A 72,089-nucleotide genomic window follows, 5' to 3' on the forward strand; every position below is an offset into this window, starting at 1 on the left:
GGGAATTTTAAATTAACCCAATTTTCAATGATGGCTTATGTGACTTTTACTGGGTCACAATTTGCCTAATATGTTAACATACTTACAGATGTTAACAGAACTTGGAATCTTCTAGACAGGTTCTACCATCTTGGCCATGTCTGCAACGACACGTGGCTAGGTCTTACCCTTTAGATTCTCTTTATAACGCAGATCAATCCTAAGTTGAGACGTTAATTATGGACCTGAATCTAATGATGGAGATACCATCTTGGCCTTGTCTTAAAATGACATGAGGCTAGGTTTTGTCCCTTTTTAGATTTTGTCATTTATATTAATGGTAGGTCTTCTTTAATTTATGAAATGTTATTTTCATTTTTACCTTTTTATTTTAAGTTTATTCATATACTGATTTATAGCAATATTCATGAAAATTTAAATGCAACATTCATTAAATAAAGATTCAATAGTACCATACTTGCCCTAAACGGGACTTCTACAAATAACATGCCCACGCAGGGGCGAAATACAACTAACGGTAAACAAAATAACAAACAAACCCACGCAGGGGTTAACTGAAAGACATGCCCACGCAGGGGCAGAATACAAAAAGACAAGCTCGCGCAGGAGCTGAATACAGAAATAACAAGTCCACGCAGGGACTGATTACAACTAAGCAACAAACAACAAGGTCTTCAGTGACCCCTCCTCTTGAACTTCCCCTTTAGCAAGTCTGATAGACCCTTGAAGAAGCCTTGCCGCTCTCTGCGGTCTTCTCGAACTTCTTGTTCGACCTGGTTCAACCTATCAAGAACCTCCTGCTGACGCTCCGGCGGAATAAGCTGTGGCTGCGGCGGCTGGTACAACGGCTGAGGAGGTGGTGGCTGCTGGAATACATACGGAGGGTACCCGGTAGTCCAAGGACCACCATAGGGCCCTTCGGGGTGTCGAGCGTTGTAATCCCAAGCCTCCTGATATGGGTCCACGTTGGCATAGTTAAAGCTGTTGTGGCCCGGCATTTCGAACGGGTTGTATGCCGCAGAATAAGCAGGAATTGGGTTGTCAAAACCCGGCGGGGGTGCCACAGGCACTGAGTTGACTTCTGGTATGGGGTTTGATGGACCCCCCATTTGTGGTTCTTCCTCTTCCTCCTGAAGTGGCGGATAATGGCTGCCACTTGATGGTTGGGGTGTGCTGATGCGGACACCCCCTCGCACGGACATCCGTGCGTTCGACCTCCTCCGCCTCGGTGGCTCCGGAGGCGGCTGCTGTTCCACTGGTGGTGGAGGTGGCGGAGTGACTGCCACAAATCGTTGATCCTCAAAAGGATCTTGCTGCTGTTGTTGCTGCTGTTGCTGATATGGGGACGAATGTTCAGAAGGCGTGAAGTACGAGTCCCACTGCTTGAACCTCTCTTGATAACTATCCGGACCGCGGTATGGTGATCCGTGGAAAGATGACCCATCCGAGATTTCGATGGGGTGGTTCGGCGTTCCTGTAGCAGGCTCCATTGGATCAGTATCCTCATCCATGTCATTTTCCCCAGAGAAGTGGTCTTCCGGTCCAAGTGGGTTAAAACCCCCGGGTTCAGGAAAAACGTTGGCCGGGTTGAATCGGCTTTGGAAAACTGGGATTGGGTCACCAAAGGAATGGTGCGAGTTGGATCTCTGTAACGGTATGAAAGAGGGTGGTTGCTCGTTGGGCTCATTTTCCGATTGGGGCCCAAAGGAGTGCTGGTAAGAAGGTGAAGAGCTGAGGGAAACTGACCGTCTCCCGGGTTCAACATAGAGCCTCCACGGCTCTTGTGGACTAGTGCTCATGGTGATGGACGGGGTACGCCGGTGCGAAGGCCCGACTTCGTGATCGTGACCCGTGACTGGTGCTTTGCCTCGACCGCGAAGAAATCTTGGTGGCATGTTGACCTGCATACAAGTTTTAGATAACAACAACAACATATAATAATAAGACCCAAAAATAAAACAAAACAGAGTTTGTCCTATGTTCTTTGTCTAGACTCAGAACTCGAAGAATGTGCAATTCATGCACTGAGACTAAACACAAAAGGCTAGTGTTTAATTCACTCAGTGTTGGCTCTGATACCAACCTGTCACACCCCTAATTTCCACGTGTCACCGGTGGGCCCGGTGGGGGATTAACGTGACGTAGTTGATATCATCATAGTCAAACAACACAAATTATAATGCACAGCGGAAGCAAAGATAGATTCATTTCAACTTAAATTATTGTAATATTCTAGTATCACAAAATGTCGAAATAGAATCCACAGGCAGAATCAAATAAACAGGAAACTTCATTTCAACAGACTTCAAGCATCCTAAGATTGCTAGACTTCTATGGATGCTTAAGGAGTGACCAACCTATTACGCGTAGTACCTGCACTTAGTCTTTTTGGAAAATACGTCAGTTTACACTGGTAAATACAATTTAACTGACTCGTTTTGAAAATGTTTAAAATTAATTTAAATGCTCGTGGCATAAAACTTTTTATAAGTTGGGGTAATTATTTGCTTAATAATCTTGTAAAAGAATTACATGTTCGTTCTGCGTTCGGTAGCCCGGGTCATGCCGGGTTAAAGATTAATAGACACACCACTTAATATAATTCCGCCGCGAGACTTCTCTCGTACCGACGATTATACCTGTTGTACAACACTACGGGTGTACGCCTACACCCGAGTGCTAAGGTCGTGGCCATTCTTTGAATGATGCCAAGGATATCCGGGACATGGTCATTAAGCCCCCAAAGGCGTTAAACAAACAAAACAACATTTTCAAACGGGTTAATTTGACTGCGCATAACCAAGACCGGTTAAGGTCAATTCCCCGACCAAGCGGTATTTTATATACCGTACCCCAAGCCCGTATAGGGAAAATAAGTTAAACGTATTTACCTGAGCAAAGTATAAACCAAATATAACGAGTGCACGTAGCTTTTACTGGGCTCCTAGATCTGGAAATTAAGGTTTTAATAACCTATTAGAATCCCAACGGGTCTTAAGCTTAGACCGGTTAGTTATATATAAAGATTACGGTTTTAAACGCTCAATAAGGCGAAGACCGTTTTAGAATGTGGTTTTGTCCCAACAAGCTTGCACACTTGTTTTATATGGGTAACATAATCACATTCTGGATTTTGAGACCAAAAAGATATGGTTTGACCCGTTTCGGCTAAAATGGCGAAACTAGTCACATAAGCCGATCCGAACGCATATAATGCGTAACGAGTAACCATAAGAGTCAAATATGAGTTTCTAAAGTCAATATGCTCAAAATATGTTGTGATATCAGAATGATACCTTCCATTATGCCCCAAATGATTTTAAACCAAACCTATGCCTCATAAGGGCGTTTTGGTCATTTTATAAGGTGTAAAAAGGTTAAAATGATAACCTGAGTTACAGGTCTGAATATATTAGTAAATATACTTAATTTACTAAGTTATAATAGTAGGGTATCAAATTTATGTGAAATTTATTATCTTTAACCTTACTATGCACCGTAGGGGCATTTTGGTAATTTCACATGTGCCTAAAAGATCAATTCTGGAATTCTGAGTTCAAAACATTTGCCTATTGTTTAAAAATATCAAATTTCACTAATTACATCAGTAGGTTCAACCCCTTAAGCTTAATAAGGTTCTAGTGCACACTTATGCGTTAAAAATGCCTAAAAAGCGATTTGGAGCCATTTCCGGGTTTTCTGTAAAAAGCTGATATTTTTAATATTCCAGAAGGCTCAAAATAATTTATTTATCATAACAAATCAGTAGAAATTGGTTTGAGGTCAAAAGGATTTGTAAAACTCATTTTATGGCTAAAAAGGGCAAAACCGGCATAAACCGAATTAATCTTAGAACACTAAGTTATGCTCAGCCTAAAAATAAATAAAAATCACCAAAAAGCCCAAAATATAATTTTATAACAGTGGGTAAAAGGTTTTGTATAAAAATTTGGGTTTTGATAGGCTATACATAATTTACGCTATTTAATTATCAAAGAAGCTCTTAATTACGCTATTGAGCATAACTCTTAATCTAGACCTCAAACTGACTTCAAATTTTGGGTGCAAGTTTATAAATCAGTAGCTAAGGTGCTTACCCTTTTACATTTTCAAAAATCACGTTTTAAGGTCAAATGGGCATAATGGTCAACATATAAGCGATTAACGGAAACATGCATGTGAATAGGATATCTAATGAACCAAGTTGTATAATCTCAAAGAGTTATACTAACATGTAAATAGGTTCAAAAGAAGTTCTAAGGAAATCCTAATCTTGGCTTAAATGGGTCAGAACTGAAAGTCAAAGCAGAAGTCAAACTTTGCGACTTTCGGTTCCAAACCGAGCCTAAACTGAAAATTGTCGAGTTGAACATGTTGGAACATGTTCTTACATTAATTACCAAGTTATTTTAATGATCAAACAGATTGCATGTAACCTACATTGCTAATTATGCATTAATTCGCAAATAACCTTTTTGTTGACTTTTTATTATAAGCTTTGACTCGACAATTAGCATAGTTAGAGTGGGATTCTGGAAATACCCTTTTGAGGGTTTGTTACCCACATAATTACCTACTTATAGGTATTTTTAATTCGGGATATTAGTGAGTAATTATAGACTAATCCCAAAGTCAAACCTTAATTACGATGGTTTGACTTTTAGCTAAATAACTAAGCTAAAAGTAATTAGAGAGGGTTAAGGACACTTACAAGAGTCCTAAGAAGGATTAGGGATTTAATGAGAACTTGATGTTGTCCAGAAAAGCTCCAGAGAAGTCTTGAACCAAAGTTGCAAGTGAGCATGTAAAGTGTTCACAACTTCAAGCTCTTATATAGTGAACCTTGAGGTCCAAGATGATGCCAAGATAGTCTAGAGTGGTTACAAGATCATCCCAGGTGTCTCTATGATGCTATATACTGCCTAGAAAGTCCCTGGTTTCGAAAACCATTCATTTAAGTTGGTGTAACAGGCTGAACAGGCAGCTGTCCATTTTCTGCTGCCAGCGACTGCCTTACGGACTGTAAGCTTAAGGCCTTGCGGTCCGTAAGCCCCTCTTGCGGACCGTATGCTGAAACAGTTATGGTCCGTAACCGACCCTTGCTGAAATCGCCCAGGTACCCTCCTTACGGACTGTAAGACTAGGGCCTTGCGGTCCGTAACCGGTGATTCGAAAACAAAAATTTCACAAACTTCAAGTCTTGACCATGCAACCTCGTGGATTCTGAATTACATGCTAACTTTCCCAGTTGTGGGACCTAGTGGCTCAGCCATTGCATGCTTGTATGTCCCTTACATGTTTCTACAACCTTGGCATCTTGTGATCTTTTAAAGTGACGGATATTTCTAAGTCTTGGATTCTCACAAGAGTTGGTCATGTTAGTTAACTATTATTAATTTCTTTTACACAAGAATTTTATTCAGCATTTTAGTAACAACATTCCCAATAATCCAAATTTCCATATAAAAGATGGAACTTTAGAAACGACCGGTTAATACATATATATAAGATGTTTATCAAACGATTTAAGGATCTTGGGATTTATAAATTTGGGTCGCTCAGAGGTATTTTAATAACATGTCGCCCTTGGGTCGTTCAGAGGTATTTTGAAATAACATGACGCCCTTGCATTTAAAAATCCTACCATACATCTTTATATTTAATCCGGTTTCCCTGACACGTTCGTTCCTCATGACACGTGTCTCTATTTTATTAGACAGGAATTTTCGAGGTGTTACACCAAAACCTCAAAAACTTCAACTCAAACAGCTGATACACCAGCAGTTACAAAAACTACTGTCAGTAGCCAAACAGCTGTCATATCATCAACACACACCACCTCATCACATACCACCACAACCACTATTCCACCACCACCACCACCACCACCTGTGTCTAAAGCACAAAAATCACCTTCAAAACCAAAAACTACCAAACCATCATCACCCCCTGCCAAAAGGCCGAAGAAAACAGATGTTACAACATTTGTTGTAATGGCAACAGTGGTTGAAGCACCAGTTGTTTCAACTACTGTTTGTCAACCACTGATCACCACCCAAACAACTGCCACAATAACCCCTGCTCAAAAGCAGAAGACATCTGCTGATATATCAGTAGTTGTAATGACAACAGCAGTTGAGACACCAGTTGTTTCAACAGTAGTTAGCCAGCCATCCACCACTGCTCTATCCTTTCCTATATCTCAACCTAAGCTCTTTAGCAGAAAAAGAAAGCCAATCACTGCCAATGAAGGGATACATGATCCAAATGCTGCACAGTATCCACTGGAACTTGAAGCCATTAAAAATGAGATGAGGCAATTTTATACAGAAGAAGATCCCTCAAAAAGAAAATTCTCTTCACTCACAGGCTACATAGCACCAGAAGATATTAATGATTATCTCAAGATAAAGGCAAGGCAAGCTAAAGTAAAAGCCAAGGTTGACAGTGAAAAAGAAAGTCTAAGCGAAGTAGGCATTGCTAAAAGACTGGAGTTCTACCTTACAAAGGTAAAGCAGATAGAAGAATTTGCACAAGAGCTAGAAAAGGAAAAGGCTGATCAAAAGAAGAAGTTAAGAGAACAACTTCTAGCCTTCATCATGAAAGAAAAGTTCTATCCTGTTGATGCAGATTTTGTGTCTGATGCTTGTCGAATAGATTAGTTATTATTTTACGCTGAATTTGTAATAGTTAGTGAAACGGTCTATCGAACGTGTATAGACCCGCTCGTTTGAAGTGGTCAAACGAGAGAGTTATTCGTTTGACCGTGTGTGGTTGCAAGACAAATTATGGTTGTTTAATGTTGGTGTCGAAGGATAAGGCATCGAAGGATTGTGTATCCTTCGATGAGCTCGAAAGATATCCATCGAAGGTTGAAGATGGACCTCGAAGGATATGGCATCCTTCGAGGTATATGTGTATCTTTCGAAAGCTGGATGGTCGACAGATGATCTATCGACCAGTCAGTTTGATCCTTCGACCATACAACCTGTGTTTGGTATAAATACCAACACTTTGTCATTTGCAACATAAGAGTGAGAGCACAAGTGTGTGCAAGAGAGTGATAGGAGGTTTGAGACCTCACCGGGAGAAATCACCACTTGGTTTCTCCCCGGATGTATACTTCTTTGCATAAGCTCCCCCTTGAGTTATGCTCGTGAATGACTTGATCTTTATGAAGTGAGATCCTTGTGGTGTTGATGATGGTCAGCGGCTACTCGATCATTTTCATCCTTTGAGTGCCTTCACGTCGTGTCTTCATTCCAAAGCTTTGTCATCGACCATGTTCTCCTAGCCTTTAGAATCTGCACATGCAAGAAATCTAAACGCGTAATGAGAACAACTGCTTGGAATAGTTACCATAAACAAATGACACACGAATGACCATGTCACAATCAAACACCGTCCGACAGTTTGAAAGTTTAATAAATTTGTCAGTTTTAGATTAACTTTCAAAATTTGCAAATTTCGACCGTTTATGAAGATTTAGTCAATTAGGTTTTCGTCAGATAGAAGGGATCGACTACAACGAAGTCTATGCACCAGTTGCACGTCTGGAAGCTATTCGGATCTTTCTGGCTTATGCCTCATTCAAAGGATTCAAGGTTTACCAGATGGACGTCAAAAGTGCATTTCTACATGGTGTGGTTGAAGAAGAGGTATATGTCGAACAGCCTCCAGGTTTTGAAGATCCTGTCCATCCCGATCGGGTTTGGTTGCTCAACAAAGCTCTCTATGGTCTTCATCAAGCGCCACGAGCTTGGTATGCAACCTTATCTACATATCTGCTGGAGAACGGTTTTCGAAGAGGTCTTATCGATTGTACTCTCTTCGTCAAAGAACAAGATGGAGATCTTCTTCTGGTTCAGGTATACGTTGACGATATTATTTTTGGTTCTACTAATGATGTTTTGTGTAGGAATTTCGAGCGCATTATGCAGGATAAATTCGAGATGAGTGCTATGGGGGAAATGAATTTCTTTTTGGGCCTACAAGTGCAACAGACGGAGTCTGGGATATTCATCCATCAGACTAAATATGTTGGAGACATCTTGAGCCGGTTCCAGATGTCCGATGCAACGCCCATTGGTACCCCACTGCCAACTAATCACGGAATTACTCCAGACTTGAAGGGTGACCCTGTTAGCCCTTCATACTATCGCGCGATGATCGGATCCCTTATGTACCTCACAGCATCAAGGCCAGATATAATGTACCCAACGTGCCTGCTTGCCAGATATCAAGTTAACCCGAAGGCCTCACATCTTGCAGCTGTCAAAAGGATTTTTCGTTATTTGAAGGCTTACCCCGACACCGGTCTGTGGTATCCTAGGGATAATAACTTTGACTTGGTCGCTTTCAGTGATTCTGATTTTGGCGGATGCAAAATCGACGGCAAATCCACAACGGCTGGATGTTAGTTTTTAGGAAATCGCCTAGTCACATGGCAGTGCAAGAAGCAGACATGCGTCGCTACATCAACATGCGAAGCTGAATACATTGCTGCCTCAAGTTGTTGCTCCCAAGTTCTTTGGATCCAACAACAATTGCGGGACTACGGTTTTGAATTCCTAACTACTCCTATTTACGTTGATAATTCTGCTGCTTTAGATATCACTAAAAATCCTGTGCAGCATTCAAAGACCAAACACATCGAAATCAAATATCACTTCATACGTGATTGCTTTGAGAAAAGGCTAATCGATGTTGTTAAGGTCCACACCGATGACCAACGTGCCGACTTATTTACCAAAGCTTTTGACAAATCTAGATTTGACTTCTTATTATTGGTAAACGGCATTAAGGTCAAGCAAGAGTAAAACCAACATCGGAAAATCATTTTTGTAAATATCTTTGTGTGTTTTAAATTTATCTTAGTTTATTGATTTTAGGGGGAGTAAATCCGAAAATCTGAAAATCCAAAAACATTGAAAAATTTCAAAAACACAAAAACAATAGAAAAACAAAAATGAGTTTCCTGGAGAGCAAAAGAGAAAATGATAGTACATCAGTGGTCTATCCAAACCTCTTTAAACCTTAAATGTAAAACGATAAACAGCTCTATATAAGATGTATCGGTAGGCTCACAATCATTTTAAAGTGTGCAGGGTGATATAAATCTTAATCGACTGAAGATCAGGTGGGAACCATTCATTGGCATATGGTCTTAGTACCGAAATTTCGTTTGATAGATTGCCGAGATTCTGAGATATTCGGTCTTTATGCTGCTTATCATCTGGGTATCATGGTTGTATCTTTTACCGAAAAATAACGGGGACGCAAGTCTAGATCTTCCATGATACTATACATACGTGTACATATTACATACTGCATTCGACCTCAATAAGTGATAAACAATCACATGTCCAATCAAATAAGTGATAAAATATCACATTTTTCCGGGTGTCAAGTTCGTCTCTCTGCTGTACGGAAGTACTGACCTGTTCACGGACTTGCACCTGTGCCCTCATGCATATGAAAATCAAGTTCCTCATCAATAAGTGATTATATCACATAGGGCTTGTTTTCAAATCAAAATAAGTGAGTATCTCACAGCTTATATGGTCAAACAGATGATAATCGGTATACTCACCGGTAAGACGAACTCTCGTGCATACCTTGATACGGGAATGTGTCGTGATGTGGATGAACACCGGTCGGTAAGTATAAATCATACCTTAACGTATCCCCTCGCCATGATTACATCTGATAAGTTGAGCTTAAGTGGACAACAATACCGATAATTGTTATAGGATGCTTATCTTAATGTTAACTAACTGAACAACAAGAGTGTTTTGGCATGACCGTACACTGATATGATTCTCTTACCCTCGAAACTCGCAAAAAGAATGTTTGTATATATTTATCTGTTTACTGCTTAACTTTTATTGTTTTCTTTTAAACAGTTTCGTCGTTTGGTGCATATCAGCACGACATTAGCGGTGATGTCGTTTGATAACACTCAAAGGATTTTAAATTGTTGTCTTTTAAGTTCAAAAATACCAAAAAGATTTTATGTGTGTTTTAATATAAACTTTATAAAAGTCAAAAAGATTTTATTTCTACTTTATTTTCGATCGTACGATGTTGGAGCTCGAGTCTTCGTTACCTGCAACCTGAACGAAAACCGAATTGACTAAATCTTCATAAACGGTCGAAATTTGCAAATTTTGAAAGTTAATCTAAAACTGACAAATTTATTAAACTTTCAAACTGTCGGACGGTGTTTGATTGTGACATGGTCATTCGTGTGTCATTTGTTTATGGTAACTATTCCAAGCAGTTGTTCTCATTACGCGTTTAGATTTCTTGCATGTGCAGATTCTAAAGGCTAGGAGAACATGGTCGATGACAAAGCTTTGGAATGAAGACACGACGTGAAGGCACTCAAAGGATGAAAATGATCGAGTAGCCGCTGACCATCATCAACACCACAAGGATCTCACTTCATAAAGATCAAGTCATTCACGAGCATAACTCAAGGGGGAGCTTATGCCAAGGGGGAGTTTGTCAACACACTTCCTACATGATACGGGTAGTTTGTCGATACACTCTCTACTTTCAATACGTGAAGACTTTGAAGATCCTCCGATTTTGAAGACTTGAAAGGACATCAGAGTTTTGAGAACTCGAAGACCAAAGACCATCGAAATTCGAGACGAGTCTACAACTATAGAAGATAAAGACAAAGCTACAGCCAAGGGGGAGTTTGTTGGTGCACTTGTGTCTGTACTTTGTCTGTATTCGGTCACGATGTAAACGATGTCAGTGTCAGTCCTGTAAGTTGACCAAGTCAACCGTCCTCCTGGTTTGACTTGGTAAACAGTTAGAAAGATGGTAGTCTGTCTCGAAGGATAAGAGATCGAAGGATAATGTGGATCCTTCGATCTCCTCGAAAGATATGCTTCGACTGATAGACCTCGAAGGATCATCCTTCGAGGTCCTTGCTGATCATTCGAGAGCATTGCATTCGAAAGATGATCCTTCGGACCATCTATCGAATCCTTCGAGCAAGACCTGCTGTGTATGGGTATAAATACCCATGCAGTGTGTTGTGTTCATTTAGACACTTAGAAAGACAGACAGAAAGATAGAGCTGAGAGCATTCTGTTCGAAACACACACACACATAGTGAGAGTTTGCAAGTTAGATTTGTAAACATTGTGCTTGTAACCGGAACCTTCATACGTATTAATACAGTGGTGTTAATCGGTGAACTCTTGTGTGTTTGTTTCTCTACTTGCTTCATCTCGGTTTGCTTACTAGCTTGGATTCCGCACTCGCTAGTAGGTTTGTATAACAAGGTTTAGGTTCGTCATCCTCCGGAAAGGGACCTTCATATCCTGCTGAAGAATCCCAGTTTAAAGAATGACCATTAGTAGCTTTAAAGCATGAGGCTGAAAGGATCCAAAAAATCAAGAATGATCCTTCAAAGAAGAAAAATGCTCCAAACTGGAGTAAATTCAAAAAGCTCATTGCTGACCTCACTGCTGAATATACAGGAAAGAAAAAGGAGCTAGTGGATGCTAAGATGGACACTGCTGAAGCCATATCAAAATGGTCTAGGCAGCAAACTGATGAAGCCTATGAGAGGCTAAAGAAAAAGAAGAAAACTGCTTCAGATGCTTCAAAGAAAAGAGAACAGATGATGAAACTTGAACAGAAAATTGAAAACCTCAAGACAATGTTAAAATCAGCAGACAGTCCTACACTTGGGTCAAAACAAGATGAAGGCAAACAGCTGACTGAAGAAGAGGTCTTAGAAAAGGAAGCAGAGTATCTCAAGGACACCATCTTAAAAATGGGTCTAAATGAAGACAGCTCATCAAAGCTTCAAAACCTTTTTAAGAAGGTACTCAACAAACCTGCATCTCCAAACACTGCAAAAGACAAGACAGAAGTTGAAAGACAAGAGCTTATTGAACAAGAAACTGCAGATGATATAGCTGCATCAGACAGAGTCATTGAAGAAGCTTTCAATAGAATGTCTGAAAGTCTGCAGATGTTTTCAAGGCCATCATCCCTCAACTCATCTGAAAATAAGTCTCTCCCAAGAAACCCACTTGGCTTAAAAATACTAAAGTGGATGTCTGATCAAAAGACCCACGTATTGACCCTGGTCACAGCCAATGGCGAAGTAAAGTACATATCAAGGAAAGAAGCACTAGGCCTTAGTGTTGAAGATTTGCAGGATCTCCTTGAACTTTCACTGTGCAGGGATGAGGATGACCAGAGTGCAAAGGAATTTGAAGCTGTATTCAAAGAACAAGCTAAGGCACTCTTGATGAGTAATAAAGGTCCTGAATAATGAAAGGTTTTGGCATTATCTGTTCCAGGGGGAGATTGTTGGGATTGAACCCTACCAGAGGAACAGATAATGTAAAGACAAAACCGGATCACATCAGTGGACTATCAATAAGCAGCTGCTTACACTTTGCTCTCCCCTTGACAGTGGTTTTCTAACAGTTGATGGACCTTAAGTACTGCTCAACTACAACAACTGATAAACCAAACTCTGATGATACTCCAAAGACTGCTGAAGACAAACTCTGTTGCTCTATCTACTGCTGTGTTCTAAGTACTGCTGAAGACTCAAGCACTGTTCATTCAAAGACTGATCACCTTCTGAAGAAAGCACTGATGTTCAAGTAATCAGTGCTTAGGCTATAACAGTGGAACGTGAAGCAGTAGTTATCTCTAGTATGTATTATGTTGATTATCAGATGTTGTATATCAGTAGTTTGTATAGAACAGTGTTTATAGTTTGTTAGGTCGTTAGATGTCACTATCATGGTGACGTCAGCTGAGGTGCATCAGTAGTTTGGTTTGCCTATAAATGGAGCGGTACTCTGTACTGTTACATTTGATTCGTTTTGAGTGAGTTCTCCTCCTCAATTCAATCCTTTCATCTTGTGCAACCAACTCTGGAGTATCAGGCTGAGGGGGAGTTTAGTCTGTAAGCTTGCTGTAATCATTTGCTTTGTATTGTAATCATTTGACTTAATGTGAAGCAATTGTTTATCAAACTATATTTTCTTTTGATTGTGTTTACAAAGTTTGCTTCTCATTTCCGCTGCACATACATCATCACATATGTTTTGAATGTTCATTTTATGCAAACAAACACAATCAAGAAAGCCTCAGATCCTAACACTCGGCGGGGCTTGTAACGAGGCGGATTGGCTCGCTTGAAGGTTCAGCTCGGATTATTTTACTTATATTATATTTTTTACATACATTATAATATGTTACAAGAAACGGATTATTATTTAGATGTATACAGGAATGTAATTGATATCTATGACATATCTGAAGATTGATTAGCATGCTAATGAACTAATATTGTATTTCGTTGAAATTTATTACTTAATTTGTATTGTTGAATTGGATTTTGGCTTGTAATGTATAAGGTTGAACATATTTTGGATATGTTATTTTGAAGTATTGAATAATATTTTAAACTATTGAATTTTTAGACCTGTATGTTAGTTTTACTTTTTTTAATCGAGCCAAGCAAAGCCAAGCCAACTCGATTTAAAACCAAGGCAAGCCCGAGCTTATATTTTCAACTCGGTTTCAAATCCAAGCAGAGCCGAGCCAACTCGTTTTATAATCGAGCTGAGTTCGAGTTTGCCCTGGCTCGGTTCAACTTGGCTCATGAACAGGGGCTACCCTGGGGGTGGGCGAAGAGGACCACCGGCCAGGACCCGATATTTCGAATGACATGTTATTTAAAAAAACTCGAAAGGTATATGTAAAAAAAATTAATAGGGTATATCATAAAAACACCAACGTAGGCCCACTTACAAAATTATTCTTTTGGTTTAGATTAGTTATTAGTCTATTGGTATTAAATTTAGCTCAATTCCCGTTTTCGATGTTACATTGTTATATATTGTTAAATTGTTAATTGTTAACTACTAGTATGTTGTGTTGTAATGTGTCAAAACTTTGATTATTTTGATGTTAGTTTTTAAAGTATTTTGTTTTAATATGCTTGAAATTTTGATTCGTGATGTTAAATTGTTATATATTGAAAATTGAATTTGGTATTTTGATTCGTGATGTTAAAATGTTATATATTGAAACTTGAATTTGGTATTTAGATAATGGATAGTCTGTATTTGGTTCGTGTGAAGGGGATGCTGTTTCGAGGCAACTTTATTTTTGATGATGGAGGATAATGACTCTTGTTGGTTATGTTTTGTTTGTCTACTGGACATTTTCTCATGATGTAAAGTAGACTAGGTTACGTGATGTCATAGGTATTTAGATTTTTGGCTTACATATATGGGGCATGTCCTGTATATGAAGTAGTGTGGAACTCATCTTCACTACTTGTACTTATTTGCGGTTGTTTTTATAGAATCACCGGGGTAACTCTTTACAAAATTAAAAGTTCACTTTTTTTTTCAAAGGTAATTACCATTTAACCTTGAATCATCTTTCATGTTCTTTTCATTATTGTATCGTAGTTTTATTATGTGATAAAACTAGGTTATCACCCGGGAACTTTGCGGGTAGGAAAATTTACTTTATATTAATCAAACTATGTCAGAAACTTGTTTTATAATTGTTTTGAATTGAAAGTTGTAGTCATTAGGGTTGCGAAGAAACTTGTTTTATAAAATAGTTAAACATGAGTGCCAAGAGTGTACATCCCATTTTGAATCCCTAGTTAATTAAAGGCAATTAGTTGTACTTAGATTGACAGCAAAAAAAACAAAAACAAAATAAAAATGAATCATAAAGGGATAAAAAGGTCAGTGAAGAATAAAGCTTGAATAAATAAAAGAATTACATGTATCCCCTCCGTGAAATTACTCGACAATAAAGTCCTCACACTTTGTTACTAACATAAAAGTTCTATTTTGGGAGATAAAATCCCTGTACATATCAAAATATAAATGAAAAAGTCTTTTTTTTTTCATGATTAAGTCGCTAAACTTGAATAAAAAAGACTTCTTCACTAAGTTTTAGGACTCTACAATTCTCACAAAATAAATGAAGAAAGTTGCAAAGAAACTCTTACTAAATAAGATTACTTGAAATTGTTACCTGCAGACGTAAAATTTGGTCTTGCACTTAGCTAAAGGCTGATTTTGGTGGTGAAAATGTAAAATTCTAACCCTCGTTGCTGATGGGAGATTGTGAGTACAGGCGGTGCCACTAGACCATGTGTAGTGGTTAAACAAAATAATGCCCCCACCATGGGGCATTATTCGACACGTGGCAGTCCAGTCAGCATGGGGCGTTATTACAAAAGTGGCGTAGTGGGAATAATGCCTGATAATGCCCCTTCCAATCATTAAACAAAAAAAAGCAAACTATTTTCTCATTGGTGGGTCAAACCCAGTCAACCATTCCACAAACCATGTTAGGCGTTTTATATATAATGCCCCACCAATTTTTTTTAAAAAATAATGCCCTATGTAATGGAGAAGGGGACGTTTTTTTTGCCCTATAATGCCCCAATACACATGGTCTTAAGGGGTGCAAATTTTATTATATCTTTATGACAGTATCTTATCTGTCAAACTCTTATGTTCCGAGCTACATAAATAGAAAAATAGGAAAAAGATTTAGATTGTTGTTTCAGTGTGTCAATTATTAGGATCATATGCAAACTTCCTCATAGATGATACCAACCAAGTTTAACTATACAAAAGGAAGAAAGGGACCATAACACTTTGGTACAGTACATATATGTGAAAGGTTTACCCAATTACAATAATCTCAGTAAATTTACTCAATAATGAACTAAATGTAGGATAGGAGAATCATGTTTTATAGCATTTATGTAAACCAAAGTGTAAAATATGAAACCTCTACCTTAAGTTATATAGAGATTTATACTCATTATCCACAACGGTACCAATCAAACAAAGAATTCCACCCTGCAAAACCAATCAAATTGTGAAAGTTAAAATTATATGAAGCCTTATACAAATCGTAGAGGATGTGGTGTGGTCGTGACCCAAATGACCACAACCATCCTCCACGTCAGCGCCATGTCACCCCAACCTCATCTACCAACCTAATACACCACCCTATATGGTGGACCATGACTCCCATGATTTTCCACTATCCTCCCCCACCAATCAAAATCCTCTAATTAATTGAAAGAGGGTCACGATTGCCATGGATTAAACAATGCTAACCACCATGGTTTGGGAAGGGGACGGTGTAACGCGAGAAGCATGTCCCGATTCTTAAGTGGATATCCATGATCCAATCCACCACCCTCATACCCCACAGCCTTAGCCCTTAAATAAAACTTGGCAAAGTGTGCATATCCTTTTATATATTCTTCAAACATTTATTCAGTTCCAAACATAAAATCATAACCTTAGATGGTTTTAGTTGAAATATTTTTTTTAAATATCTATATTGCATGTATAAACTGAAAAAAAGCAACAACTAACATTCTATGGATCCAACTACACTTAAAAAATGCCAAAGTAAAAAATGTCAGACCCATAAATAATAATAAAAAAAACTCAACCAAAATAATGTTGGACCTCTATTCTCCATTACAGAGGCTAACGCCAACAATGAATAAAAAATTATAGGAGAGAAACAAAAAAGATAAGGCCGAGAGAGTGAAACCCATCACTGAATCCGAAAATCAAGAAACCTTTAAAACCAACAAATCATCAATATGATTTCTCACAACAATCAACCCCAACAATCTTTTCACGATCGTGAAAAGATTCGTTTCCCATCATCGATTGCACCCGATTGTACCCGACCCACGTTACCACCGAGCCTTGAGTTGGTGAGAAACACTTTTTATATAAAAAAAGGACTCTTACGAATAAAAACTGCAATTTATATTACAAGTATAATCTAATCTTTTGAATAAATAGCTTAGGAGGTTTTATGCATTGGAAAAAACTTTCTATCCATTAACCTATTTTTATTACATTACCTATTTAAGCAGTTAAGAGGCATAATGTAATCTGAATGATGAATCGACCGATTCACAAGTAAATAGGTTGAAAACAAAACCAAAAAAAGGTGGACCAGAAAGACATACCTTGAGCCGGATATTGTTGCTGACCATACTGTTGTTGCATAGGTGGCTTCTTCGGTGTTTGCAACACCAACACGCATGGGCCTGCTTGATCAATATTGTCCATTCATCTCACTCATAACCCGTGTGCTCTCACTCTCATCACCAAATCTAACAAACCCATAACCTTTTGAACACCCAGTATTCGAATCAAAAACAACTTTCGCACCTTTAACAGATGGATATCTACCAGAAAATGTCTCATACAACAATGCATCCGTCACATCTGGCGCCAAATCTCCTATAAATATAGATAAATCTGAACCACTGTCTGCTCGTTTGTCACCCGAACTAAAGCTTTCCCAGTTCAACCGAAAAACTTGATCAGTGTTTGGCATCATGCTCCCGTTGTAGGTTTGAAGAACTTTCTCAGCAGCTTCGTGTGTATGGAACTCGATGAAACCATAACGCTCTGATTGGCCCGTTTGCTTGTTGCGTATCAACTTTGTAGATGCCACCTGCTAATTTCATGATATCAAAACTTAAATTCAAAGAAAAGCATTACAATTATTAAAGTAAATTCATAATTACAGGCAAGGGTGTTAATTATTCAAATCAAACTCGAAACCCAAAATCCGATCTGATTCGAATAACAAATTAGAATTTCGAATATACAAATCGGATCCTTACCCGAAATGAAACACCAATCGGGTTCTTATCCAAACCGAATCCGTATTCAGTTTCAAAAATGTCAAAACCGCATTACGCAATTCGAATAAACCAAATAATTACATGTGTTACATATAAAATCGAAGATTCGAAACATCATTAAATTAACTAAATAACATCAAAATACATACAAACTATGTGTTACATATAAAATCAAATTACAAGTGTTACAATATGATTTCTCACAACAATCAAACCAAATAATCTTTTCAGGATCGTAAAAAAATCTGTTTCCCATCATCGATTGCACCCGATTGTACCCGACCCACATTACCACCGAGCCTTGAGTTGGTGAGAAACACTTTTTGTATAAAAAATAAAGACTCTTATGAATAAATAGTGCAATTTATATTGCAAGTATAATCTAATCTTTTGAATGAACATCTTAGGAGGTTTTATGCATTGGAAAAAAACTTTCTATCCATTAACCTATTTTTATTACATTACCTATTTAACCTAATTTTACTCAATAATCAACTAAATGTAGGATAGGAGAATCATGTTTTATAGCATTTATGTAAACCAAACTGTAAAATATTAAACCTCTACCTTAAGTTATATAGAGATTTATACTCATTACCTACAACGGTACCAATCAAACAAAGAATTTCACCCTGCAAAACCAATCAAGTTGTGAAAGTTAAAATTATATGAAGCCATATACAAATCGTAGAGTATGTGGTGTGGTCATGACCCAAATGACCACAACCATCCTCCACGTCAGCGCCATGTCACCCCAACCTCATCTACCAACCTAATACACCACCCTATATGGTGGACCATGACTCCCATGATTTTCCACTATCCTCCCCCACCAATCAAAATCCTCTAATTAATTGAAAGAGGGTCACGATTGTCATGGATTAAACAATGCTAACCACCATGGTTTGGGAAGGGGACGGTGTAACGCGAGAAGCATGTCCCGATTCCTACGTGGATATCCATGATCCCATCCACGACCCTCATACCCCACAGCCTTAGCCCTCAAATAAAACTTGGTATAGTGTGCATATCCTTTTATATATTCTTCAAACATTTATTCAGTTCCAAACATAAAATCACAACCTTAGATGGTTTTAGTTGAAATATTTTTTTAAATATCTGTATTGCATGTATAAACTGGAAAAAAGCAACGACTAACATTCTATGATTCCAACTACACTTAAAAAATGCCAAACTAAAAAATGTCAAGACCCATAAATAATAATAAAAAAAACTCAACCAAAATAATGTTGGACCTCTATTCTCCATTACAGAGACTAACGCCAACATCGAATAAAAAATTATAGGAGAGAAACAAAAAAGATAAGGCCGAGAGAGTGAAACCCATCACTCAATCCGAAAATCAAGAAACCTTTAAAACCAACAAATCATCAATATGATTTCTCACAACATCGATTACACCCGATTATACCCGACCCACGTTACCACCGAGCCTTGAGTTGGTGAGAAACACTTTTTGTATAAAAAATAAGGACTCTTATGAATAAATAGTGCAATTTATATTGCAAGTACAATCTAATCTTTTGAATGAATATCTTAGGAGGTTTTATGCATTGGAAAAAAACTTTCTATCCATTAACCTATTTTTATTACATTACCTATTTAAGCTGTTAAGAGACATAACGTAATCTGAATGAAGAATCGACCGACTCATAAGTAAATAGGTTGAAAACAAAAAAACCAAAAAAGGGGACCAGAAAGACATACCTTGAGACGGATATTGTTGCTGACCATACTGTTGTTGCATAGGTGGCTTCTTCGGTGTTTGCAACACCAACACGCATGGGCCTGCTTGAACAATATTGTCCGTTCATCTCACTCATAGCCCGTGTGCTCTCATTCTCATCACCAAATCTAACAAACCCATTACCTTTTGAACACCCAGTATTCGAATCAAAAACAACTTTCGCACCTTTAACAGATTGATATAAACCAACAAATGTCTCATACAACATTATATCCGTCACATCTGACGCCAAATTTCCTATAAATATAGATAAATATGAACCAGTGTCTGCACGTTTTTTCACCCGAACTAAAGCTTGCCCAGTTCCCGTTGTAGGTTTGAAGAACTTTCTCAGCAGCTTCGTGTGTATGGAACTCGATGAAACCATAACGCTCTGATTGGCCTGTTTGCTTGTTGCGTATCAGCTTTATGGATGCCACCTGCTAATTTCATGATATCAAAACTTAAATTCAAAGAAAAACTTTACAATTATTAAAGTAAATTCATAATTACAGGCAAGGGTGTTCATTATTCAAATTGACGTGTGCGCGACTACACATATTTTTACAATGAAATTACACACGATTCGGTTTTAAATTTATAAAAGTGATTATTACTTTTACATCAAAACACACACGAAAGAGGCAAGTGTACCCCGTCATATATGTAGTAAAGTATCGGTAAGAACCAAGTATCGATCCAAGGAAATGGGCGGAGAAATAATACTTGACCTTTGTCACTAAACTACCGGTAAAATATAAGTTGTTTGATTTTAATAAACTAAGGTAAGCATAAATAAATACTTATAAAACGTAGTAGATTTCAAATACTAAAATAGATAAATAGCCTTGCTTAATACACAACCAAAGTATGTCAACTAAGTCGGTTTTGGCACTAGAAGCATTCGGTCAATTTTCCATTTTAAGACAATTAGTATCCCTTTCGGGAATCCTAACATGACAATCATTCGGAAAGCTAAAACGATAAACACACTTTAACCACCTAAAATTGTTCTTTAACGTGCAATTGATAAATGTCTATGAAAATCTCCTAAAAATAAGTTAGTCATCCGTTAGGAGCTTTCTAACCTCACTTAAACAAGAAAGCGACACCGATGAACACAATGCAACCACCGAGACAAGCATAAACTAGATTAAATCACAACCGAGTTCATTTTACAAATCTAGAATATAAATCCACCAAGCAAGCAATTTTGGCCGAAACTACTAACTAAGTTAACAATTTATATTAAGAATTCATAACGACACCATTTAACTGATGTGTGTTGGTGTGTATATAATTTAGATATATAATTAAGCCCTTTTTACACCTTTAGCCAAGTTTTAAATTTATAAAACACGATATTCACTAACACTAAACACACATATGGGCAAGTGCACCCATCGTGGACGTAGTATAGTGTTGGTAAGATACCGAGGTCATCCAAGGACACAAGAGCTTTTAATACCGGTTTATCCTCAACGTCTAATCAAATCAAAAAGTGAGAAAAATGTTTTTAAACTAAGAAAATAAAATCTAACTAAATGCTGAAAAATAAAATAAAAACAGATAGACAAGATGAATCACTTGGATCCGACTCGTGTATTAGTATAACCTTTGATTATTTTCGCACTTTTGCACTTATTTAAGAGATTATCTTAGTTATTGTAGTAGGCCCCTCTTTTGAAGGCGACGTTACCCTCAACCCAGTAGTTTGAGTCAGCAAGGATACAATCCTAAAGGGTCGGATTATTGGAAGATAATGAATTAGGTTATTAATGCAAATTATGGTAGGCCCCGCTTTTGGCGGTGACGTTACCCTCGGCTAAGTAGTCTGAGTCAGCAGGGATACAGTCCTAAATAGCCGGGTTATAGTATTAATAGTAGTTAACTTATGAGGGGGTCAAAGACTTTGGATCCCCGCCATCCAATACCTATGGGCATTGAAGGAGATCCTACTAAATTTGACCCAGGTCCCAAGCAGGACCTCTAAACGCTGAACAAGGGCAAGACCCTTACCAAACCGTTCCCTTAACCCCCGACCAGGTAGCCAACATACCTCCATATAGACCGTGGAGATATGAATGGTGAAAATCTTTTATTTTATATAGACAGTAAAATAATGCCAAGACACCACGGACAAACGATAAGGAAAGATCACCTTCAACATAAGCAACTAGTTATTAAAGTCATTAATACAAAACCAAATAAAAAGTGCAAAAGATTAAAAATAAAAAGTATTATACTAAACACCTGTCTTCACCAAGTGATGTAAGAGACTTAGGTAAACATGGCCTTGATTGTCAAGAACTCTTACGATCAATCTTGCATCCCGAGACGACTCACACACACTCTACGATGGACAATGGATGATGGTGGTGGATGATGGTGTTATGGTGGTGGTGGGTGGTGGATGAAGTGTGAGAGAGGTGGTGTGCCAAGGGATGAGATGGAATGAAACCAAGCACCCCTATTTATAGGCTGAACAGAAGGCTGGGCACGGCCCCGTGTCCGCTGGACACGCCCCCGTGCCCGTCTGACAGTCTCTCTCCTCATTAATTGTAATTCGCAATTACAATTAATGCGCCTGCTGTACTTTCACCACGCCCCCGTGCTCACTGGACACGGCCCCGTGGTGGGCAATGGAAGCTTCTACAAGTTTGTCTTTTATGCTGCTTCTTGGGCACGGCCCCGTGCTGGCTGAGCACGGGGCGTGTTCAGGCTTCTGTTTTCTCTTCTTTGCTTTGGAGGATGCCGTTGAGGGTCCGGGCAGTCTACTTTTATTCCTTTTCTTGTATTTATGCTAGAATTAGTTGTCTTTTTGCTTCTTTTGTGAATTTGAGCTCATTTCATCCTGAAAATACAAAAGGAAGACAAAAACACTCTTTTTCCAACATTAGTACTTAAAAAGGGTTAGTTTTATGCCTTAATTGATGTGATTTATATGTTGCTTTTTACACACATCAAATACCCCCACACTTGAACTTTTGCTTGTCCTCAAGCAAAACTCTTTAAAATGTGGCTTACACTCCCAAATGGAATAGGTAGAAGAGAAAGTTTTTTTTTTTTTTTTGGCTTGTCACAGAGTGTCGGGAATCCAAGATCTTTTTAGGTTTTATTTTTATTTATTCACAATTTTATTCGTTATGATTTATTGAGAACGTCTCATAGGATAAATTACTTATTTGGGCATAACATGCCTTTTTTAAAATTCTATTTATTTACAAGTTCACATACCTCACGGGATAAATCACTCAACACTCGGCCGTAGGTGTATTTTTAGTGAATCACTCGAGAGCCGCATGGAACTCATGCCTTCCATAGGCTTGCCAAGCAATCAATCCTCCTCCTTTTTAACTTTATACCTTTGTAAATATCAAGAGGACTTTTTGGGTGAAGGGTTAGGCTTGGGTTAAAGGTGGTTGGTTGGGTTAGTGGTTAGTAAAAGGGCGAAAAGCGTAAAAAGCGTCGGTTTTCGAAAAAAAATTTTAGCGACTTTTTATTTTGAAGTATTTCTCCAAACAAGCTTTTGTTTGTATAGCTTTGTTTGTTTTTAACTTCATTATCATATATATATATATATATATATGTATATATATATATATATATATATTTTAGTCACATAAAAGAACGAGCTTGCGAAAAACCGAGCTTTGTTACTAAAATAAGGGGTGAAAAATAAAAAGGTTTTTGGTGGGTAAAAAGGGATTTAGGGTAATGAAATGAAAGGTTTAGGCTCAAAGGGGTTAACTAGGGGGATTTTGGGTAGGTGGTAAAAAAAATTGAAAAATAATGGTGTAGAAAGAAAAATGGTTAGTCCTAATGCCTCCATCATTTACTTACTTGGGTTTAAGTTGGTAAGGACCGGGAATGAATCGTCGTGGCAAGTTCTAGAGTTGTAAGAACCAAGCGGCTATTCACACAAGAAACGAAAAATGAGCATTTAGTCTAAAGATGTAAATTTGTATGCTCAATAAAGGCTCAAAACTCACTTTTGTGGGAATGGGTTTTTAATGTGATCAAGTATATATAATTAAATTTTAAATAGACTTGTTATGCCGTTTCGTAATTTTCTTATGTTGGTTCTTGTATCACGACGCTTTCGGTTGTGAATTTTATAAAAATATAACCTTATTGATTTTGTGATTCCTAACTTAAACTTTAGACAAGTAAAAATGAAAGGATTTTTGAAAAAAATTTGGGTGTTTAGCGGTTCCAATAGAGTTTTGTGTAAGGCTTGTTGTTAGGACTTGCAAAATTTCAAAGTGTTAGCTTCCCCCCCACACTTAAATTACACATTGTCCTCAATGTGTCCCAAAAATAAATTTTTAGGTTGATTGGATGTGTGGTGTGGTGTTAAAAAGCAAAGATTTATGTTACTGGCATCCTGGACACGGCCCCGTGGTGACCGGGCACGACCCCGTGGTCAGGTGCCAGTAACAGAAATTAAAGAAATGAGACAGAAGCCTGGACACGGGGGCGTGTCCGTTGAACCCGGCCCGTGTCCAGTTACCTGAACTGGGCGTTTTTCTGCAGGTGGCTCAGCACGGGGCCGTGTTGGTTGGGCACGACCCGTGTTGAGCCTTCTGTGATGGAGATTTGTGTCGGGTTGCTCTGTTCTTTGTGCATGGGGCCATTTTTCTCATTCTCCTTTTCATCCATTACCACCATGAGTGTGTTTTATTCATCAATAACCATCAATCTTAGAAACCATCATATCATTGCAAACATAGAGAGACATTACATAAAACTAAAGATGAAAATACATAAATATTAAACCATGGAGTTTTAGCCCTATGTTTTATTTTAATTAGCAAAATTTCCAAGAAGCTACTAATCTTGGTTAGATAAGGCTTTTAGAAACTCCTTCTTCCGGGCGTGGTCCTCCTCACATGTCGGCGAGCCACTCCTCCACCTCCCTTGGAAGGAGAAAAGAGGGCTCATTTGCATTAGTTTGAGGAGTTTCGATTTCCGCTGGAGTTTCTTGTGGGTGTTCCATGGGAGGTTCCGCGGGAAAGTCTTCCCACCCGGTAGGGTTGTTAACCCCGAGTGCAAAGTTCCAGTCCTGTTGTGGAAGGATTGGTTCCATCGGGGGTGCTACAAGAATATTTAACCTCTGGTGCAAGAGGTTAATTTCTTGGAAGCTACTTTTGAGTCCCACCGTAAGATCGTTAATACGGTCAATCAGGACCTCCTCTACTGACGTCATTTCGTCGAGAGCTTCCCTTAATGCTATCACATAGTGCACAAGCGTAGCTTCAACGGAGGGCCTTCTTCCCCTTCGGCTGTTTGATGAATGAACGGATGATGTTTCGCTATTTTCACTCGCCATTCTATGAAAATCTCCTAAAAATAAGTTAGTCATCCGTTAGGAGCTTTCTAACCTCACTTAAACAAGAAAGCGACACCGATGAACACAATGCAACCACCGAGACAAGCATAAACTAGATTAAATCACAACCGAGTTCATTTTACAAATCTAGAATATAAATCCACCAAGCAAGCAATTTTGGCCGAAACTACTAACTAAGTTAACAATTTATATTAAGAATTCATAACGACACCATTTAACTGATGTGTGTTGGTGTGTATATAATTTAGATATATAATTAAGCCCTTTTTACACCTTTAGCCAAGTTTTAAATTTATAAAACACGATATTCACTAACACTAAACACACATATGGGCAAGTGCACCCATCGTGGACGTAGTATAGTGTTGGTAAGATACCGAGGTCGTCCAAGGACACAAGAGCTTTTAATACCGGTTTATCCTCAACGTCTAATCAAATCAAAAAGTGAGAAAAATGTTTTTAAACTAAGAAAATAAAATCTAACTAAATGCTGAAAAATAAAATAAAAACAGATAGACAAGATGAATCACTTGGATCCGACTCGTGTATTAGTATAACCTTTGATTATTTTCGCACTTTTGCACTTATTTAAGAGATTATCTTAGTTATTGTAGTAGGCCCCTCTTTTGAAGGCGACGTTACCCTCAATCCAGTAGTTTGAGTCAACAAGGATACAATCCTAAAGGGTCGGATTATTGGAAGATAATGAATTAAGTTATTAATGCAAATTATGGTAGGCCCCGCTTTTGGCGGTGACGTTACCCTCGGCTAAGTAGTCTGAGTCAGCAGGGATACAGTCCTAAATAGCCGGGTTATAGTATTAATAGTAGTTAACTTATGAGGGGGTCAAAGAGTTTGGATCCCCACCATCCAATACCTATGGGCATTGAAGGAGATCCTACTAAATTTGACCCAGGTCCCAAGCAGGACCTCTAAACGCTGAACAAGGGCAAGACCCTTACCAAACTGTTCCCTTAACCCCCGACCAGGTAGCCAACATACCTCCATATAGACCGTGGAGATATGAATGGTGAAAATCTTTTATTTTATATAGACAGTAAAATAATGCCAAGACACCACGGACAAACGATAAGGAAAGATCACCTTCAACATAAGCAACTAGTTATTAAAGTCATTAATACAAAACCAAATAAAAAGTGCAAAAGATTAAAAATAAAAAGTATTATACTAAACACGTGTCTTCACCAAGTGATGTAAGAGATTAAAAATAAAAAGTATTATACTAAACACGTGTCTTCACCAAGTGATGTAAGAGACTTAGGCAAACATGGCCTTGATTGTCAAGAACTCTTACGATCAATCTTGGATCCCGAGACGACTCACACACACTCTACGATGGACAATGGATGATGGTGGTGGATGATGGTGTTATGGTGGTGGTGGGTGGTGGATGAAGTGTGAGAGAGGTGGTGTGCCAAGGGATGAGATGGAATGAAACCAAGCACCCCTATTTATAGGCTGAACAGAAGGCTGGGCACGGCCCCGTGTCCGCTGGACACGCCCCCGTGCCCGTCTGACAGTCTCTCTCCTTATTAATTGTAATTCGCAATTACAATTAATGCGCCTGCTGTACTTTCACCACGCCCCCGTGCTCACTGGACACGGCCCCGTGGTGGGCAATGGAAGCTTCTACAAGTTTGTCTTTTATGCTGCTTCTTGGGCACGGCCCCGTGCTGGCTGAGCACGGGGCGTGTTCAGGCTTCTGTTTTCTCTTCTTTGCTTTGGAGGATGCCGTTGAGGGTCCGGGCAGTCTACTTTTATTCCTTTTCTTGTATTTATGCTAGAATTAGTTGTCTTTTTGCTTCTTTTGTGAATTTGAGCTCATTTCATCCTGAAAATACAAAAGGAAGACAAAAACACTCTTTTTCCAACATTAGTACTTAAAAAGGGTTAGTTTTATGCCTTAATTGATGTGATTTATATGTTGCTTTTTACACACATCATTAACCCGTTAAGGTCCTTACTTGACGGCAAGCTTTCTTGATTAACAATAATTACATTTTATTAAACCACTAACCATTTCTAGTATCATGGTGCCCACATTTTAACAAAGCTAAACTAGTTAACCAAGTTTAAAGTTTACTAATACATGATTAATTAAGCTTCATTTTTCAACTATCTCAACTAACCAAGTACCAATCATCCAACACAGTTACTTATAATCAAGAAATCAATATCAATAACAAGGTTGCAAACTAATCATCAAAGATTAACATAGAAAATACTTCCAAATGTCATTACAAACAAAGATTAACATACTAATGGCTATAATCAAGCAAGGGATTGTTGTGTTTTTTCCCAAAGGCTTACATTAATACATAATAATCAATCTAAATGCTTGAAACTTAACAAAAACATGGAAAGATTTAAGAAACCAGACCATAAACAAGCATAAGAATGAGAATCCGGATAGTAATCGAGCTAAACGGGACAATGTGGCTTGAATCCGGGCGAAAGCTAATGCCTCCGGAGCCTGAAAATCGCCTGAATTGCTCTCCAAAATTCCAGAGTTACGAACAGAATGTTTCTGTTCATTTTTTATATATTTTCAATGTCGCACGGTCGTGCACCGATCGCACGACCGTTCACTTTTTGAATTATTGGAGTTACTGTTCATGACATCAGCAGAGTTGCCTGGTCTTCGGTCACGCATGACCGTTCTTCATATCGCACGACCGTGCGTTTCCGGGATCTTGTTGCACGGACTGATGCGCTGGTCGTTCATCACCGGGATTTGGCTGAACACTGGATCCGCACGGGGTGCAATATATGGCACATCCGTGCGTCAACGGGATTGCCTTGCACGGACTGATGCACTGGTTATTCATCACCGGGCTGGTCTTGATATGTCGGAGATGCACGGTCGTTCCTCAGACCGCACGACCATTCCACTTGCCCAGGTCAGTTTTCTAACAGAATGTTCGCAGCTTCGTCGTTTTGTCCGGAAAGTCCTCGTTTTCACTATCATCTTGTCCGGTATGCTGTTTTAGGCCTGTAAACAAAAGTATACATAATTAAGTATCCGAATGACGATTTTACGGCCGAAAACGCATAAAATGGGGGACTAAAATATGTGTAAATTAGCGAATATCAAATCTCCCCACACTTGAACCTTGCTTGTCCTCAAGCAAGCTAAACTAAAATGTACTAAAAGATAGAATCAAACAAGAACGATAATTTACACACTATTTTATTGAAAACAACTATAAACGGTTAGCTGGTTTTTCGAAAGACAACATCAAAAGACTCAAACCCAACAAGCATATGCAAATATATAGCGACAACCAAAAAGCCGCGACTTCACATTTTATTGACTCAACATGTTAATCTTCACACAACTCACAATGTTCACACACACTCGGTTTTATTTATGAACCATACATAAAATGTGTACGTGCAAACACTCAATGCCTCGTCAATGAAATGTGTAATATCATAAGCTTGTCATAAGATCTCGTCTCCACCAACTAACATGCGGAAAAGTGTAAATCAAGAGGTCTTTACGGGTTGTAACGTTAGGTTTGGGCGAAGGGTGGAAATGGATATTTAAAGTGGCGAAATGGTTAAAACTCGGTTTTAGCGTTTAACTAGCGACAAACAATACAACTATACATATAAATGCCTTAAAAAGGCGACTATTGCGCAATCGAGCTCATCAACGAAATTTTAACATTTAAGCATTCAAAATTGCTCGATTTTTGTCAACTTCACCCTATTTTAGGGTGTTTTATTTTCTGTTTTTTTAGAAACTAATTATACAATAAACTAAAACAAACGCTAGTTAAACGATTATTTTGACCGAGTTTCAACACAAAAGGTTTAAAACATAAAAAGGCTACATTTGGCTAAGTGGGCGATTATGTTGGGTAAACAAAGATAAACGGGAAGGCTCGACATGGTTAATCCTAAAGGGTAACGTAGGGTTTACGGAAAACACAACACAAAGAACAAGGCTAACAACAAAGGAGGTAATCTAAGTGCCTCTATCACTTCTACACAATTCCGCAAGTTCATGGTCTTAACAAGCATACTAGTGACAAGTTCTAAATTACACAAGACATCCGGCTCACTCCTATATCCGAAATGAACAAATATACAACAATATCAAGGCTCAAATATGCTCACGTAGCGGAAGGAATGGGTAAAAGTGTGAAAACTATCATGCAAGTCTTTCTTTGTTTGTCACGCTTTCCGGTTTTCTTTTTGAAAATTTATTTTGCTTGTCGAGTTTTTATCAAGTCCGAAGCTTTCTAAAACACAACCAACCGGTTTATTTACTAAAATATACAGAAAACGGATATTTTTGGATGATTTTTCTGTTTTTTTAGAGGACAAACAAAGTTAACAAAGTTAACCCCCTCCCCACACTTGAACTTCGCATTGTCCCCAATGCGAAACCCGAAATATAGAGAAAAAGGATAATAGTACTCCCCTCAAGATGATATCTGATGAAACGAGACTTCCAAAGCTGTGTCTGTCATATGCTCCGGTCCAAGATATGTCGGATCTGCAAGTATGTCACATGTACACCAAAACAGAGCAGAAACAGAATAAACATAAATAAACCATAATGTACATAAATAGAAATACTAGAAATCCCAACAAAGACAAGACATAAAGTAAAGTGTTCGAAAATAAAATACAATACGGGGGTGTTTGAAATACTACGCAAAATGAACACCCGAAATATAAAGTACTGAAATAATAAAAACCATCAACGAACAACACCACCATCTCCTACTCGTCATCACCATCATCATCTCTTGTGAAGGACGGGCCCGCATCACCATAACCAGGTGGGTTCCATGGTGGGAACTGTGGGGGGGTGCTGAAAGTAGTCGGGATATGCATGATGCATCTCCCCGAATAAGTATGAAAATCCAGCACTCACCCCCTGGTACAAACTGTCCTGGTTATGCCTAAGCTGATCCTGAGTGGCCCTGAGCTGATCCTGTGTGGCCCTGATCTGGTCGATATAAGTCCCATGCTGCTCATGCGTAACTCGCATCTGTTGGAACTGTTGGTAAAACTCTGGCCACTCCTGATGCTGGTGGTAATCATGGTGCTGTGGTGAATGTGGTGGTGTGTGTGGTTGGTGCTGCTCGTGCTGCTGAACTGCATGCTGCTCTCCCATTTCTACATCCTCATCTTCCTTCCTCAGGTGGAGGTAACGGGTCCCAGACCTCGTTGTTTAGACCCCTCAATCTATCCCCCCGATCCAACTCAACAATCAACCCCAATGCCTTCAATGACCGAATATCAACATAAACACCATCGGTCACATGAGTGAGACTCTCAAGCACCTCATCAGTCATCAACCCTAGGTTGTAAGCAATTTCGGTCACATATTGACTGCCATGAATCTGACTGTTGGGTGTCCTACCTGAGCACTTCACAAAGTATTCAGCCATCCTTGCGGCTAGGTTGATGTGAACTTTGTCAACCAGTGCGTACAGAAAAATCAAATCCGGTGTTGGACAATTCCCTAAACTGTCCATGCAGCCGTAAATGGTGTGGCTAAACACATGATGCATCACTCGAACCAAAGGGTCTTTCAACCGTGAAGCCTTAGACATTCTCGGGTCATAAGGTTCACCAATAGCATTTTCAGCCCAGAATGTAGCTCGTGCTTCATCAGACGGAAAGGTAAACTGCTCCGTGAAGAACTCGGAATCCATGTCTTCAGTTGTGTAGATAACAAGCCTCCTACCCAATCGACCTACTGACCAAGTGTGCCAACATCCACCCAACCTAAAAGTTATTCGCTCCTTGTAGCGGAATTTTGGCCTTCTATGAGCAATTGGTTTTTCGTAGGCATTTGTGGAGAAAAACTCTATTGTTAGCTCAAGATAGATGGGTCAGTCGATAGCTCCTAAGCGCGCAAGTGGGATACTGATCATGTTTTCAAGTCTTTCAAACTGATTTAGATCCCTCATAACGTCCCAATCCAACCTCCGGGGGACGCCAAATTGCCCTCGCCTTCTCCATAAGGCGTCACGTCTTGGGATACAAAGAGCCTCTCGCTCATCATTGGGGTCAAACTGCAAGAAGGGATGATTCATCTGCATGAATATCATTAGAACAGAGGGAACATGAAAAATTTCACTCAAAAACAGCAGAACACCTGATTATGAAGATTCTGTCTTTCTGATCTGGGCCTGTGGCACGGACGTGCGACGAGACGCACGGTCGTGCGTCGCCGAGGACAAGCAGAAATGGCCCAAATATGTCGGATCTGCACGACGTGCGACCAACGACACAACCGTGCATTACCGAGATCAACAACAAATATCATGAACAGCCGGAATGGCACGACCGTTCCATCCAAGGAACAACAGTGCGACAGCGTTTTTGCAGAACCCGACCCCTGATCTTTGAACAGTCAGATTTCTCCAAAAATCAACAAATTTTTACACAGACAGGGGTCAGAAAATCCACCGGATGTTCACGATATACAAGATTCTTACAAGGGCTAGGGTTTCGATTTTTTTTATGAAGATAACCCTAGAGAATCCTTGAAGAATCGGATGAATCTAACCTAGAAAGCGAAGAAACGGAAAATCTACAAGAAGGAACGTACCATGCGAAGAGATGTATGAAACCGTGCGAAGAAACCGTGCGATTTGAGGCGAAATCGCTCTGGAATGGTTGGCAGCAGTTAGGGTTTGCGAATGAGGGGAATGGCTGCAGATGGGGGTATTTATATCGCCAAATGACCAAACTGCCCTTGATGTGTCGCACGGTCGTGCGACAGCTCGCACGGGCGTGCGATAGCGACAATTTTCAAACCCTGCGTGCTGTTGTCGGAGATGCACCGGGGGTGCGACTCATCATTCCGGCCAGCCCGCAAACGCACGGTCGTGCGATGCATGGCACGGCCGTGCAACAGCTGCAGATGTGTCTGTTTATTGCAGAATGCAGTTTCAGCAGCCGTTTTCGCCGTTTTTCACCATTTTTACCATCCGCAAAATGTTTTAACAATATTCCCACGTAGACCCTTCACTCGGCACGTATAAAAACTGTACAAACTAACGGAAACTACCAAACACTCCTAAATTACGCTAAAACTAGAAAAACACATAAAAAGACGATACTACCCCTAAAGCACTTTTGACGCTCTTGCTACATTTTTTATCCGCGAGTCAGTAGCGTAGACTCTCTCCTCCCCACACTTATGATGTGTGCGGGGTTTGGAGCTCGATGACCACCACCGCCGACTCTATCGGCCCGGCGACGTACAACTTCAAGCGATGCCCATTTACCTTGAAAATAACGCCGTCCGCGTTCTCTATTGCAATAGTCCCATACGGAAATACCTCTTTAACTGTGTATGGTCCTGTCCAACGTGAATGAGCTTCCCGTGAAATAAACGCAACCGCGAGTTGTAAAGAAGAACAAGATCGCCCGCTTGGAATTCTTTGTGGTCCTTCAAGCGTTTATCGTGCAATCTCTTCGTGCGCTCTTTGTACAACACAGAGCTTTCATAAGCGTGTTGTCGCAGCTCATCCAATTCATGAATCTGGAGAAACCGGGCTTCACCTCCGGTTTTTAGGTGCGGTTTTAAGAGCCCACATCGCTTTATGCTCCAACTCCACCGGTAAATGGCACGCCTTTTCGTAAACAAGCCTAAAGGGAGTAGTCCCAATAGGCATTTTGTAAGCCGTACGGAAAGCCCACAACGCTTCATCAAGCTTATCTGACCAATCCTTGCGGTTTGCACCTACCGACCGCTCAAGGATTCTCTTCAGCCCCCGGTTTGTGACTTCCACCTGCCCGCTTATCTGTGGATGATAGGGCGTGGATAAACGGTGATGCACACCGTAACGGGACAAAGCTCTCTCGAGCTGAGTATTGCAAAAATGCGTCCCTCTGTCACTAATAAGCGCTTTCGGAGCGCCAAACCGGGCAAATAAGCTTTTTAAGAATCTCACGACCACCCTGGCATCATTGGTGGGTAAGGCCTGTGCCTCCGCCCACTTGGATACATAGTCAACTGCGACCAGGATGTACTTATTACCTCGTGAGGGGGGAAATGGTCCCATGAAGTCTATTCCCCAGATATCAAAGACTTCACAAACTTGTATCCAGTTCTGAGGCATTTCATCAAGTGCGGATATGTTTGCTGCCCTCTGGAAGGCATCGCACGCTCTAACCCAACTCTGCGCATCACGAAATATAGTCAGCCACTGAAACCCGGAATCCAACACCTTCTTGGCGGTAAAGTTGGCTCCATGGTGGCCTCCGGTAGGTCCCTCGTGACAATGGCACAAAATATCTGTCGCCTCTTTCCCATAAACACATCTCCTGATCACCTGATCAGCACCAACCCGAAACAAGTAAGGGTCATCCCAAATGTAGTGCTTGACATCCGAAAAGAATTTCCTCTTTTGCTGGTGAGTCAACCCTTTAAGCAGAATGCCGCAAGCAAGGTAGTTCGCAAAGTCAGCGAACCATGGTAACTCATCGCATATCTCAACACTCATCAAAGACTCGTGTGGGAAGTTGTCATTTATGGAATCCCAACGCGCGTCCACGATGTCTCCATGCTCTAACCGAGATAGATGGTCAGCCGCGACATTCAACTCACCCTTTTTATCTTGAATTTCAATATCGAACTCCTGCAGCAACAAGATCCACCTGATCAGACGCGGTTTAGCGTCCTGTTTGCTGAAGAGATATCTGATGGCTGCGTGATCAGTATACACAACGGTTTTCGAAAGCACCAAGTACGATCTAAATTTGTCAAATGCGAAAACGACCGCCAAGAGCTCTTTTTCTGTCGTGGTATAATGCTCCTGAGCGTCGTGAAGAGTCTTGCTCGCATAATAGATCGGGTGAAAGTGCTTTTCTCTCTTTTGTCCAAGAACGGCCCCTATAGCGTAATCAATCGCGTCGCACATAATTTCAAACGGAAGACTCCAGTCTGGTGCAACTAAAATGGGGGCATCAATCAACTTTTGCTTGAGAAGGTCAAAGGCTCTCAAGCAATCATCTCCAAATATGAACGAAGCGTCTTTCTCCAACAAACGGGTCATGGGCCTAGCGATCTTTGAAAAATCCTTGATAAATCGCCTATAAAACTCCGTATGACCAAGAAAGCTCCGTATCGCTCTCACAGAGGTGGGAGGCGGAAGTCGTGAAATAATGTCAACTTTAGCTGGATCGACCTCCATACCAGCATGAGAAATCTTATGTCCCAAAACTATGCCCTCTTTCACCATGAAGTGGCATTTTTCCCAATTCAGGACCAGATTCGTCTCCTCGCACCTTTTCAACATTTTCTTCAAATTTTCCAAACAATGATCGAAGGAGTCCCCAAATACCGAAAAGTCATCCATGAAAACCTCCATAGAATCCTCGATCATATCATGAAAAATTGCAACCATGCATCTCTGGAAGGTCGCTGGTGCATTACACAGCCTAAAAGGCATCCGCCGGTAGGCGAATGTGCCGAAGGGGCAGGTAAAGGTAGTCTTCTCCTGATCCTCAGGAGCAACAGTATCCAGAGAACCCGTCCAAGAAACAGTAATACAACTTCCCCGACAGACGTTCCAACATCTGGTTGATGAATGGAAGCGGGAAATGATCCTTGCGAGTAGCATCATTGAGCTTGCGGTAATCAATGCAAACTCGCCACCCAGTGACGGTATGGGTAGGAATTAGCTCATTCCTATCATTTAAAACTACAGTCATACCACCTTTCTTAGGTACAACCTGCACTGGACTCACCCACACAGAGTCAGAAATAGGATAAATCATTCCGGCATCCAACAACTTAATCACTTCCTTCTTCACCACGTCTTGCATATTCGGATTTAAACGCCTCTGATGTTGTGCACAGGGTTTGTACTCGTCTTCCATCAGAATCTTGTGAGTACAAAAAGAAGGATTGATGCCCTTGATATCCATGATTTTCCATGCAATGGCTCTCTTATGAAGTCTCAGAACCTCGAGAAGCTGATTTTTCTCATCCTTTTCCAATGATGCCGAAATTATGACCGGTAAGCGACGCTCCTCATCCAGAAATGCATACTCGAGATGTGGTGGGAATTCTTTCAACTCCATAGGCGTCGGATCTTCAACCGAAGGTTTTGCTTCCTCTTCTTTTACATGGCCAATTTCTAGAAACCTCTCCGGACTCTGGGAACCATCGTCACCAATCTGATAGACTGGCTGCTCGAAATCGTGGCCCTCCTAAGTAATGCCAATCAGGCCCCACACGACAGACGTGTGTCCGAATCAATCTCGTCAACAGTGCCTTGAAAATGAGAGCACACACATGCGTCGACAATGTAGACATAGTAAAGCATGTCATCGTGACTTTGCGGATGCTGCATTGATCTTTTAATATCAAATGTCACATGCTCGTCATTTACTCGGAGCGTGATTTGGCCAGCTGCCACATCAAAAATCGTCCTCGCTGTATTGAGGAACGGGCATCCAAGTATTAAAGGCACTCTTGAATCTTCGTCCATGTCAAGGATAACAAAGTCCACGGGGAAAACAAATTTATCAATTTTTACAAGCATGTTTTCCACAAATCCACGCGGATACTTTATTGAGCGGTCTGCCAACCGAATGCTCATTCTAGTGGGTGACGGCTCACCCAGATCCAACTTAGTAAAAACCTTATCTGGCATAAGGTTGATACTCGCTCCCAAGTCAGCCAATGCATGGCTAACAGACATGTTTCCAATCAAACACGGGAGCGTAAAAGTACCCGGATCTCCCATTTTCGTGGGCAGACGGTTTTGCAGAACGGCGGAACAAGTTTCATTCATCACCACACATGATATATCCTCGAGCTTCTGTTTATTCGAGAGGATATCCTTTAGGAATTTCGCATACTTTGGCATCTGGGCCAAAGCTTCAACAAACGGTATATTAATGTGTAGTTGCTTTAATAACTCAAGGAACTTACAGTATTGCTCTTCATTCTTCTATTTCTTCAGCCTGCCTGGATAAGGTACTGGTGGAGTGTAATCTTTGACCGGCTCCTAGACTTGTGATGTACTTGCTGGGCATAGCCTGGCTTGCACCTCGTCCGGTGTGTCAGTCGGGACCGCTCCAGTGATCGGTGATGAGTCCGATATGACGGGTCCGGTAGTCTTTCCACTCCTGGTCATGATCGCATTCACATGCCCGCCCGAGTTTTGTTCTGTATTACCCGGAAGACCACCTGGGGGTCTTTTAGACATCATCTGCGCCAGCTGACCAACCTGATTCTCGATATTCTGAATCGAGGCTTTCTGACTCCTCATTTCTCCTTCATGCCAGAAAACAATCTTCGCTTTGTTGGTATCATTTTTCGGAGCTAGAAAGAAGTTGAGCCATCATATCCTCCAGCTTGGAACTAGACTAAGGGGCCTGCTGCTGGGAGCTACTCCCAGTGCCCTGATTCTGGTACGAATATGGACGTTGCTGGTAAGGTTGGTTGTATTGTTGGTACTGCCGACCCTGCTGTGGCGCTGGAGCACGCGGAGTGAACCCCAATGGGTTCTGATTACCTGTATTCGCTCGCCACCCAAAATTTGGGTGATTTCTCCAACCATGATTATAGGTGTTGTTGTAGGGATTGTTCTGCGGCCTCACCTGATTACCCACAAAATCTACTTCTTCATGGCCCTCATACACGACTCCCTGAAAGCATGCACCAGGCTCATGTGACACTCCACACTGGTCACATCCTGAACCAGCTTGTGCAATCATCTGGGACTTATCGAATTTCGCTGCAAGAGCCGAGATTTGTGCAGTAATGGCCGTGTAGTCATCCACCGCGTGTGCCCCTGAGCGAGATGATGATGATGTTGCCCGGCCTCTATCTCCTTCCCGACGCGAGCTGGATTTCAACGCAGTTTTTTCTATAATATCATACGCTTCAGTGGGCGTCTTAGTTCCTAGATCGCCTCCTGCGTTCACGTCTAATCGCTCCTGTGTGTTATAACTGAGCCCCTGATAGAACGTCAAAACCAGCTGTCTCTTGGAGAAGCCATGATGTGGAACATCAATCAACAGATCTTTAAATCTCTCCCAGGCCGCGTGCAACGACTCTCCCTCGTCCTGGCGAAAGGAAACAATCCGGTTTTGTAGCTTGTTTGTTTTCTTAGGCGGAAAATATTTTTGCATAAACTGGTCCGCCAACTGATTCCAGGTCCTGATGGACCCGGCTGGGAGTGACATAAGCCAAGCTCTAGCTTTGTCACGCAACGAGAAAGGAAACAACCTCAACCGAATTGCATCCTCCGAAACACCTGTAATCCTAAATGTCGAACAAATAGCAAGAAAAGCAGCGATATGCCTCCCAGGATCCTCATGCTCACGCCCGTCAAACTGTACCAAGTTCTGCACCATATTAATAATACTAGATCTAATTTCAAAAGTAGGTGCATCTATAGTAGGCTGAAAGATACTCGGCTCCAGGCCTGCCCTTCCGGGCTGATTCGTTTCATTCAAAGGTCGCTCACCGTCCGCCATGGCGACTCTTTCCTCGTCACCTGAGCTTTCGTCTTCAGAAATTATCACCGGCCCGTCAATTGCGTTTGCAATGCGTTGTGCAATGACAAGTGACCTTTCTCGCAGCCTCTTACTTCTTCTAAGATTATGCGCTGGTTCGTCAGTCGGCTCAGCAACAGCGGGCGCGGGAGTTGAGGACATCAACCTACAAACGAAAATTTGACACAATGAATATTTTATTAATATAATAATGCTGTTTTTTTTTTGCTGAAAAGAAACAGAATATTATTTTAAATGGGCTGAAAAATTTATAAAAATCCGAAAATGGGCCCGAAATTTTATAAAAATTAAAGCAATGAAAATAATCGAATCGGCTAGCGTAAAAACGATTTTTTAAGAGCCAAAACTCAACGAATAAATGAATAAATAAATCCGGATTAGAACAACTAAATGGAATAAAAATTCACAAGTGTACAAAAGAATCACGAAAACGAATAAATTGAATTACAAGCAAGAAATATTAACAAATAAATAAACGAATAAATAATCAGGAAAAAAATTCACAAAACTTGCTTCACAGGACGAAGGAAACGAAGGAAACGAAGTGATGATGAAGTGAACAAGAAAACCATCACTGATTTCCATCTCTAGCCCTTTCAGCTTATTGGCCATGTCATGCATCATCATGATGTGTTCACGAATGTCGCTCCTCCCATCATACTTAGTTGTCACCGGCTTGAGGATAAGAGTGCTAGCATGTGCTTTTGATGTTCCTTTGAATTGAGCCTCCACAGAAGCCAGATAGGTTTTAGCATCCTCAGAATCAGGAATAGCGCCTCTAATTGCATTGTGAATGGATTGCTTCATGAACATGAGAGACATGCGGTTACACCTAGTCCATTTTTCATGAACTATCTGCTCAGCAGCAGTACTTTGAGTGGTAAGGTCCGCTGGCTTATTCTCTCTAAGAGCATAATCGAAATCTAGCAATCCTAGTGTAAGCATGAGGGCATCCTTCCATTCAGCAAAGTTATCACCAGTCAAAGGTGGAATCCCGCAATTGGGTGCTGATAGTGGAAATAAGATGAGCAAGTTATGATACTAAGAAAGAAGTCTTAATGTGATCTAAGGGCATGTTATACTAAGGCGGGCATAAATAATGACCATTTTAATTATGAAGCTGTGATATTGTCTATTACTAACATCAAAATAATAGACTTAGTTAAAAAATTCTACTTAAACGAAGACAAATCAGCTTTGACCAGAAGTGTAATCATTTAAGTATGTATGCAAAGTAATCGTGACAAATCAGCTTTGGCCAGAAATGAGACAATCACTTTAGTTATGCACTTGTCAAGCATGCTAAACATAAATGAATTAAATCAGCTTTGGCCAGAATTAAGACATTTCACGTTTGTAATGCATACTCAACATAGCTTTTATAATACTTGAACAATAAATAGATGTATTATAAGGGGTAAACAAAAATATTAAACAATGTTTATTGGCTCTATACTTTTATTTTCGTGTTCAACTCTCAACTCAAATACGACAATCACTATGTTTACATGACATTTTTAAGAACCATCACCGCAATCACCGCAATCACCCCATCCATCGTATATCGAGTATATCCGTTAGTTTTTTTTTAAGATATACATTTTCATTAGATTCATTCAACCCATGTGATAAACAAGGTTTTTTTTTTAAAGATATAACATTTTTATTTTTTACCATACCAAATTACATTTATGCAACTCGTGTAATACACGGGGTTTTTACAAATACAACTCTTTTTTTTTGTTATGTAGTATATAAAATTAGATTTGTTAAATCCATATAATACATATGGTTTATAAAGATATAACTTTTTATTGATTGGTATATAAAATTACATGTGCTTAACCTGTATAACACATGAGTTTCTTAAAAATGTAACTTTTTTTCATTATTTGATATATAAAATTAAATTTACTCAACCCGTACGATATACGGGGTTCTTAAAAATACAACATTATTATTTAATATATAAAATTACATTTATTCAACCCATGTAATAAACGAGATTTTTAAATATATATTTTTTTATTATTTGATATATAAAATTGTATTTATTCAACCCGTGTAATAAACGAGATTTTTAAAGATATATATCTTTATATTATTTGGTATATAAAATTACATTTATTCAACCCGTGTAATACAAGGGGTTCTAACCTAGTAATAGTATATTTAATCTCACATAACACACTTTTAAAGTTCTTTAATTATTTTTCATTTAAAAATCTCAAAAAAATAAAGTTTATCATGGTCTTAACTGCCACTTTCCATGCAGCTTCATCACCGTGCCATAAACTCCGTGTAATATTTGCTAGAAAATTTCATCCACAACTTCAATTTCGTTTCGTTTCAGCATCAACTTCGAACATGCAACATGCACAATCCAAAGTTAGGTGCAATCACGCGTACAATCCATATATGCCTATATAAACATCATACTCAACTCTTCAATTTCATCCTCATCATTTATCAATTTATTATTATTCCACCATGAACAAATCAAGCGATTACAAACGCGTATTCGATCACTTCGATGCAGACCACAATGGCATCATCTCTCTGTCTGAGTTGCAACGCTGCGTCGGGTTGATTCACCACGACGAAATTTTAATCGAAGAAGTACAGATTGTGATGGAATCATTATACGGAAGTGAAGGACAGTTAGGATTTGAGGATTTTATTAGTTTGGTGGAAAGTGACAAGGAAGATGAGAAACTTGAGGATTTGAAAAAGGCTTTTAGAATGTATGAAATGGATGGAACCGATTGTATCACTCCAAAGAGTTTGAAGCGGATGCCGAGTCGACTCGGTGAGTCAACAAGAGTTGATGAATGTGTTGGTATGATTAGGCAGTTTGATCTTAATGGTGATGGAGTGCTTAACTTTGATGAGTTTAAAGCTATGATGCTTTGAAAATTTCATGAAGAAGAAGCATAAATTTAGATCTTTGTGGTTGGATTTGGATACTTGTTTGTAAATTATTATTTATATTATTTGTTAGAGTAAATTATGTTTTTGGCCCCTGTGGTTATGTCAGTTTTACTATATTAGCCTAAAATAAGAATTTTTAACGTATCTGCCCCCATGGTCCCTATATCTAACCATTTTGGCCCGTAATTCTAACCAAACCCAAACTCTGGTTAACTTCTTGGTCACATGGGTTGCACATGATGGGTAAAATTGTAATTTCCCCTCCCCTTTAAATCTTGTTCTCTCTTCTTCTACCTTAGAAAACCCTAAACCAAAAACACAAACAAAACTTAAACAGCTCCTCAATTCCTTCACATCTCAAACACACCTACACATGACACACTCTCCTGCTCACCCTCTTCCTTCTCGATGAAGGCCAGCAGCCGACAACACCCACACCTCCCCCGTACCCCCGTTTTCCGGCAACAAAGATCGAAGAGAGAGAGAGGGCGACGGGATGATTAGGCGCCGCCGCTCACGGCGGCGGCAGTGGAAGCGACGGCGGTGGGTTGAGGGTCCTCCGACGAGCGATGTCAGACCTAGGTGTTGGTTGTGTGTGATTCTTTTTGAATGATTCTTTTTTCGCTTGAAGATTTGGTAGAAGTAAATCTGTGTTATTTATACCGATTTGGGGGATTTGTGGTAGTTGCAGCAGAAAGAGATGGTGAAATCATGAAGAAAAGACGGTCGCAAAGTTTTGGAAATTGATTTGTGAAGAAAAGATGTTATTGAATTTGGGTTTTGGTTGTTTTTTATTTGTTCTTGTTCATGAAGATCTGGAAACTGAAATGTGGGTTTTGGTTAGGGGATGATGATTATGGTTGAAGATGATTAGGGGATGATGATGATGGTTGAAGGTGGTCAGGTGTTTGTGTTTTGTTAGGGTTTGATTAAGTATGTTTTTGATAGTGATACTTGTTATAATGATATTCTTGTTATGGGTTATGCACCTTGGGATATTAGACTTTATTTTGTAAGATTTGTATTTTGTTATGTGGATTTTCATCTTCAGGTTTGTATTTTGTTATGTTTTTTTTTTTTTTTTTTTTGACAATTTTGTGTTAGGAATTTAGGGGGTGTTTGGATGTTGTTTATGTGGGGATGATGATGATGGTTGAAGATGATGATCTTGTTACCCAGATCTTCAAGAACATCTTCAAACCACTTTCAAACCCAGATCTTCAAGAACAACTTCGTCTTCTTACCCAGATCTTCAAGAACATATCATCATCAAACCGAGATCTTCAAATACATAACCATCATCATCATTCCCTGAGTTTATGTGGGGCCACCGCTGTGCACCACCGCACGCCGCCACCTGCGGCTGCCATAGAGATGAAGATGATGATGTTTGGTTGAAGATGATGATATTTGGTTGAAGATCTGGGATTTTTTTGGTTGAAGATCTGGGATTTTTTTACAAAGTCATTAAAAGGGGGAGGTGAAATTACCATATTACCCATCATGTGCAACCCATGTGACCAAGAAGTTAACCAGAGTTGGGGTTTGGTTAGAATTAGGGGCCAAAATGGTTAGATATAGGGACCATGGGGGCAGATACGTTAAAAATTCTTATTTTGGGCTAATATAGTAAAACTGACATAACCACAGGGGCCAAAAACATAATTTACTCTATTTGTTACTAAAAGAATTGTCAAACTTCTTTGAATGGTTTTCAACAATGCTTTCAAAGGTGTAAGCATGCATCTAGAGCGTTGTTAATCAATGGTTTACGATCCGGTTACACCTGTTTTGATAAAAATTAGGAGTTGATTTGATGATGAAATATATTAGTGTATTTTACGATTTGATTATTAAATCCTAGCCATCTACGTGCATAAATCAATGGCCAAGATTTGTTCACTCAGTTCGCAAATATATATGGGGGCACTGGGGAGCAAAAGTGAAATTACACTAATTTTAACGTTATTTTGCTAATTTCGTGAAAATAATGTTCAAAACGGCGGACGGTTAACATGAATCATGTGGTGACGTTGATAGCTGAAAGACAAATGTCTACATGTACTAATCGGCCTTTGTCCCGATTGTTGAGTGTTATGTGCCTTAGGTCCAAGGTTTGATGCAAAACTACTATTAAACGGCGGACGGTTAATCATGAATCATGTGGTGGCGTTGATAGCTGAAAAACAAATGTCTACATGTACTAATCGGCCTTTGTCCCGATTGCTAAGTGTTATGTGCCTTAGGTCCAAGGTTTGATGCAAAACTACTATTGAGTCGGGAGTCTCACTAGAAGTAATCTCTCTGTTCCTACGGGGTAGAACAGGGGCGGACCTAGAGTGATAGAAGGGGTAACCTCCGTTGCCCCTTGACGCTCCGGTGACGCTCCGACGGTAGTGTAAATTTTGGAAAAATTTGAACTTTTTTCGATTTCGTTACCCCTTTTTATTGAAACGTTAGCCATATTCGGATTTTCTAGATCCGCCACTGGGGTAGAAGTAAGGCTATTGGTGAGATTTAGTGAGTGTGATGATGATGATTTGGTTAGATGACCATGTGGTTCCGAGTTCTATATTGGGCTGAATTGTTAAACTGTGAAAACCAAGCTATTTGGATCTTAAACCAGTCCAAAAGCCGGCTTAGTTCGATAAAGTTTGTACAATTTTTAAACACGTACGTTTTGAAAGACAGACTTAATTGATATGGGATCTTATACATGGATCCAACGATCACATATAATATATTTTTCGAAAAAGAATGTGACATGCCATACTGCCATAGGTACTTAATTACAAGTTACAATAACGTTCAATGTACACGATACGATAATCAAGCACATATACCTCATGAGTCATGAAAAAAAAAAGCAACAAAAAATAAACTTTATGACTTTTTATACCGTCAAAGTAAAAAAACAATCTAAATTACAAGATAAATGTTTGTATATTGATTTTTGAAAAGGCTATTAATACAAACAAGAGCATCTCTAACTACCTAACAAACTCTAATAAAAGAATGGAACAAACTCATTTCTAATAAAAGTAGAAGTGTGATGATTCATACATGCTATTGGATGGAGTTCTAACACATATATAAATCTATATATCTAAGTAACAAAAAAACAGATATAGATGAAATCTTCCTATATGTTAATAAAGGAACGCTTTGAACAGTAGAAGGGTTTTTTGGTAAATTACATGCCCTCAAGACTGCCCTACACCTACTGTTGAAAGAGATACGCCAACCAACAATATCACAGAACCCCCTAATGCTTCGATCACATCATAGAGAAACACATGGAACCGGAAGAAATCCGGCAAGTGTGAGAGAGGAAGAGTGATGCAGCAGAGATCCACATGTGGAAACGACAGTGGTACCGGGGTTTCCGGTCACTGCAGTGGCGGTCAACAGTGGTGGCTAGGGTTTCGATTGCGGTTTCAGGAGGGATCAGCGGAACGTGATAATGATGAAGATGGCCGGCGAAATACCTAGGGTTTCGACTAAGTTCCGGTAGAAGGATTAAAGCTTGCATGTTCCATTTTCAAGTAGATCGGTGACGGATTCGTCTGCATGTGTGCTTCTCCGATTGGTAAGGTATAACCCATCTACCTCACTCCATCAATCTCATCACAACATCTCTACCTCTGTCCCCGACGACGTCTGGCGACCAAAGGTGAGGTTTATTGTTGGGGTTTACATCATCCTATATGTTTGCCGTCTTTTCTTCGTTCTTTTGTTGTAGATGACTGAATTTAGATGGCTTAGGACTGAACTGGATAAATATAGATAGGGTACGAAATGAACAGTAAATGAGATGAGGGGTACTTTGGTAATTTGGATATTAGAATAAGGTGGAAGGTGAGAAACGTGAGAGAAAGAAGAGATAGGGCGGTGCTGGGTTGTTCAAAAACACAGATACAGGGAAAGAGAGAGAAACGAGAGAAAAACGTGAGAGAAAGATGAGAGAGTGACGGTTGCCGGCCATTTTCTCCGGCCGACCGTCTAGCAGAGAGAGAGAGCGCGCGCGTTAGAGAGAGAAGAGAAACGGTGGTGGTTTCCAGGCGTCTGAGATGACGGCGGCGGGTCCTAGAGTCCCGATCTGTCAAGTTATCGCCAGTTGTGGCTTCTCCAAGGCGGTCAGTGGGTTAATTGGGATAATCCGGTGGAGATGCCGGCTGAGTCGGGCTCCTCAGCTCGCGGTTGTTAGATCGGGCCATAAGACTACGGGATAGGGAAATCTTTCGGCGGCGACCCGATACATGCGGCGGTTCAGTGAGAGAGTGACGGTGAGGGAGCTGGCCACCCACGGCGGCCACATGCTATTTCAAGTGCATGTCAATGATGGGTGACATTAAATCAAAGGTACCTTGGTATAAGAGAGGTAAAGTCATGACTTGTGTTGCTTTAGGGATCATGTACTCTGCTCCCTTTTTTTATTGAATTGACGAGGTTGTCTAGATCAATTCTCGATGATGTTGAGGTTTTTGGGGAAATTTCCGACGGTAGCAGTAGCTGCTAGCGATGAAACGGTTCACCCGTCAAGAAGCAGCGAGGGTACTAAGGAAGAGGTGTGTCTGAACCACATGTGTTGGGATTGTTCGGATCCAGATATTTTTTATGTGTTTGGAGTAATCGGTTTTCCTTTTGATGATTGATTAATTGATGATCATTATGCATGTGTTCTGTATTTTAGTTGATTTATTCATGTTTTTTGGAGTTTCAGTTGGACTTTTGTGCCCCAGTTGTTGTGAATCTACGGTTCAATCCCTAAAGTTAAATTATTAGAAGTGTTGTGTGGTAGGCAAGCTTTGGATTTTACATTAGATGAACATCAACATAGCCTATCTGAACAGGCCAAACAATGCATCAAAGAAGGTAATATAAATGTATTCTTAATTTTTCAAAGGATCGACCATAATGACTAAGGGGCCGTCTAGGCTTGAGTTTGTGTTAGGTTGGTGATTTCAGAGTGTGCGGAGCGCTACTAAATATGTTGGAAAATCAATGTATATTGAGAAAGCAAGGTTATTGTCATTGAACAATGATGCAAGTATGTTCCTTTATTTTCAGTTATTTACCGAATCTTTCTTTGTAATTCATTTATTAATATTAATGTTAAGTCATTCATAAAAGTAGAGCGTATGAGTCCTTATATTAAAAAACTTGGGCAAGCATTGGCAACAAAAATAAAAGCTTCATTGGCAGAGGTATGTAGTGCTCAACACGTGAAATAATGATACCAAAGTTGAAGACGTGAACATTTTCTGAGCCGAAGACCGCCATAAAGAATTTCGGTCAGTAATCGTTAGCTAGAGAGGGTGGTTACCGGACTGTTTTTGTAGGCTGGTTAGAAATTGTTACATTTCCCCACTGAAGGCTGGTGATGAGATTGCAGTGGCCTTCAAGAAAACAAATCCAGTGGGTATAGGGTCTTAATGAGTGGCAAGTTACTCTTTTATTGGTGTATGAGAATTATCATTAAATGATTATATTTGTTTTTGAAGATAAATGTATTAAATTAGCAAACTCAGATTGTTATTTTTGGGAGTTTGGTGACAATCACCAAAGCATTCTGTTGGTAACTAACGTGTATTTATACCTAATAAGGTTTATAGATGATTCGCGTTTAGCGCGCCGCAACGCGCGCGGGTTTTAAACTAGTAACAATTAAAAATCAAGTTGAAGAAATTAAAGCTTTAATTAGGAGGTTTAAACCCAGTAGGATGACAAGCAAACACATAAAAAGACACCTTATGTTTACACCTTCTTAAAACCATAGGTCTCCCCCTGCCCATTCCACCATCATGTTCTTCATCTTCTCTTTCTTTTTTTTTTCACGTGTATTTGCACTCAACACATAAATGAATTTAAGTAAGAGGACCAGCATCTAGAGCTATAAACGAATTAGACGCATACGGGAAGGATTTTATTCGTTTCTTTACAAGTCTTCCAAAGATGTCTCTTTTAATGCTTATTTGCTTAGAAAGTTAGCTAGCTTGGCTGGACTCGTAACGAGCCGGATTGGCTTGCTTGAAGGCTCGACTCGGATTATTTTACTTATAATATATTTTTTACATACATTATAATATGTTACAAAAAACTGATTATTATTTAGATGTATATATAAATGTAATTGATATCTCTGACATATCTGAAGATTGATTGTCATGCTAATGAACTAATATTGTATTTCATTGAAATTTAATACTTAATTTGTATTGTTGAATTGGATTTTGGCTTGTAATCCATAAGGTTGAACATATTTTGGATATGTTATTTTGAAATATTGAATAATATTTTAAACTATTGAATTTTTAGACCTGTATGTTAGTTTTTCTTTTTTTAATCGAGCCAAACCAAGCCAAGCCAGCTCGATTTAAAACCAAGGCAAGCCCGAGCTTATATTTTCAACTCGATTTCAAATCCAAGCAGAGCCGAGCCAACTCGGTTTCTAATCGAGCTGAGTTCGAGCTTGCCCTGGCTCAGTTCAACTCGGCTCATGAACAGGGGCTACCCTGGGGGTGGGCGAAGAGGACCACCGGCCAGGACCCGATATTTCGAATTACACGTTATTTAAAAAAAAACTCGAAAGGTATATGTAAAAAAAATTAATAGGGTATATCATAAAAACACTAACGTATGCCTACTTACAAAATTATTCTTTTGGTTTAAATTAATTATTAGTCTATTGGTATTAGATTTAGATATTTAGCGAGCTCAATTCCCGGTTTCGATGTTACATTGTTATATATTGTTAAATGTTAAATTGTTAAATTGTTAACTACTAGTATGTTGTGTTGTAATGTGTCAAAACTTTGATTATTTTGATGTTAGTTTTAAAGTATTTTGTTTTAATATGCTTGAAATTTTGATTCGTGAAGTTAAATTGTTATATATTGAAAATTGAATTTGGTATTTTGATTCGTGATGTTAAATTGTTATATATTGAAACTTGAATTTGGTATTTAGATAATATACACAAGAAAGTTTACTTTTTTTTTCAAAGACAATCACCATTTAACCTTGAATCATCTTTCATGTTCTTTTCATTATTGTATCGTACTTTTATTATGTGATAAAATTTACCCGGGCTAAACTGTCGAATTGACTCGACCCAAAAATTTTTATGTTCAGTCATGAAATTTAGACATCTAAAAAAGTAAACCCAGTAAAAGAATTTATTGATTCGTCACTGGATACCTCGCTTCCGACAAAAAGGTTTAAACAAGTCATTTGCAAACGGTCAATTTTTTTGAGGATTTTAATGGCTAGATAAGGGGTCGTATGTACCAAAAAATGACAAAAAAATGGGATTTTTTTATTAACTAAATCTTAAAAAATGGGTGTTGTTAAATGTACCCCTTTTCTTTTCTACTGAATGCACCCCCTCCTTCAACTTTTACATTAATTTAATTCAAACCCTTTTGTTTTTCTTTCATTTTTTGTCTTTAATTATTATTATTACTTGTATTTGTTTTTAAAACGTTATTTTATTTAAAAAGAAACTTTTTTTGATTATTTGAAAAATAATCGTTTTTTTCACGTTTTAAACTAAAGCGAGTCATTTTAATTTTGAAATGGATTTTTTTGTTCATAGCGGCTTGAAGTGGGTATGCGAATTCGGTTTGTATAAACAATCATACACAAAAAAATTAAATGAAGCTTTAAAGCCAGCCAACTTAACTAACGTTTTATTTCTTTTTACGTCTTATTACTTTTAATAGATAAAAGTTGTTAATTATATTAAAAAAACATTTTAATATAATAATAATACTAATAAAAATAGAAATAGAAAGATGAGAGAACTAAAATACGAAATAAATAAAAAATATAAAAGCAACTGTTTTTTTTTTCAAAAAAAAGTTCTGAAAGTTTTTTATTGTATAAAAAATATCTTTTTATTAATTTTAATGACGTTTTATAGAAATATAATAAAATACTAGTAAGAGAAAGTGTCTTCAAATTATAGAAACACAATAGTTTTCAAAAACAATATTTGAATTGTTTAGAGGGGTGAAATTTAACAACTTTTAAAATATATTTTTAGAAAGGGGGGTATGACTAGTAAAAAAAAGGGTGCATTTAGCCAACCCCTAAAAAATATAGGTAGACGTATGACTTTTTCCAACGAAAAGTTCGTTTGTGAACATTTGTCTCTGAACGGTTAATCATTATATTGGCTCTTAATTGTTAAGACTTCTTATTGGTTCAGCACTTAACTATTAAGAAGTTGTCAAACAACCCCTAAATTTATAAAAACGTCAATTTATCACATTGGAGAAAAATATTTAATAAATACAAACATACTAATGTTCTTGAATAAAGCTTTATTTATTCACATCTTTTCTAGTTTTGTACAAACTTTATTGTATGGTTTTCAATGATGCCGTCAAAGGTGTGACTATGACTATGTGAGCATGCATCTCGAGCGTTGCTTATTAGTTATTACGTTTCAAAGGACGAATTTACATTCATATGTAATATTATATAAGAAATATATATTATTGAAAAAGAAAGTGACATGACATAGGCACCTACAACAAAGCTCAATGTACAAACATTCAATAATAAAGCATATTAATTTTCCCCCAAACAAAGTAAAAGATAAACTTTTAAGACCTTTTATACCGCCAAAGTAAAAGTGTGACCGTGACGATCGATACACGATATTGGATGGAGTTCTAGAAATGCATCCATATCTTTAAATAAAATTATTTATATAATATATGTTTTCAATGTATAATTAACAAAGTTAGAAACTCGTGTATTATAGAGTTTGAAAAAAAATGTTTTCTTTTAAATATTTTGTTGTATAGAAATGTTAGAATCGTAATATGCATGTTTATACAGAAAATTCAATAAATTTAGAATCCAAATTTGATTATTTTATATATTAAAACATTTATACATATTTAATAGTTTAATAGTTCATAGTAACTATATTATACTAATAATCAATCTAAATAATATTTAGAGTTAAAATCAAATCTAAAGTATTAAGATAGTTTATTTAATTTCGTTAATTGAGAATAACAATAAAACTTTAACTAATTTCTATAGTTTAAAAAGAATCACAAATACAAAGTGTTTATACAGTTTTAAAGTTGTTTAATTATTTTTATTTAAAAATCTAAAAAATAAAGTTTACCATGGTCATGATGAACGTTTTATCTTATTCACTTTGCCACTTTCCATGCAACTTCTTCACCGTACCATAAATTCCGTGCAATAATTGCTATAAAATTTCACCCACAACTTCAATTTCGTACGTTTCGTTTCAGCATCAACTTCGAACATGCATGGTTTAAAGTTTGGTGTAATCACGCGTAGAATCCATATATAAATATCATACTCAACTCTTCAATTTCATCATCATCACTTGTCAATTGTTATTCAATTCTTCCAACATGGACAAATCAAGCGATTACAAACGCGTATTCGATCACTTCGATGAAGACCACAACGGCATGATCTCTCCGTCAGAGTTGCAACGTTGCGTCGGGTTGATTAACCACGACGAAATTTTAATCGAAGAAGTACAAGTTGTGATGGAATCGTTATACGGAAGTGAAGGACAGTTAGGATTTGAGGATTTTATTAGTTTGGTGGAAAGTGACAAGGAAGACGAGAAACTTGAGGATTTGAAAAAGGCTTTCAGAATGTATGAAATGGATGGAACCGATTGCATTACTCCAAAGAGTTTGAAGCGGATGCTGAGTCGACTCGGTGAGTCGACAAGTGTTGATGAATGTGTTGGTATGATTAGGCAGTTTGATATTAATGGTGATGGAGTGCTTAACTTTGATGAGTTTAAAGCTATGATGCTTTGAAAATTTCATGAAGAACAAGCTTAAATTCATATCTTGGTGGTTGAATTTGGATATTGTTTGTAAATTATTATTTATATTATTTGCTACTAAAAGAATTGTCAAACTTCTTTGTATGTTTCGAACAATGCTTTCGAAGAACAAGCATAAATTTAGATCTTTGTGGTAGAATTTAGATCTTTGTGGTTGAATTACACTTCTGACCCGTATCTTCTCTTTCGAACCTGATCAACACGATTTAGACAATTAAAGTCCAACATGTATCTCGAGCGTTGTTTATCAATGGTTCATGGTCCAATTTGACCTGGTTTGATAAAAAAAATAGGAGTCGAAACACTAACTACAATTTCGGAGAATGTGTTGAAACAATAGTTAACACAAAGGATAACCAAGAGGGTCGTTTCACTTATGGGGTTCAACCTCTTCTCTTGCTCGTATCAAAGGCCCGAGATCTGCAAAACAGTAAACACCGTTAGTCTCGTTAAGAGGGAAAAAGGGGGTTTTCCCTCTTAACCAGGCTCCGGCGTGAGAATAAGTACTGCTCTGAGATGAATAAAACAGTGTGAGTATAGAGTGAGTAAAGAGAGCCAAGATCCTTGACCTGAATGATGAAGGGTCCTATTTATAGCCGGATGGTGAAGAAGGAGGAAGCAGCTGTGCCAGCTGTGGGTGTGCGCCAGCTGTCCGACCAAGGGGAATATCCTCTTGGTCTGCTCTGTCGCGAAGGGTGTAGTGATACACGTGGCGTCCTTCTATTTGCTTACGCTGGATACCTCGTACTGGTTGCGTCAGACTTGCTCCCTGGGTCGTCGCAGGCCTATGTGGCCTTCTCTTAATGGTGACACGTGTTGTCCTTTATGTTGGGCAAAGCATCTTTGGTGCCAGCTATGAACCGCCTAGATGTCTTCTGGAAGCTTCTAGAAGGTCCTGGTGACGTGGGTGCCTTGTGTGCACAAAAAGTGGTGTGGTCCCTGCCATGTAGGCAGGGAATTGGGACCATACCTCTTCAAGTCCCCCCAGTCCAGTGTGCCTTCTAGTTGAGTTGATCGTCTAGGAGGGATTCTGGACTTATGAGAGTTGTGGCTTCTATGCATCGCGTTGAAGTTGGTGAATATAACGTGAGCCAAGTGGACGCGTGCCGTCTGGTTATTGGCTCTCTGAAAAAGGTGAGCCAAATGGACGCATGCCGCATGGGTTTTGGCCCTCTGAAAAAAGTGAGCCAAATGGACGCATGCCGCATGGGTTTTGGCCCTTTGAAAAAAGTGAGCCAAATGGACGCATGCCGCATGGGTTTTGGCCCTCTGAAAAAAGTGAGCCAAATGGACGCATGCCGCATGGGTTTTGGCCCTCTGAGAAAAGTGAGCCAAATGGACGCATGCCGCATGGGTTTTGGCCCTCTGAGAAAAGTGAGCCAAATGGACGCATGCCGCATGGGTTTTGGCCCTCTGAAAAAAGTGAGCCAAATGGACGCATGCCGCATGGGTTTTGGCCCTCTGAAAAAAGTGAGCCAAATGGACGCATGCCGCATGGGTTTTGGCCCTCTGAAAAAAGTGAGCCAAATGGACGCATGCCGCATGGGTTTTGGCCCTCTGAAAAAAGTGAGCCAAATGGACGCATGCCGCATGGGTTTTGGCCCTCTGAAAAAAGTGAGCCAAATGGACGCATGCCGCATGGGTTTTGGCCCTCTGAAAAAAGTGAGCCAAATGGACGCATGCCGTATGGGTTTTGGCCCTCTGAAAAAAGTGAGCCAAATGGACGCATGCCGCATGGGTTTTGGCCCTCTGAAAAAAGTGAGCCAAATGGACGCATGCCGCATGGGTTTTGGCTCTCTTGTGCTTTCTTCTGTTGGAAGTTTGGTGGTTATGGGGAAGCGTTTGGTGTGACCGTCTGACGTCCCTGTCTTTTCGGAGGTGAACAGTTGCTTTTGCAGTGACTTTCTGTCATATCAGCAAACCCTGTCGCCCATGCTTCCCGAAAAATGAGCCGACGTCTTCTCTTTCCTGTGACGTGTCAGTCATCTATTGGGCGCTTTTTCTGTTCCCTGACGGTCCACTACCCATCGCATTAAATGCGATGGGTATAAATATGGGGCGGTTATCTCTTTCTTCCTTCACTTTCAAATTCTAAGTGCAATTTCTCTCTACCTTTTTCCCCTTTGTTCTATCTTTCACCTTTTCAAGTCGTCTTCTTCTTGATTTTTATCATGGCTGATAAGAATCCTACTCAAAAGAAAAGGAAAAATAGGAGTAGAGCGCCTCCTGGTCCTGGCTTTTAACCACGTGGTCGTGGGTTCGAGTCCCACGGATGGCGCCAATGTTGAAACAATAGTTAACACAAAGGATAACCAAGAGGGTCGTTTCACTTATGGGGTTCAACCTCTTCTCTTGCTCGTATCAAAGGCCCGAGATCTGCAAAACAGTAAACACCGTTAGTCTCGTTAAGAGGGAAAAAGGGGGTTTTCCCTCTTAACCAGGCTCCGGCGTGAGAATAAGTACTGCTCTGAGATGAATAAAACAGTGTGTGTATAGAGTGAGTAAAGAGAGCCAAGATCCTTGACCTGAATGATGAAGGGTCCTATTTATAGCCGGATGGTGAAGAAGGAGGAAGCAGCTGTGCCAGCTGTGGGTGTGCGCCAGCTGTCCGACCAAGGGGAATATCCTCTTGGTCTGCTCTGTCGCGAAGGGTGTAGTGATACACGTGGCGTCCTTCTATTTGCTTACGCTGGATACCTCGTACTGGTTGCGTCAGACTTGCTCCCTGGGTCGTCGCAGGCCTATGTGGCCTTCTCTTAATGGTGACACGTGTTGTCCTTTATGTTGGGCAAAGCATCTTTGGTGCCAGCTATGAACCGCCTAGATGTCTTCTGGAAGCTTCTAGAAGGTCCTGGTGACGTGGGTGCCTTGTGTGCACAAAAAGTGGTGTGGTCCCTGCCATGTAGGCAGGGAATTGGGACCATACCTCTTCAGAATGACAACTAAAATAGGCTGGGTTGAATGGATCATATTCATAACTATATTTTTAATAGGTAAAAGCGATGTATAAATAATAAAGCTTAAACAGTTGGTTTGGTCAGATGAATGTGTGGTTCCAAGTTCTATACTGGGATGAACTGTTAAACCGTTAAAACTTAAAACCGAACCATAAACGAAACTATTTGGATCTCGAATCAGTCAAAAAGCCTGGTTGGTTGGATAAGGTTTTATGGTTCTCAAACACTTATGTTTTAAAAGACAAATTTGATGGATATGGGATCTTATATATGGATCCAACGATCACATATAATATATTCTTCAAAAAAGAATATTTGTGACATGCCATAGGTACTTACAAGTTACAACAACGCTCAATGTACACAACAATCAAGCATATATTCCTCACGACAAAAAAAAAGCAACAAAAGATGAACTTTATGACTTTTTATACCGTCAAGTTGCAAAACAATCTAAAATACAAGATAAATGTTTGTATATTGATTTTTAAAAAGGTTATTAATACAAACAAGAGGATCTCTAACTACCTAACAAACTCTAACAAGAGAATGCAACACACTATTTCTAATAAAAGTAAAAGTGTGATGATTGATACATGCTATTGAATGGAGTACTATACTATACATATATAAAAATCTACATGTCTAATTAAAAAAACATATATATGGATGGACACATATATACATCTATACTATATATTTTTAATATTTATATATCTACTTAAATGAAACAAAAACAGGTATAGATGAAATAACAATTATAATTCAAGATGAAGAAATAAAAGCTTTAATTAGGAGGTTTAAACCCAGTAGGATAACAAGCAAACACATAAAAAGAAACCTTGTATTTGAACCTTCTTAAAACCATAGCTCTTCCCCCTGCCCATTCTACTATTATGTTCTTCATCTTCTCTTTCTTTTTTTCACCTGTGTCTACACCCAATACATAAATAAATTTCATTAAGAGGACCAACATCTAGAGCTATAAATGAATCAACGCACATGGAATGGATTTTATTCGTTCGGTTAAGTCTAAGCTAACGAATGAAAGAACATAACTTTATCTTCGTTAAGGAAATGAAATTTTATTAGTTCGTTTATATTTATTTGTTAATTAATACCCTAAACGAACATAAACACATGTATCTATATACAAATATATAGTGTATGTATATATATAAAGTAAAATTCACGGACATAAATGAATGAACAAAACATATATTTGTGTCCGTTCGTATAGTTAAATAAACAAAAAAGAAACGTTTGGTCATTCGATAAGGAACTCCTTGCCAAATGATCTCTACAACTTTCAAACCTCTACTAATTATAATAACCAAAAAAAGAATATATGTAACCTACTAGCGCCTTACCAACTCTATAACTTTGTGTGGTTGCGGGTGTATGCGCTTGTGTTTCTTGATGGTCTTCTTCTTTATCAAAATGGAGAGGATAACTTGTCAAGAACGCCCTTCTTGTGTTGTAGTCTTCATCCCTAAAGCTTTTTGTTCTTAGATCATCTCCTTCTTCCATTGATTATTGATAAACAAAACTCTTTGGTTTTGATGGTAAATGTGAAGGTTTAATTGGTTTGCTTTCAGTTATGTGTTACCCTTTTAATACTTGTGTCCCACTTGTCTTTTTAAGTCTTCTAAAGATGTTTTAACCAAAATATTTATTATTTAAAGAAAAAAGCTAGATTTAAAGTTGTCAAAAAGAATGATTGTATAACCAATAGAGTAAAAAGGATTTGACCATAGATAATGTAGATTTGACCACATTTAAATTCATATAATCGTATTTAGATAATGGAAATTACTTAATTATGATGAACTAGGGATTTTTATAAAGTTTTGAGTTGTTGACCAGTAATTTTGGCTGAATCCCTCTAGACACGAAAAATCATTTCCTACAAAGGATTTGACCATAGATAATGTGGATTTGACCACATTTAAATTCATATAATCAGGTATTTAAATAATGGAAAGTACTTAATTATGATGAACTAGGGATGTTTATAATTCAATATTTGTCTAGTTTTGAGTTGTTGACCAGAAATTTTGGCTGAATTCTTAACTCTAATTTCTAGACACGAAAAATCAAACTGGCTAGGTTACGACGGCTTGTTCGAAGGTTGGTATGTAAACAAATATTTAAACCATTAGTTTATATATTATTTTTTTTATAAATAATAAAGATGGTTTATGGATATAATACGTAGGGTGGAGATAAAATAGAAAGTTTATTTGGTTAAGAAGGCTAGGAAGTGATCTTGACCATTCATTTAGTTAATCAAGGGCTAAGATTAAATGATGAAAATTGAAGGGAAGAAAAGAGGCGTGTGAGTTTGTTTAGGGGTATTCTAGTCAATGCAAGTCAATAGTTTCTCTCTCCTCCAATTCCCCCCTCAACTTTTAAACGTTAATAACTCTTTCATACGACATTATTCTTTTTATAAAAATTGCACAAAAAAACGAGCGTTTTTTATCTTTAAAACGAGTATACTATTGCTATATTTTCAAAAAAAAAAAAATTTAAAAACCCAGTTGCGTAAAACGCAATTGAAAAACCCCCAGTTACGTAAAACGCAATGAAAAAAAAACTAAAAATGACATTTTTCTAAAACGCAATGCACCAAAAAACACAAAGAAATGTCTTATTTGTAAAACGCAATGGCCAGAAAACACAAAGAAATGTCTTATTTCTAAAACGCAATAGCCTAAAAACTCAAAACAAAATGTACTTTCTAAAACACAATAGACTAAAACACATAAAAATGTGTTTTTACCTAAAACGCAATGCACCAAAAACACATACAAATGTCTTATTTCTAAAACGCAATGTCCAGAAAACACTTAAAATGTCTGTTTTCTAAAACGCAATTGACTGAAAACACATAAAAAAGTGTTTTACCTAAAACGCAATGCACAAAAAACACAAAAAAATATCTTATTTGTAAAACACAATGGCCAGAAAACACTTAAAAATGACTCATTCTAAAACGCAATTGCCTAAAAAACAAAAGAAAGTGTTCTCTGTAAAACACAATGGACTGAAAACACCTAAAAAGGTGTTTTACCTAAAACGCAATGCACCAAAAACACATCAAGAATGTGTTTTTCTAAAACGCAATGGCCAAAAAACACATAAAAATGTTTTAGTTCTAAAACGCAATTGCCTAAAAACACCAAAGAAAGTGTTCTCTCTAAAACGCATTGAACCATGACAATAGTTTTGTCTGTGCTGTGATCGTAAAACGCAATGACTAAATCAAAAACCCAGTTCGTAAAAATGAAATTAAAGAATTTCTTACATGGATCGAAGTGATTTCTTCAACAATTGACGAATTTTGAATGATTGAAACACTTATCAGCGCTCGAATCGAACGGATCGAGTGATTATCTTCAAAATCACCGGAAAAAAACGAGATTTGTATGAAATTAAACTGGGTTTTCTTCAAAAAAAGTTGAAGAACACGTTGATCGGGTGTTTGAATCATTGATTGGTGATGAAAATCGCACTATAATGTAGTGATTATTGAGATAGAAAGTGAAGAAATGGTTGAAGATGGTGGGTTTTGAAAATGGTGGGTTTTGAAGTTACTGGGTTTTGAAAAGGAAGAAGAAAGGGTTAGATTGACTAAAATACTATTTTTCTTTATTTTAAATGTTGCCAAATGTCCTAATCTTATTGCTTCCTACACTTCCTAGCCAAAATAAACTTTCTATTTGATCTTTTTCCATAATACGTATACAAATGCATAAAAAAAAGTAAAAACAAAAAAGTGTTAAACAACCGGTTATATAAAAAGTAAAAATAAAAAAGTGTTAAACAACCGGTTTAAGACTTCAAGTTCCAAACCATTAAACCTTAAACCCTATAAAAGATGATTTTACCACATTTACAAGGTTCAGTTAACGGTTTATTTTGAAGTCCCATTATAAATTGTATAGATGATATTAGGTCATGGGGTGTACTCTAATATTTAGAGTGTTAACAATGACATGGCATGTTAACTAACAGGGCCGGCCCTGAGAATTCGTGTACCCTGTTCAAGCTCGAAAAAATGTGCCCTTAGGCCTTAACGAAATTGGGTATTGGGCTCACTAAAGGTCTAAACCTAATGCCAAATGGGTTAATAACTAATCTAAACTATAAGAATAGTTTTGTAAGGGGGCCTATGTTGGTGTTTGTATGGGTGTACCCTATTAAAAAAATATTTTACATATACATATCAGGTTTTTTTTCATAAAAAACGTGCCCCTCGAAATATCGGGCCCTGTCCGGTGGTCCTCCCCGCCCACCCCCAGGGCCGGCCATGTTAACTAACATTGCAAACCACTCCCTCCTTGTGTTAAAGTGCATTAAATGAGTTATGTGTTAACATGTTAACCCAATGTTAAAAGATTAAATTGATTTTTATTTTCTTTTTTAGACAAAACTCAATGTTAAAGTGCATTAAATGAGTATGTGTTAACATGTTAAACCATTTCCTTAGAGTGAGACAAAGTGAAATGAGGAAAAAATGTTGATGTGTCACTTAGGTGAGTTAAGTTAAGTTAAAGTATACCCAAAGCCTTATAGTAAGTCGATGTATAAAAAGGGACACGGTTGTAACATCATCAATTAGGATAAATTTGAAGTTGAAGCATTTTTTGAGAGTATTAGGACGTAAAATATGGATTTTAAGATATATAAAAAAATCTTATAGTTATAAATATATACACTATTATTTTTATATACTTCATAAATATTTAATTAGGCTGGAAAGTTGGGAGAGAGATAATGCTGTCCATTTTTTGACATGGGCATGCATGCGTCAAAAAGCTTCTATTCTTTCGCAACGATACCTAGGCTATCTTATTCCTAAAGCACCATGGCCATATTTAACCTTTTTCATTTATCAAGATGTATAAAAATAAATTTTGAATTTACATATATATTTAAATGAACGATTTTTATTACAACGTCAAAATTTTTAATACCAATTAAAATTGTCTATTTTATTTACTATCCGGTATTATTTTTCTTATGTGTTCGTTTATTATAATTCATTGAAAATACAAGTGATTGTTTTGGTGACGGGTGCATTGCACATTGACTCCCAAGATATAAAGATAAGTTGGTGTCGTCGTATTGCGTTTTGCTTTTCCTTTTATTTTACTTTTAAAGTTAATAAAAAGATGGATGACATGGGATATGGATTAAGAGATAACTAGTGACTTATGAATATGTTACGACCTTTTACATGCTTTTCCAAAAGAAAAGAATTCTAGACGGATAATAAGGGAAGACGAAATGCTTTTCCAAAAGAAAAGAATTCTAGACGGATAATAAGGGAAGACGAAAACAAAGACGTTAAGGGATAATGATAGGAGTATAACCCCGAATCACCAGTTCAAATCAAACGGTAAAATAAAAGATAGTTCTATGGTTCGTTTGGATACAGATTCACCACCAAACGAAACGGTAGGGCTGCGATGTCCAACCGAAGATACAGATACACCACTCCGGTTAAGATATCGTGTCTAAGTTCACCACCCAATACGCCACGATTGAGCTAGCATAGACGAATTAATTAACCCACACACATGAGATAATTAACACAAGAAAAAAACTCATTCTAAAACTCACTGCCCTTTCATTCTTTTGGAAGTTTCATACATAAAGAAAAGAAATTACAACTACTCTAACCCATGACCTATTTTCTAGTAAAATTAAAAACTAACTCACTAGTTAAGAAGCTGAAGGTACAAACAAATAAAGCATGGAAACATTGATTAAAAACATAAAAGTAAACTGCATGGTGGACGTGGGGCATGCATTGCCATGTCTTGAGAAGATGACAGAATTAGATTGAGCCATGCATGCTCCATTCGGGCCGGGTCGCGGGTCTACGGACTTGGATTTTGGCACTCTAACCGGATCCGTTATGTATTGGCTATCAGATAACCTGAGTTTTTTCCCAAATGGGTGGAGGTAGAAAAATTATTTACCAAAATAGGTGTGTGTGATATTCTTTTTACTTTTTATAGTCATATAACAGTGATGTTTTATAGTACTTATAAGTACCATTGTGTTACACGAGTTATTCAAAGTAAATTATAGAGTAAATTACGATTTTGCTCATGTGGTTATATCACTTTTACTCTTTTAGCCCAAAAAGAATCTTTTAACATTTGAGCCCCTAATGTCTTTTTTTTCTAACCTATTTGACCTCTAACAGTAACCCCATCCATTTACTTTTAGGGGCCAAAAGGGTTAGAAAAAAAAGACGTTGGAGGTCAAAGGATTAGAAAAAAAGACGTTGGGGGCTCAGATGTTAAAAAATTATTTTTTAGGCTAAAAGGGTAAAAGTGATATAACCACAGGGGCCAAAATCGTAATTTACTCTAAATTATATTATATAACATTTAACACTGTTGACATAAAATTTAACATGAAAAAAAACGTTTCAATACTTATGTAAGCATTAAATTACCATGAACTAAAAAAAAGAGTACGAAAGTATCATAAGTCGTTAAAGATTTCTTTATACACAGGGGTGTAGCTTTCAAGGGGCCGGGGGGACCTCCGAACTTTTCGCTCAGTAGTGTTACATATGTACGCTTTGTATAGAAATTTTAGGTATATACGTTTTCGACCCCTTGGTTTTATAAAAATAAAATTTACTTACATAGAATTTTTAGGTCCGGTGACTTCCGACCCCCCGGTGGAAATTTTCAAGCTTCGCCACTGTTTATACACCACATTTGTTTTATCTATAGGTTTGTCGTCTTTGTTTAATATTACTAATTTGACCCAATTTCTGATTTTTCACTTTTGATAAAGTGACACACAACTGCTCATGAGTGAAAAATGATTCTTTCAAGTTCAAATACAAATATGAATCATGTTACATTTATTACAATAAAACCCAGATTTCATTTCCTAATATTCTTGCACTTCTCGACGCCAAATACGCATGCCACTCCCTAGTTTAGTAGCTTTCTAGCATATATCATATTGGGCTAATCCAAAGCGTACCTCAAACCAATCACCGTGAAACTTGCCATCTTCTTTGTAATGGGGTCATGCCCTTAGGCCGGTCGGTGTTGAATGACGTCCCTTGCCACATCGGAGCCTAGCATAGTGCTCCTAACACCATTGCATGAGCGCCATTGGAGGGCGCTATGGTTAGAATCGTTGAATGGTTAGCGAGCGCCAACGAATACATTTAGTGAGTTAATTAATATTTGACCGTGACCATTGAACGGTCAAATATATTTAAAAATCATTTAAATCTCTAATCTCCTATATATAAAATCCCCATTTTCTAACATTTTTCACCACAACTCTCTAGCCTTTCATATTACAAAATCAATCATCTCTTTCACATTTTCAGCCATTTTATGACGAACTGATGGACCGACGACGAGAACATCACTTTGGCTACGAGTTGGGTGCATGTTGCGAAGCAAGAGGAGTCTCCAAATTCTGCTTCAACTTGGAACGCAATTTTGCACACTTTCATCAACAAGTGGGTGCAAACAATCATAATTTGAATCACATTACTGATAGGTTTAATATGATGTGAACAATGTGTGGAAATTTTGAGTGGCTCTTTATCAACGCCATGAACTGCGAAGAGGGCTTAATCGGAGATCAAGTGATTGAGGCGGCCTGTGTAGATTTCCTATAAGTTCAAAACAACAACTGTCGTCATCTTTCGGCTTGGAGAATTTTGCGTGACCACTTTAATAATTAAGCCGTTTATTTTAATAAAGTAACTTTTTATGTATTGTATTTAATTAAGTTGGGTTGTAATCTTTTTTATTCTAGCTTAATGAAACTTTTTTATGTTTTATCTTGTTTTGCAAGTTATGTTTTTATGTAATGTTTATTAATTTAGATAAAATTTAAATTAAAAATATAATTGAGTGATGAAGACATGAGCCTTATGGGGCTTTGTCCCATTGCAAGAAAGTTAACAATGGAGCCCCCTGTCCAATTGGCGCTAATGTAACGTGAGGGGCTTTATCCCACACCATTCAGCCTTAATGATGTGGTCGTGACTCTTGGTGAAACACCACTCTAAAGCAATTGGTACCAATTATGTTAACCAAATCGAAACACACAAACACTTGATCGGAAAATATGAACTCACATATGTACGACTAATCACCCAGTACCTTTATTATCAAGGAAACTTTCTCAAAATCTTGAATTACAAATCCCTACCAATTAACTTGGTATATATATAACTAATCTACCATATTAGACTATAACTAGGAGTCCTCTTAATTAATCATACAATAATTATCTAACACACATCCTAAACCCCGTAATGCGACCGGGTTGACCTCCGGTCCAATCCTGAAAACATTGGGAAAATGTGACCTCTAAAAGTATTAGTATCCATTCATCTTTAGCTTGACACACATGCAAGGTAACCTTTCGCAAGCCATTTCAAGCGAGCATTTCTGATGATGCGCACCAATTGGTAATTTACATGTCATAATGTTTTAGTTGATGCTAATTATACCATGATCTTTGGAATTAAAAACTCAATAACTAAAACTTTGTTGCCAAACAGATAAACAAGATGATACCATGGTAAACAACCTTGAGCCTTTTACACAAACACAAACACACATTTGTATCACCAATCTCAATTATTAAAAATTGCTTTTATTTTACAATAATGCCATTGAAATAGAGGTTGTTTCTTTAATGTTCTGTATTTTGTAATGCCTTCGCAGGCTTGGTAATTTTGCGTAGTATTTCTTTACGGTCAGTTTCATAGCACACCAAAACATCAATATATAAGAAGATCCATAATATTGTAACAACTGATTCAACATCAAGATAATACTAATAAGTTGGTAACTGACAATGATACTAGCCAGTTCAAAAATCTATATAAAACCTAAACATAATAAGATCCCATAACAATGTGGATGATAGATAATAATAACAGATTCCGAAACTATACTTAACCACTTAACCTAAGCATCATAATTGGAACTATACTTTTCTTTCTCTGGAATGGCAAACGTCACGATTGAGTACTTATTGCCTCTCTTCCTCCCACCCCACGGGAATGAGATTTGCTGATTACATACCAACCCTTTGCGTGCTGCAAGCTCTTCAAGGGGGGTTTTGCGGTGAAGCACGTGAATTTGACTATTCAATTTCTCTTCCACTTCTGTGATGACTTTACGCCACTTCTAAAGGAATTCCTCAAACTGTTCCTTGGTACACCCGGGCATGTACAATATTACCCGGTGGAACTTCATATCCTTTAGCACCGGATGAGATTCGATATCCCACGGGTCAAATCCATACTCATACTTCCCCTTTCCATCTTCCAATTGTTTAGTCCAGATTATAGCATCATGATTCTTCACAGTTGGATCCTGTTGAAGAAAAGATTAAAAAGTAGATAATGTTGTAAGATGATGATTGTAATTAAGTTAATATATCCTAAGTTTAATCTTTTATTTATTATGTTGTATTAATTAATGTGACAATATTATCTAATACCCTAAGGTTTGAAGTTAACTCATTGGAAAACCCAGTTAATCTTGTTGTTATGTAATTTGCAATGTTTCCAGGACCGGACCGGAGGTCGACCTAGTCGCCTTACGGGGTCAAAGGTCGGATCGGTCCGACCGGTTCGGCCGGATTTAAGACCCGTATTACGTCATAAATTATATATATATATATATATATATATATATATATATATATATATATATATATATATATATATATATATAATATAGAGATTACTTAGCCTTTGATGCTCCAAGCGGTTCTTTCTTTTTGGTGTGGATTCTCTCAAAAACACTCCGAACGGTTACTTCTTTTGTAGACGTAAGTTGTAATGCACATATACCGTATATAAATAATATGAATAATTAGTATATATGTATATATATAAAATACAAAAAAAAGTCTATTTTGAAGATGAGACAATCGTTTAAACGTATAATAGAAACAAACAAATTCAAATGTTAATCATCTTAAAAACATAACTCAAAGGTAAAAAAATATAATCTAAATTAAACACAATAACTAAGTTTTAAAAAATATAACCCATAGGATAAGTAAAAGATGAGAAAAATTATTGTTTGTTTTCTTATTTTCGTTTTTCAATGCCTTGTGGATGTGAACTTTTTATTAAATTCAATTTTGGATTTGCTATTTTCAAGGCAACTACCTTCCTTTCTACATTTCAAATATCTTGTTTGGTTAGTTTATTTATTTATGGTCTTTTTACTCTAATTATTTCTGCAATTGTGCAAATGACGGTGAAAATCTTTTTCGAGAGGTAGGTTATTTCTTCGAACGTGGGCTAAACTCATTGCATATCCGACTCCTCCCTTCTGCTCCCTCGCATAGACAACTAACTGCAACTGAAAAAGTACCAAAATCCGGCTAAATTCAGTGCATATACGAGATGAACCGGCCCGACCTTAACTAGACGAACCATCGGCCCTACCGCTCGAATCCCGGCCCGACCTCTGGGTCGATGTTGAAACGGGTTAAATGCAAGAACCGGCCCAGTGATGCTTCCGGCTCCCGGCCATACCAGTCCGGGTTTAAAAACATTGGTAATTTGAGCAAGATTAACAAAACAATCAACTTCTTAAGACTAAAACATTTGAAAAATTTCTTAAAACTAAAACAGAGAAACAATTTCACTACAAAAACACACATAAAATATAAACAAGTTGAATTTGAATCAATAGAAGCACAATGTTGTAGAACAACCAATATCAAAATAAAAGCATGTAGAATGAATGAACTAAAGGATTTCAACAGATTTTCGTTTTTCAGTCAAACTATAACAAATGATTAAATCAATTATATAAAGAACAAATTTGAACCAGCAAAGGCACGAAGTTGAATCAACTAAACAATTGTTGAATGAATTAAATCAATTAAATAAACAAGTAAACTCAATAGAAGTAAAAATTGTCATACTCTGACTTTTGCGGAAGCGTGATTATGTGTCACTTGCTTAATATCATTGCATTCAACCATAACAAACAACTATATGATAACACCATGATGTTCATCCATAATTAAGTTTCAAAATATTACAACCATCATTGTTTTAAACACAGACTTCAAGTTTGAAATACATAACACCCAAAGTTTGAAGTTCCATAACGGACTTAACAAAAGACACTAATAAAACTAGGCTTTGAACCATGTATCTTATCCAAGATGAAATACACGATTCAAACCCTACAACACTGGATGACATCTTTTATTGGAAGACACAACTTGAAAATCCTTGCACGCCTGCCAGATCCATAATCAATTTCCTGAAATACATGTAGTTTGAAAACATCAACAAAAGTTGAGCGAGTTCATGTGTTTTGTATGTGAGCTCGTAATAAACTTTGTAATCATTATACGTATGTATTTTTTAACCCAGTATGAAAGCAACAAGGAAACAGATCAATTAATGGTTTGCAAGGCCATTAATATGTGTGCGGTGATGCAGGAAGGCTCAAACCTAGCGGATTTTGTACCGGGCTTCCGGCTGGAATACATAGTCACCTCATGGGCCAAATCCCGGTCCCAAGGGTGGGGCTCGCAACATCCAAATAGATCTATCACTCATGTCCCTCGGTCCTACTACGAGGATTAATGGTCTTAAGCGTTGTACCCACCACTCGCATGATCTAACAGTTCATTCCTTAGCTAACCATACCATATGTAAACATTTGTAAATAATTTGTAACATGTACTTCACCCCCGAAGTTGTAAAACTGAAAACAGTTAAAAGAAAAGGGGGACATGAACACACAGTTTTGCGTCTCGAAATCCGGTGTAACTCAAAGCTGCTACTCGATCACACGACTCCCTACAAACGTGCTAAGGTGTATTAGACGGATGGGTCGTGCCTTGACTTTATTCTTATTTAGTATCTTTGAGTTACGATTCTTTGTGTCTTAATATTATCCCAAAGTATATAATTATTTGTTAAAATAATAAATATTTTAACTTATATTATATTTATTAATTTTTTGAATATTAGTTAAAATAATATATTTTAACTTGACACATTATGTACTTATACATGTATATCTTCCCCAAGGATGGGTGTATTCATACTCGTATTCTTAAACTTGTATATTTTTGCCAAGTATCGGTGGCGTATTCCGGTGTATTTATACGTACGAGAATACGTATTTTTATTGTGTTTATTAAGTATTCTTATACTTAATTTTTGTATTTATTTTTCCGGAGTATTATTTTCAACAAAAATCACCAATATATATATATTCTTAAAATATATATATTTATTTTAAGAAAACTTATATAGAAAATTATTTATATTCCTTTCTTGGCAAAAATATTTATATTTTCATATAAACCTCAAAAATAATATATTTTCAAGATTAACTTAGAAAATATATATAAATCCCTTTTTCACCCCAAAAATAATATATTCTAAATTTGTTAATAAAATATATATTTTCTCCAAAAATATCATATTTTCTAATTGTTCAAGAAACATATATATTTTTCTTACTCAAAAATAATATATTTTCCATTTTTTCAAAAACATGATTTATTTTTGTAATATTTATAAAAATCATATTCTTTGTTTCCTTGGTTTCCAAAATACCGTTTACCAAAATATACTTATGAATTTAATTCCGGAATATTTTGTAGTTTATATTCCTTGTTCGGTTTCTCCAATTTTTTGGTATAAATTATATATTTATATCTTAGAATTTTGGTAATATTTTGTATTGTAATTTTTTGTATTTTGGTGAGTTATATTATTTCAAGTCCTAAAATAATATAACTAATACACATAATATACAAGTAATCACACACATTGTGACATCTAAATATATATTTTCCTAAATACATATTTAGTCATTTTTATTTATCGAAACCAGCCTCCAATATTTATAATTTTTGTAACAAAAATTATGGCAATTTTTATATGAAAATTTATGGTTGAAATACACTTGTAAACACTTGTTTAAAAATATTTTTCTAAGTGTTTAATTTCTAGAAAAATTTTGCCATAGTTTCCCCTTAAAAATGGAGGTTTCCATGCTTTCAAAGCATATCATTTTCTTTTAAAAATCATCACAGATCATCAACAATTCATACAACACTTACCAAGTGCCAAAATCATGCATTTTACACTACTTCATGAACTTGAAAATTTAAAAAATTTGTAGTAACATAGTAGAGTGTTTAGAAAGCTTAGTTACCCTTTAAAGTGTGGTTATTTGTTTAAAAACATCATTCTTGAAGATTTTAGATCTTTACAACTTGTAACTTAATTTTCTAAAAATATTTCTTCTTGAATTTTTCTTGTTAATAATATGTTTCTACACTTGATTAACTACTAAAAATGTGATTAGTTTTCTTAAAAACCATGGTTATGTAAATCTTGTAATTTAACTTAGTTTCTAGAGAAAATCATTTTTGAAATCACACAATTACAAGACTTATATTATACTTTGATCATCATCATTCAAGAAAACACTTCATACTTCAAGTTCATGCTTACACAAAGTATGATCATCTTGGTCTTTCACAAGATCATCCACTCATCTTGCTAGATCATGTCTTTAATCACAATCTAGCAAGTTTCATATGATGTTTAACATCATTAACACAAACAATCAACAATCAAGAAGCATATAAACACTTAAACAACATAGATCATGATGATTTTTAGTCTTATGTTATAGATTATGTTCTTGATCTTTAATGTTCTTCATGATTAACAACTTATATCATCTTTTAACCAACATAACAAGATGTAAAATGGGATTAGAAGGATCTTACTACTAGCACAAGGCTAGGGAAGAACACAAGATGAAGATGATGCTAATCTTGGTGGTTAAAAGCTTGTGAGAGAGGTCTTTCACCTTCCAATGGTTCCTAGTTTCTTTATCAAGCTCCTAGCACCTTGTGATCACTAGAGAATGGATGGAAATGAGGTGAAGATGGTGGTGGTGTGGTTGCTTGTTCTCGGCCGAAGGTGGGGGAGGAAGAGAGTAGAGTGAAGTGTCTTTAAAAGATATAACATGATCTAATAAAATAAGTAAAGAAAATCAAGGGTGGGCCACCCTTTGTGACCGTCACCATGGGGGGGGGGTATAGAGTTGAGTTTTAATGGAATGTCAAGGATACTAGTTAGAATCTAATGGTTTAGTTTGAGTATTTAGTTGTTATGTCATTATATGAGGTGTTATGATGTTCGGGGACCATAACTACCTTGTAAATGATAAAACAATGCTTCTAGTGAAAATTTGGTGTTTCGGGTAGTGTCCGGTTGTTCGGTTGGTTACCGGTTCGTTAAGGTGCTAAACTATGCAGTTTAGTGTGCTTTATGTTACCATTTGTGACAGTTTTGATTCCCGACACTTAGGAAAGCATTATGGACCATTTAACCATAATTCTGCATAATATTAAGTTGTTTAAATGCTGATTTTTGCTGAATTCTGTAGAATTCTGCAGTTTATGTGAGTTTTAGGCACTTTCCGGCACTTAAACTATCACTAGGAAGGTAGCTTTATGATTCTTACTTTCCTACACACCATACTAGTGCAACTCTTGTTTTCTGGCTCATTCTGTGTCTCGATACCATGTTTGTCTAAGTACTGAACTCCGTCAGCATTTTCTGATTTGTCTGATAACTGTGCTAACTTTGTTTCGTGCATCATTTGAATCAATAAAGTGTTGTATGCAATAATAATATGAAACCATGCAATGTGTGATGCACATATATGTATTATGACAATAATCAGAAGCATTCATGTCACTAACGTAAATCAGCACAATCATTAAAGCACTAATCATTGTTTAATTAATGTACGGATACATGAAATTTTGAAAATTGTCACAAAAATAGAAACAAGAAGTTCGAATCAAACAAACAACAAACAATGAAAGCATGTTTAATGAACTAAACGATTCTTAACACAATTTCGTGTGATTAAATATATAAAAATAAACAACAAAGTGAACCAACAGAGGCAATCAAACAAACAATATCAGGCATATTGAATGAACGAAAGGATTTCAACACAATTTCATGTGAATCAAACCAAATGATTAAATCTATTAAATAGAAGCAGACAAACCATAAATGGACTCCAGCAAAGTATGGAGGGATGAGCTACCAGAGTGCGACGACTTGAGACATTGTTAATGATCTCCTCTGTAACTACAACATATGGGGAGAAGGAGAAGCAACAGGAGGATGAGAGAGAAACAAAGCCATTGACATTTTTGTGTGAGAGTTTGAGATGAGAAATTGTTGAAGAAATAGGGAGGATGTGATGATATAAACAAAAATAACAGTGTTTTTAATCGCAGCATGTGTCACACAACACAAGCTTTGAAAAGACAAAAAATAGAAATGTAACACCATGGTAGTTGATAGGAATGTCGTATTCCGGTCAAAGATAAATTTATAGAGTCCTAATTACATTAAACTGATAGCAAGTGGCAATGAGGGTGTCGGTTCCATAAAGAGTTTGTCGTCTATGTAAAAACTTGGTTGATTATGAAATTAAACTTATGAAGCTTGCTATGTATACTTTTTGTTTGTTTAAGTGGAAAAAGTGTTTGAAGTATCTAACGGTTTGTAACTAACTATGAAAATGATTTTAACTACGAGTGTGAAAAGTTAGGGTATGTTTGGTATGTTAATGGAATGGTCGGGGGAATGGAATGGATGAGGTAATAGAATGGACGAGGTAATGGAATGGATCATTACCATTCCATGTGTTGTTTGGTTACCATGTGAGAATGAAAAGAATCATTACTTTGTTATGTACGGTAAGTAAAAAAAGACGAAGGAATAAAATTGGTGGTAAGTGGCGGTGGTGATAGGTGGCAGTGGTAACGGTGTTGGAGGTGGCGGTGGTGGGTAGCGGCGGCGATGGTGGTGGCGGGTGACGGCGAGGGCGGATGTGGGTGGCAGCGGCGGTGGGTGGTGGCGGAGGTGATGGCTGGTGGCAGCAAAGGTGGGTGATGGCGGTGGGTGGCGAATGCGGCGGTGCGTGGTGGCGGGTGACCACGGCGATGGGTGGTGATGGGTGACGACGAGGGCAGAAGTGGACATCGGCGGCGGTGGGTGGTGGCGGTTGTGTCAGCGATGGGTGATGGTGGGTGGTGGCCATGGTGGTGAATGGTGGCGTCGGTGGTGGGCTGTGGTTTTGTTAACGAAGGGTGAAAGATAGATGGAATGGAAAAAAAAAACAAGGGGATCGGATGGAATGATTTTGAGGCAATGGAATGCCTTATGTAATGGGCGATTCCATTCCCTCGACCAACCAAACACCTTTTTCTTCATTCCCTCGTAATGGTCCATTCCATTCCACTTTTGATTCCCATACCAAACATTACCTTAGAATTTTGATTTATAACAATAATTTGAAACAAGGTTCATGCCCGGTTTGAAATCATAAGACCTAGGGTTCATACACGGTTTAATTGTAATAAAAAAAATCGTAGTTTGGTGTTAACGAGTTTAGTGTTTCAAGGCTTAGGTGCCAATAACTATCAACGTCGAAAGACGGGTAAGAATGCGCCTTGTTACTCAAGAACATGTAAACCCTAATATCATATCAAAGCAAAATTGAATGAATTCATAAACATTCAAATACGAGATGATTAATTAACTAAACACAATGTAAAAGAACTCTATAATCTTAAAAGATCTACACCAGGGTGAAACCCTAGGGGCTCAGCATCTCATGATGCTAAAAGCGTGGAAGCCGGATGATGATTTTGAAGAAAACGCCATGGATCTTCGTTAATCCGGTAGTTCTTGGTAATAGCTGGTGATTGGGGAATGATTTGGTGTTGTAAGATGAATATGGAAGGAAGGAATGAATGATAGATTGTAACCCACAAAACTCGAATTATGTGAATTAAAACTGAAAATCACAAATTCAATGCGATGTTGACTTCCTTGTGCGTGTTTGACTAGAATGTCGTGTCCGCGACGTCATGTCACGGCGTCTTCGACGAGAAATTGTTACCCGACGTGTTAAGAGGTTGTCAACGAGGTCACGCGACGCCGCTCCATGGCGTCGTCGACGCGATATATGTCATTTCTCACCACCTTCATCGTATCTTCCACTCGGTTCATCCTAGCTCCGATCCAAAGCCCCATTTAGCTCCCGAAATACTCCTTAAACTCATGTAGACCTGTAAAACACAAATCTTATCAAAGTAGATCATTCAGAACTCAAATTCGCATAAAAACACATATTTTAATTATGGGGAATAACGAGCTTTCAACTACGTATTAGCCGTCTCCGAGAATCCATGAAAATTCATGGGCCCTGTCCGACTAGTAGAAATTAGTACTTATATAACGATAGGTTTTATTGGCAAACTACACTAAAATATACGACATAAAACGATAAAATTAATCCATTAAAACAAGTATATTAGTCTCAACTTAAACAATGAATAGAAAATACGCAATACAACAAATATACAATAATCGATAGCTAAACATGCTATCAACAGAAGATGCACATTTTAATTTTAATTGGGTTAAATGATTAGATCGCTTAAATTATCATTGTCATTATTAATATATTATCACTATTATTATCAATATATTATCAATATCAATATATTAAAAAACAAAGTTAATGAACAGTGGTCAACCAATTAAGAAGTTGTCACGTGGCAACTCTTTTTTATTGTTTTTTTATTTATGTTATATATTTTTTTTTACAATAACTAGCGTTTTTTAACTTAAAAGAAAACTAAATTCGTAACTTTGTTTAATTTTTTCAGGCGTTTCGTTGTAAATTTTGTTGAGAGCAACATTCAAAATAGAGTGTTTATTTTGTTTTTTTATATATGCTATATGAGTGCATGCCAGTATGGTGGTGCTACCCTAAAATTTAAATTGATCATGGAGTTACGTATGCTCGCACCTTTTAAGCGTCAAAAACTTACCACCTCATCACTATGGCACAATCAGTGTGATAATCATAATAAAGTTGTCTGATCATTGTAGTGATATGAACCAACTTAACTAATATAATGTTGATAAAGTGTAGCAAAAGGGGTGTTTAGGTATATACAAAGCACAAAATGTGACCATTAATTTACAAAAAAGAAAACAGTGCTAATATGTGAACATCAAGCCCTTCAGCAACAATAGCTTGAACAGGGAAAAAAATAAAATAAAACTGGAAACAAAGCCGTTACACCTAAATTAACTACTTAAACCTTCAAATTCTCATCAATTAACAACATAATATACAAAAACAACCCAAATCAAGTAACATAGAAAACACCTTCAGCAGACACATTCTCCGAAAACTCTCCAAAAATCGATCGAACATTCTCACGATACTACACGTTGCCGGACTCCAGCGCCAATGAATTCACCAAACATGCGTAATTTTTTTCTCCGGTTTCCTTATCAGATCTGGCGGAAACCACGGTCCTTACGCAACACGAAACAATGATTAACACGGATAGAAGAAGAAAACGATCATTCTGTTTGACGCAAATTCTCGCCATTGAAAATGATTATATGTTGATATTTCTAGCACAAAGTGTAGTAGTCATTAGTAATATCATCATGTAAATTGTACATTAAAAAAGTAATAGTCATTAGTAATTATACCATGACACCACTTTAACACAACATAACTAACAAAAGATGTTCATAAATTATGATCCCCGTCATGAAGATGTACACTTCATAATTATTGTCATCCCAAATCTCCGGACCTGTTGTCTCAAAATGCACCTATTGTCGTCATCATATAGTGTCAACTACTCAACTCGCACTAAAAGGCATTTTTTTAATCTAAACCCGTTTTGACCCGTTACTAATTTTATAATATTATTTTGTAAAAATTCACAATTGCAAATGATATAAGTTACCTTAATAGTCAGCAGCCTGAGAAAACACAGTTTTTCAAAAAGATGATCCAACAGCAAATGCTTATTATCTCCCTAAACGC

The 72,089-nt window shown here is 37.7% G+C and overlaps 2 protein-coding genes, 1 long non-coding RNA gene and 1 pseudogene across 4 annotated transcripts; 3 read left to right on the plus strand and 1 right to left on the minus strand.

Annotated features, from left to right (window-relative positions):
* Positions 1 to 15,858: 15,858 nt before the first annotated feature.
* On the minus strand, positions 15,859 to 29,980 carry LOC110892975 (annotated as a pseudogene).
* A 9,805-nt stretch (positions 29,981 to 39,785) lies between these two features.
* On the plus strand, positions 39,786 to 40,382 carry LOC110896756 (probable calcium-binding protein CML40). The gene has a single exon (XM_022143895.2). It carries the CDS (start codon positions 39,850 to 39,852, stop codon positions 40,270 to 40,272), a length of 423 nt encoding a protein of 140 aa, XP_021999587.1. The 5' UTR covers positions 39,786 to 39,849; the 3' UTR covers positions 40,273 to 40,382.
* A 3,037-nt stretch (positions 40,383 to 43,419) lies between these two features.
* On the plus strand, positions 43,420 to 45,872 carry LOC110895123. Of its 2 annotated transcripts, XR_004874154.1 has the most exons (3): positions 43,420 to 45,165; positions 45,228 to 45,340; positions 45,427 to 45,872. It is a non-coding gene; the product is annotated as an uncharacterized LOC110895123 (long non-coding RNA). The 2 variants fall into 2 exon arrangements; XR_002566908.2 differs by having other exon boundaries at positions 43,420 to 45,340.
* Positions 45,873 to 49,683: 3,811 nt separating this feature from the next.
* LOC110895122 (putative calcium-binding protein CML23) lies at positions 49,684 to 50,237 on the plus strand. Its single transcript, XM_022142406.2, has one exon. It carries the CDS (start codon positions 49,698 to 49,700, stop codon positions 50,118 to 50,120), a length of 423 nt encoding a protein of 140 aa, XP_021998098.1. The 5' UTR covers positions 49,684 to 49,697; the 3' UTR covers positions 50,121 to 50,237.
* Positions 50,238 to 72,089: the final 21,852 nt, after the last annotated feature.

This window comes from Helianthus annuus, chromosome 12 (genome assembly GCF_002127325.2).
Source record: "Helianthus annuus cultivar XRQ/B chromosome 12, HanXRQr2.0-SUNRISE, whole genome shotgun sequence".
In the NCBI taxonomy this organism is placed as follows: domain Eukaryota; kingdom Viridiplantae; phylum Streptophyta; class Magnoliopsida; order Asterales; family Asteraceae; genus Helianthus; species Helianthus annuus.

Coding starts and splice junctions, on each gene's coding strand:
- LOC110895122 (XM_022142406.2), top strand. CDS start 49,698: ATGGACAAATCAAGCGATTACAAACGCGTATTCGATCACTTCGATGAA.
- LOC110896756 (XM_022143895.2), top strand. CDS start 39,850: ATGAACAAATCAAGCGATTACAAACGCGTATTCGATCACTTCGATGCA.